The sequence below is a fragment of the Oncorhynchus gorbuscha genome, linkage group LG16 (assembly GCF_021184085.1).
Source record: "Oncorhynchus gorbuscha isolate QuinsamMale2020 ecotype Even-year linkage group LG16, OgorEven_v1.0, whole genome shotgun sequence".
Classification (NCBI taxonomy): domain Eukaryota; kingdom Metazoa; phylum Chordata; class Actinopteri; order Salmoniformes; family Salmonidae; genus Oncorhynchus; species Oncorhynchus gorbuscha.
The window spans coordinates 70,742,486-70,814,574 of record NC_060188.1 but is presented as its reverse complement, the minus strand read 5'-3'; positions in this window follow the sequence as shown (position 1 = coordinate 70,814,574).

Genomic DNA, 72,089 nt, shown 5'->3' with positions numbered 1-72,089 from the left:
AAACCGAATACAAACTTGGTCTCTTTTTTTGCTTTCTTTCTTAAGGCATCTCCAAAATGCAGCTGTTTCAGCGGAGCTCAGTGCTTTCTGTTGTGGTGGGGCAGCCAACGGGAAACAAATGGATCGCAGGGGTTGGTAAATGCTCTCTAGCTGCACCGTGATTTTTTTATGTTCTCTAGTTGCGCCGTGACTGGCTCAGTGTTCTGTTACTCACGGGGACACTACGTCATCGCAAAATTTAATGGTAGAGCTCGAAAATTCAAGCCCCTTGGATGCTGCCATAGAGTTAGATTAGAAGTGCCCATCCAAGAAGGCTCAAGGTCATTGGCCACAGATAAAATTACGTCAATGCGCGTTATATCTACAGTAGCGTTGATTAGGCTGATCATGTCAACGTCATACTTTCAAAATCTTAGCTAGCAAGATTGCGGTCATCATGAATTAAGTCGACAATCTACTGGCAAATGCTTTTTAATCCTTGTCATATGAAGAGAAATAATGAAGAGAAATTATAGATAAAATGTATCGTGCTCATCGGCCATTGGACATAAACATTACACAATAAGTTGGAAATAGTCAAATTCAACAATGAGTGGTTTGGAAGGAATTAGTGGCTAACTGCAAGCATTGCAAAGCAAACACTAGCCTGCTATTCAGTGGAGTGGGTTTGTGGTTCCAAGTCTGGGTAAGGGTCTCTTTTCCAAGCTTAAAATTATAAATATTTAGCATTGGCCATGCTGTCGATCCTTCATGATTTCTGCTGCGCTCCAAAAAACTATAAACTCAGAACTGGAAAATCTGGCTTCAGTGAGTAAAAGACAACTGGGAACTGGGAAAAAAAACAAGCTCTTACTGGGAAAATAAGAGTTGAATGGTCATCCAACTAAAATAACACATATGGAATCATGTAGTAACTAAAAAAAGTGTTAAACAAATAGATTTTAGATTCTTCAAAGTAGCCACTCTTGGCGTTCTCTCAACAAGCTTTATGAGGAATGCTTTTCCAACAGTCTTGAAGGAGTTCCCACATATGCTGAGCACTTGTTGGCTGCTTTTCCTTCACTCTGTGGTCAAACTTGCTGAAATCTTTGCACACTCTGGCATTCTCTCAACCAGCTTCACCTGGAATACTTTTCCAATAGTCTTGAAGGAATTCCCACATATACTGAGCACTTGTTGGCTGCTTTTCCTCCACTCTGCAGTCCGACTCATCCCAAACCATCTCAGATCAGATGAATGTGGAGGCCAGGTCAGCTGATACAGCACCATCATTCTCCTTCTTGGTCAAATAGCCCTTACATAGCCTGGAGGTGTGTTGGTTCATTGTCCTGTTGAAATACAAATGATAGTCCCAATAAGCGCAAACCAGATGGGTTGGCGTACCGCTGCAGAATGCTGTGGTAAAAAAATAAATGTAAAAAAGCCATTTAGCAGACGCTTTTATCCAAAGCGACTTACAGTCATGTGTGCATACATTCTACGTATGGGTGGTCCCGGGGATCGAACCCACTACCCTGGCGTTACAAGCGCCATGCTCTACCAACTGAGCTACAGAAGGACCATTAGCATGGTAGACATGCTGGTTAAGTGTGCCTTGAATTCTAAATAAATCACAGACAGTGTCACCAGCAAAGCACCCCCACATCATCACACCTCCACGTCCATGCTTCATGGTGGGAAAAGCACATGCAGAGATCACCCGTTCACCTACTCTGCGTCTCACAAAGACACAGTGATTGGAACCAAAAATATACAATTTGGACTCAGACCAAAAGGACAGATTTCCACTGGTCTAATGTCTATTGTTCATGTTTCTTGGCCCAAGCAAGTCTCTTCTTCTTATTGGAGTCCTTTAGTAGTCGTTTATTTGCAGCAATTTGACCATGAAGGCCTGATTCACGCAGTCTCCTCTGAACAGTTGATGCTGAGATGTGTCTGTTACTTGAACTCTGTGAAGCATTTATTTGGGCTGCAATCTGAGGTGCAGTTAACTCTAATAAACTGGGTCTTCCTTTCCTGTGGCAGTCCTCATGAGAGCCAGTTTCCTCATAGCGCTTGATGGTTTTTGCAACTGCACTTGAACAAACATTTCTTGACATGGCTTAAAGTAATGATGGACTGTCATTTCTCTTTGCTTAAATGAGCTGTTCTTGCCATAATATGGACTTGGTCTTTTACTAAATAGGGGTATCTTCTGTATAAAACCCCCACCTTATCACAACACAACAGATTGGATTAAACACATTAAGATGGAAAGAAATTCCACATTTAACCAGATAATTGAAATGCATTCCAGGTGACTAACTCATGAAGCTTGTTGAGAGAATACCGAGAGTGTGCAAAGCTGTCATCAAGGCAAATTGTGGCTTCTTTGAAGAATCTCAAATATAAATATATTTTTATTTGTTTAACACTTTTTGGTTACTACAAGATTCTGTATGTGTTATTTCATAGTTTTGATGTCTTCACTATTATTCTCCAATGTAGAAAATAGTACAAATAAAAACCTTTGAATGAGTAGGTGTGTCCAAACTTTTAACTGGTACTGTACATCACAGAAGACTGAAATATTACAAAACCGTTTGACATAGAAACTCCGGATTTTTGGCTAGTTTGTTTTTTATAATGTTTATTAAGGATTAAATTATTAACAATATTAATAACATTCCACCCATAAGGTCACTAGAGGGCAATTTGGTAATTTGACTGCAGGAAAGGGCTACCAACCCAAATAGCACCATAGCAGTAATCAAATGCAATCTATACATATGCACAGCGGGAGAATTTACACAAGATCAGCTAAGAATGATATGAACAGCAGCAGAAACAGTATATTAGAGCAAGCTATGTCAAGAATCCAGTGTATAAATAAATATGCTGTGTACATAAACAGTGTAACTAGAATGCAATATATGGCAGTAGACATATTATGATGAGCTATGTCAGGGATATATTATTTAATTACACGTTGTGAAATGGAAAGTGACCAGTGGTTCAATGTCTCTATAGCATGGGACAGCAGTGTTGGCTGTATGTGAGTGTGTGTGTTTGTGAGTATGAGGTGTGTGTCTTTCTTGGTGTACACAGTATTAACTTAAAGTACAATGTTGATACAATTGATTACCAACTTGTTTTGTTTCTGTTTGTAGTTTATTTAGTATGTTGCCTAATGGCAGTTTGACTTCAGGGAAGAAAACATTGCAACAACCAGGTCATTGTTTGACACCTTGAACTCTTTTTAAATATTATTAGGTAAACAGCACCGTAGCTAAGTCTGGATATATGATGTATAAAATGTGTAATGTAATGTTCAGTCTGGCTGACTCCTCCAAGTGCAATGAAAGTCTGGAATGGAATGTCACAACACCTTAATTGCTGAAATGTGGATATTATTTTAGTGTTGGATGCAACTGTATTGCATACAGACCACCTAATTAAATTTCAAGATTGCAATTTTCCTTCACCTGAAATCTCTGTATTCCCAAACTATTTTACTGTAAACTTAGCTAAAGTAATGTGGAGACACTGTCTGGCACCAATAGTGAACGAAGGAGAAACGTCCTTCCCTCTGATCCTCTGCTTAGTCAGAGACGGAGTAGAATAGACTTGAAAAATAGAATACAGCAACACAACATAGCAGTCCCTGAAGCTGTCACCCCCCCAAAAAAACTGGCCTGACCATATGGATCTCATTGAGGGACTGTAAAATGGTGGTTAGATGATCGTATTGTTTGCACATAATAAATTAATTCTCAGGCCTCTCTCCAAAAACAACACTTCTATTTCATTCACCAGATGAAAGTCACTCAAGGCCCCACAACAGCAACAAAACAGGGAAGTGGTTTTATGGTTCCATGCTTAACTTTGTATTAAAGGTCCAATGCAGCCGTTTATCTCAATATCATATCATTTCTGGGTAACAATGAAGTACCTTACCGTGACTGTTACCATATTAAAATGGTCAAAAAAATAAATAAAAATGGCAAAGAAATATTTCAAGCAGTAATTCTCACCAAAACAGGCAGACTTTTCAAACCACTCTTACACTAAAATGGCAATATAATGATTTTCACAATTTCACAGTATTATTCCAATCTCATTGTGTGGAAAAATATACACTGAACAAAATTATAAATGCAACATGTTGGTTTCATGAGCTGAAATAAAACATGGCAGAAATGTTCCATACACATCTAAGAGAAGCTGAAATGGTATAACCACACGGACACTGTAGTGAAGAAGGCACGGCAGCGACTGTTCAACAGGAGCACGATCGAGAGCATACTGTCAGGTTGCATCACAGCCTGGTACGGTAACTCTGCCGCCGTGGATCGCAAGCCTTTTCAGGGGGTAATACATGCAGCTGAACGCACCATTGGGTGCACACTGCCTGCCCTAAATAGCACCTACAAAACTAGGTGTTGCAGAAAGGCCATGAAGATCATCAGGGACCCCCAGCCCACCCCCTCAACAGTCTTTACTCTGCCTCCACCCCAATGGACTTTTATTTATTAATTACTGCCACAGTTGTTATTATGTATAAACTTTATGTATATACTGTATATATTATATATTATATATATATTATGTATATACTTCATATTATTATTATTATTTATTGCTATTTTCATTATTTTATTTCACTAGTCCTGCATGTTGGAGCTCAAAGTATTTCTGTTTGTAATAAAGTAATTTTGTGGGGAAAAACTCATTCTGATTGGCTGAGCCTGACTCCTCAGGTGGATGGGCCTATGCCCTCCCCTGCCCAGTCATGTGAAATCCATAGATTAGGGCATAATGAATTGATTTCAATTGACTGATTTCCTTATGAGGTGTAACTCAGTAAAATCTTTAAATTTGTTGCATGTTACGTTTATATTTTTGTTCAGTATATATAACAAAGGAAAATCACATGTTTGTCTGCACTTGGCCTTTAAGTTGCACAATGTTAGTAAATGTACAAAGATACTGTTTCTATGTTTAATAAATATGGACCTCCGAGTGGCGCAGAGGTCTAACATGCTGAATAGACCGGACACGTCGTGCGCACGTGCGTCGCAAATTAAATGTAGAAATTCATGTTATTCAATAATGCACCCACACTGCTCGTGCGCGCCAACGAGCATCTGCGACACCAAGGGCTAAAATTCCTATTTCTGACACAGATCGCGCGGAAAATCCTGCCTCTCCCATCTCCTCATTGGTTTATAGAAGCAGGTACCCACGAGCCATCTCCTCATTGGTTATATCCACGTGGGTGACTGAAAGAACTGAAAGAACTGTTTTGCCGGTAGTTGTGGTAATACAATTAGATGTGATCACCATATAAGTTAAATGATGAAAAGGCCTGGAAGGAGGAGAGATGACTAGAAACGATTCGGTTGGCCGTTTTATGTGTGGATTAATTGTCGGAGTAGAGGTCCTTGTGCATTTCAGGTAAAATAACAACTCAATGTTTATATCCCAGGACAAATTGGCTAGCACAGCAAGCTAGCTAAATATGACAAATTAACGTTAGCTAGCAAGTGCAAGCTAACTAGCTAAATTGCCATACATGTTTAATGATTTTCGACCTGTCCCCAAATTAATGTCATTGGTTCAGAGTTTGTTTTGATATTTTAACCTGCGTGTCGTGATCGCGTTTGGTGTGGGGAGTCAAAATACATTTATGCACGATAGCGCACGATGACGAACGCGCGCGGCCGGTTTGGGTTCCGTGTAAGGCACTTCATCTTAGTGCAAGAGGTGTCACTGCAGTTGCTGGTTTGAATCCAGGCTGCATCACATCTGGCTTTTATTAGGTTTCCCATGGGGTGGTGCACATTTTGGCTGTTGTAAATAAGAATTTGTTCTTAACTGACTTGTGTGTAGTAAAATAATACACATGCACAGATTTAGACTATGGGCAATAAAGGTATGAAATATAAAATGATACTTTGATTCATGCATATCTCATGTATATTTAAAAAACAAATGCCATTAAAAGTACTCTTCTGTTCATTAAAAAGACACTCTCCTCCAGAGTAACTTACAGTAGTGAGTGCATATATTTCCAGACTTGTCCCCTGTGGGAATTGAACCCACATCCCAGGTGTTGCAAGCACCATGCTCTACCAACTGTGCCCTTGGGTAATGTAATCCATATTTGGTTTATTAATAAGATACATTCATTTCAGGGCAAAGCCATTCAAGGTCCATTGCAGGCTTGACCTCCCATTCATCTAGAGTTGATATTGCAGTGTCAAATGGAAAAATTCCCTTTGGGCTGGGGTCCACTCCCTTCAGCATTTAAGATCGCCCTGATTACATGTCCTCTCACATGTTTGAAACAAAAGAAAGCAGGAGAAAATGCAGAGTAAATCCCCACTGCTTGGCAGCTATGTAATTCGACCAAAATGGCTTTCATACAGCCTAATACATTCTCAAAGGATTACGGGTTGAGAATCATATATTTGATCATGTTTAAACAGATTACTTTTCTCCTTTTTTGAATAAAACTGACTTCAATCCCAATCTTGAAAGTCAAAAAAGCTTTGTCAGCATCTCTAAGGGGTGTTGATTTGTGTTAAATTATTTAAAAGTTAATGGGAACCACGGTGAAAGATGTTGGATATTGATACTCACACATCAAGTTGAGATTGAATAAATGAACTGAATTGAATCTAAGATTCTGTAGTATGATAACATACACTTCTGTAAAACAATATAAACTAAAACACTTAAATCTGGTTAAACTCTGAGCGGTTGTTTTGGGCAAAAGGAAAAGTGAATTGGAAAATCAGTTTTAAGTTTCCTCACCTGTCTGTGTATTATGTTTTCTTAAAATCCATAACTTGGAAGCCCTGACTGCTAAGGTCAAAACTGTCATTAAGGCAAAGGGAGGCTACTTTGAAGAATCTCAAATATAAAATATATTTTGATTTGTTAAAAAAAAAAAAGTTACTACATGATTCCATAGGGGTAATTTCATAATTTGGATGTCTTCACTATTATTCTACAATGTAGAAAATAGTACAAATAAAGAAAACCCTTGAATGAGTAGGTGTCCCGTCTTTTGACTGGTCCTGTAATATTAAGTCCTCCTGCTCTTTCCATGACATAGACTGACCAGATTAATCCAGATGAAAGCTATCATCCCTTACTGATGTCACTTGTTAAATCCACTTCAATCAGTGAAGGGGAGGAGATAGGCTAAAGAAGTATTTTTAAGCATTGAGACAATTGAGACATGGATTGTGTATGTGTATACTTCAGAGGGTGAATAGGCAAGACACAATATTTAAGTGCCTTTGAATGGAGTAGGGTAGTAGGTGACAACTGGACCAGTTCGTGTCAAGAACTACAACACTCCTGGATTTTTCCTGTGTATATCGAGAATGGTCCACCACCCAAAGGACATCGAGCCAACTTGACACAACTGTGAGACAGATTGGAGTCAACATGGGCCAGCATCCCTGTGGAACACTTTCGACACCTTGTAGAGTCTTTGCCCCGAAATAGTGAGGCTGTTTTGAGGGACAAGGGGGGGGTGTGCAACTCAATATTAGTAAGGTGTTATTAATGTTTTGTACACTCAGTGTATAATGGTGTGTATAGACAGTATGGACAGTGTATGAATAGAAAAGGTATACAGTGGGGAGAACAAATATTTGATACACTGCTGATTTTGCAGGTTTTCCTACTTACAAAGCATGTAGAGGTCTGTAATTTTTATCATAGGTACACTTCAACTGGGAGAGACGGAATCTAAAACAAAAATCCAGAAAATCGCATTGTATAATTTTAAAGTAATTAACTAATCCAGAAAATCACATTGTAGGTTTTTTAATTAATTAATTTGCAAATTGTGGTGGAAAATAAGTATTTGGTCACCTACAAACAAGCAAGATTTCTGCCTCTCACAGACATGTAACTTCTTCTTTAAGAGGCTACTCTGTCCTCAACTCGTTACCTGTATTAATGGCACCTGTTTGAACTTGTTATCAGTATAAAAGACACCTGTCTACAACCTCAAACAGTCACACTCCAAACTCCACTATGGCCAAGACCAAAGAGCTGTCAAAGGACACCAGAAACACAATTGTATACCTGCACCAGGCTGGGAAGACTGAATCTGCAATAGGTAAGCAGATTGGTTTGAAGAAATCAACTGTGGGAACAATTATTAGGGAATGGAAGACATACAAGACCACTGATAATCTCCCTCGATCTGGGGCTCCACGCAAGATCTCACCCCGTGGGGTCAAAATGATCACAAGAACGGTGAGCAAAAATCCCAGAACCACACGGGGGGACCTAGTGAATGACCTGCAGAGAGCTGGGACCAAAGTAACAAAGCATACCATCAGTAACACACTACGTCGCCAGGGACTCAAATCCTGCAGGGCCAGACGTGTCCCCCTGCTTAAGCCAGTACATGTCCAGGCCCGTCTGAAGTTTGCTAGAGAGCATTTGGATGATCCAGAAGAAGATTGGGAGAATGTCATATGGTCAGATGAAACCAAAATAGAACTTTTTGGTAAAAACTCAACTCAGAATGCTGAGTTGCATCCAAAGAACACCATACCTACTGGGAAGCATGGGGGTGGAAACATCATGCTTTGGGGCTGTTTTTCTGCAAAGGGACCAGGACGACTGATCCGTGTAAAGGAAAGAATGAATGGGGCCATGTATCGTGAGATTTTGAGTGAAAACCTCCTTCCATTAGCAAGGGCATTGAAGATGAAACGTGGCTGGGTCTTTCAGCATGACAATGATCCCAAACACACCGCCCAGGCAACGAAGGAGTGGCTTCGTAAGAAGCATTTCAAGGTCCTGGAGTGGCCTAGCCAGTCTCCAGATCTCAACCCCATAAAAAATCTTTGGAGGGAGTTGAAAGTCCATGTTGCCCAGCAACAGCCCCAAAACATCACTGCTCTAGAGGAGATCTGCATGGAGGAATGGGCCAAAATACCAGCAACAGTGTGTGAAAACCTTGTGAAGACTTACAGAAAACATTTGACCTCCGTCATTGAGGGTATAGAGGGTATATAACAAAGTATTGAGATAAACATTTGTTATTGACCAAATACTTATTTTCCACCATAATTTGCAAATAAATTCATTAAAAATCCTACAATGTGATTTTCTGGATTTATTTTTCTCATTTTGTCTGTCATAGTTGAAGTGTACCTATGATAAATTACAGGCCTCTCATCTTTTTAAGTGGGAGAACTTGCACAATTGGTGGCTGACTAAACTTTTTTGCCCCACTGTATATGTAAAATGTATGTATATGTAGCAATAAAAGACGTAAATAAACTAAAAGATAATTGTCCTCTAAAGAGGGGAGATGGTGGAGAGGTTAATAAATAATGAAAAATGTCAAATACATTTTTAAAAGTCCCAAGTAATAATGGGAAAGTTTCAAGTGAAGTCCCAAGTTCCACAGCTCAGGTTGAGTCAAGTCACACATTTTGTGTTTCGAGTCCTCAAGTCAACGGTAAAGTGTTTTATGCCAATTTAATTTCATTGCAATGCATCAGTGATTTTGGGCACATGTATTTTACAAATTGCATACATTTTTCCCACACTACCATATAGTCTTTGAAACCGAATGCCACAATTTTTATTACCGATGATACCCTGATGAAGAGGTGTCATAACAGATCCCAGAGTGGTGGGGAAAATTCTTTTCCCATGGCCTGGAGCTTTTCCTACTCGGGTAACCTAACTAGGTGTAAATCAAGACTCTGTAGGTGTGACAGTGATTAATTAGTAGTTGTAAGAAGGTATTTATAAGGATTCACATTTTAGCAGATGCACTTATTCAGACTGACGTATAGGAGCAATTCTGTCGCTCAAGGTCACATCGACAGAATTTTCCTGACTCTAGGGAGGATGAAAACTCTGTCAAACTGCAGAAACCTTGTACTTTGTGATAGAAAATGTATGTATTTACCTGATTTGTTTAATATTAAGAGTTAACAATTATATGTTTAACAATAGTAAGACATTTCTATTCTACCAATGCTGTGCTTCTGAGAAAGGATGGTTCTCTTTTTGCTCCTCACAGATGGTCTAGGCATGTAGTCAAGGACATTCTTGGCGACTACGGGATAGAGATAACTTGAGGGACAGAACAAGCTGTTATTGTTTCTCATCATCTTTGCTTCTGAGTAACTTGGTCACACGGCATAAGACAAAGAGCCTCTGAGTGACCACAGTTCTTCAGTCCATCCTGTTCTTCCAAGGGCACAGCTGTGTGGAGATATGAAGAGAACAGAGGCTAGCTCGGTAGAAAAAGGAGTAACAGAACTGCCATTATCACTTGTTTGTGCGCTATGACCCCACACAACCGATAAACATAGCCACAAGAAGAAAACAATATAGTGTATGATGCCCTAATCTGCCAGGGAGGGGTGGAACCAACCATGACTAAGCAGTGTTGGGGTTTCTATTAAAAAACTTGCGTTTGTGTATTATTCATGCTCTCAGTGATCACCTACGTGTGGTCGCTGGCCATCTCCATTCTTGCAATTTCCACCACAACGTGTTAATATGAACTATACTTTAAAACTTTCCTTTACTAAAAACACAACCACTGCAATTGGACAATATAACACACAAAGCTGAGCTTGCTTTATGGTTTGCATCGTATAGGCCTATGCAACAGCAATTAAAAAGTAACTCATACAGCAACCAATTGTCACACCCTCCTCAGAGATGAGGTATTGTGTTATTTGATTTATTTCAGTTAATATTTTTTTTTTTTGAAAACGTCAGGGTAGCCTAGCCAACCAGCCCAAGTTTGAATATAGCCTAAAACAAATTTGATCACGTTCACAATAAATGGGCTACAAATAGGCTACATAACATTACTCTTTTGTTTGCCCTGGCCAGAGCGCAAGAGGGGACAGTAGCCTAGGGAGCTGTGGCTGTATCTGTAGCCTAGTTGATTAGACTGAGAAATTGTCTTGTTTTCTTCCCATACAGTTTAGGTGTACATGTAGGCAGTTGCAACATTTATGTGAAGAGTTCTTGCTTGTGTATGTTGGGAGTGATGTGTTATCACATTTTCTAAATAAATACTGGAGGACAGTGGAGTGGCACCCGTTTTATGCTTTGCTAGATAATGTTTTTTGTGCAGCAACCTGTGATTTATGTTAATCTGATTGGTCAAGACATAGAACAGTACTCACTGAACCTGCAGCACTCTGATGTAAAGGACCGATAGTGCTCGAACTGACAAATCGAGTCTCTCGAGTCATATAGCTCAAGTCCATGTTATGCTCCGAGTCATAGATGCTGAAGTTGAAGTCGAGCGGATATTGTTTTGCTATTTGTCAAGTCTCAAGTTACAAAATTTGTGACTGGAGTAGTACTCGAGTCCAAGTCACATGACTCGAGTCCAAAGTTCACGCTAAACTGAATGTGTGCGTGGGCACGTAGCTCCCCCAGGACTACCATGCAGAATAAACATCAGCCCACGCAGAGAAGCACAACATTTAACTTCAACTTTCTAGAATTTTCCCCCTTAGTTAACACTATCAACGTATCCCTTTGCTGTGGGAATGGTGATCGAATCATTGCAATACTAGCCACTTTCAGTGCAACATACTGAAACAAAACAAACTTTGAAAGACTTAGTATGCAAAACTAACTATGCAAAAGATTTTGTTGTAGGAAGAATGCATCGGAGTAGGATTCTATTGCATCGACAAGCACGACTCAGCCCATAATCAGCACTGCAGTAGGCCTATATGCAAATAGACCATTGCCATATACTGTATGGATCTGTGCCATTCACTTTGAACTGGACCGCATTTACAGCATGAGAGGTTGTGAGTAGATGTGCTTGTTCTGAGATTAAAGTGAGAGCTGCATGTAGCCACGTGCACATTTGTTTTTATCCTTTGCTAGTTAGTGAGTTATTAGCCCAGTTATAGATCATTTGTAGTAAGCAATGGGGGAGTGATTGCTTCCTACAAGAGCACAAAACATGTACATTTCTAGACATCTTTGAAAAGCGAGTAGAGTAAAAATATTTTCTTTGTGGCATTGTTGTATTTTTAGATATGCTTGAATAAGCTAAGTATCCAATATCCTACCGGGGCGGCAGGGTAGCCTAGTGGTTAGAGCGTTGCACTAGCAGCCGAAAGGAAGCAAGTTCAAATCCCCGAGCTGACAAGGTACAAATCTGTCGTTCTGCCCCTGAACAGGCAGTTAACCCACTGTTCCTAGGCCGTCATTGAAAACAAGGATTTGTTCTTAACTGACTTGCCTAGTTAAATAAAGAATAAATAAATAGGCAGAGGCTAGCATCATTTGTCTGATTCCCTGTGGTAATGGTAAGGGAATAATAATTATATTTTGTTTCTTGCATCCAAAAACACTACAACATTTTCAGTCACCTCCTTGTCTGAAAGACAAGTGGATAAAGTAGGATATTACTACTCCGATTAATGTCAAGCCCTCATGGAAGTCTCATGGAATGTAGGCCTACATTGAACCACATACATTGACTGCTACTGTAGGCTGAATGATAGAACAGCAATTTCCTTGTTAAAATGTTTTGGGATCCATTTTCTCTGTTGTTCTTGGTGGTAAGTGTAATAAATATCTTCTTCATCTGAGGAAGAGTAGTCAAGATCGGACCAATATGCAGCGCGGTAAGTGTCCATGTTAATTTATTAGAATTGAACACACAAAACAAAATAACAAAGTGACTGAAAGAAACTAAACAGTCCTGTCAGGTGAAACAACACACTAAACAGAAAATAACTACCCACAAATCCTAGTGGGAAAACAGGCTGCCTAAGTATGGTTCTCAATCAGAGACAACGATCGACAGCTGACTCTGATGGGGAACCATACCAGGCCAAACACAGAAATACCAAACCTAGAACAAAAACATAGAATGCCCACCTCAACTCACGCCCTGACCAATCTAAAACAGAGACATAAAAAAGGAACTAAGGTCAAGACGTGACAGTAAGGCACTCTACATTATGATAAAATAGCCACAGTAGCCTACTTGACTACTGTCTGAAACTGTAACTTAAAGCGGGTACAGCCCCAGTGTTCATAGTAAACATGCACTGGCAGTTACACAGAATTTTCAAAGTTCAAGTTTGTGCTCAGCTACAATAAATGTGCCTCGGTATATACGGTTTCCAATTTGCCCATAGTCCGGTGTAGTTCTTTGAGGTATGGTGTCAGCTTTGGGGGAATATACATGGCAGTGACGACGGAATAAATTTATCACGTTCAGCATTTGATGGTGACATTACCACAATCACACCATGAGTTGTTAATCATGAAACAAACACCTCTTCCTTTCCTTTTCACGGAGAGTTCTTTCTTCCTGTCCGCGTGATAGAAGGAAAACCCTGCTGGAGGCATGGCACATTGCACAAGCCATGCACTTTTAAAATGGCTGTTTTCCTATGGGAATTTACGCATGATTAGAGCACCTCTATTAGGGAAAGATCTGACCATTATTTTTCTTAAATAAAACCTAACATTTGATAAACATTAATTTGTGTAATTTGTGACAGCTGTATCTCGGGTTCTGTAGTAGTCACATTGTTTATCAGAATCCCACAGTTCTTACCTTTCTAACAGTACTGAGCATGTGTTTGTAGGACTTAAAGTTTTGAAACCGAAATGTACTTTATGAGGGTAGTATACAATATTATGTGTTGTTTAGAAAATGCCACCAGAGGGGGGTCAGAGCAGTACAGTAGGCTACATTTCATCAGTATTTCAACCATATTTGTTCTATCCATATGTCTATGTGTCTGGTAAAATTAGAATATATCTATCTATCTATCTATTTATCTGTTTCCCCTATTCTCTTTGTGGTTATTCTTATCATGAGAAACATGTGTATCACTGAAATCACTGAAATGTTCAGCTCAAATTGATATCAATATATGATTCACAATATGCCAATGTACACCCCCTGTTTCTAAAGTTAGGCATAGGTCTCTATGTTTAGTTCACAGCGTTGACGTCCCCCCCCCCCCCCCCCCTGTCCCAAGGTGAGATATGTGGTTTCATTGGTGGCCAATAGAGATATAGTTTCCTTCCTGCCGTGTGGGTGGACCTTCTCCATAGATTACGAAAATACCCCTAACCTCTGTAAATGGTATATCCCAGTGTTAATTGCCTGCCGGGACTTTGTTCAGCCGTCTTCATAGCATAATGAGGCCTCCTTGCCTTGCTCATGATGGATGATATGACGACCTTTCAGGATCAAATTCCAATCATCAAACTGGAAACAATTCAATACTTAAGACTGAATGGCATTTGCATGCTATGAAATATTCATATAATTTTTGATATGATAATCATGGTGGCCCTCTGGTTTTCTGTCATGCTCACAATTGATGGAATATTTCCATCTTGCCTCAGGTCACAACCTCACCCCTGAGAAGGGAATTCATCACTAACTCATACCACACGTCATGCACTTTAGCTACTTACAAACAAATATTTAATTTTCAACATTTAGTGATCATTTTAAAGAAGTATACAGTCTTAATAAAAGTCACTTTGCATTTAAATTGTAGCATTTTATATTTTTGGCTGACATTTTTCTTTATAATACAAGTAGAAGCAAGTTTCCTTACAATACTTACTTACTCTACATGTACATACAGTATACCTTACTGTGTATCATATGCTAAATTACTCTGGAAGCTTTTTTATGACTCATTTAGCTATTCTTGGTATGTTTTTATAAACTAAACTGTAGTTTAATTCTCTCCTTAATTTATCTGGCAAAGACTTTAACATAAGGTATCTGGTTTGGTGACAGGATAATGGGGTAGAAACATTTACCAGCTCTCCACAAAATATTTGCTCAGGTAAAGACATCTTCCTTATTGGATTGGGTGGAGAAAAAAACGTCACAGACATGGATGGCTCTCAGCAATATAGTCTACTATGATCTGATGGATGTCTCGTATGACTCATTTCCTGAAGCTAAAGTTAATGCAGAGGAGTGCATCAAAGAGCAGTGGCCTTGATCATTCCAAAAGGACAGGGCCCCCATGGGCTTTTGCCACAGGTTCAAGATTCCTTGCCCTTGGTAATATTTCAAGTGGCATAATGACTCGATTTACGATGTTTTTGCTGCGGCCAGATTATTACTTCCACATGTGTATCAGAATCTCTAAGTGCATTGACTTCAGTTTTTTTCTGTCTAGGTTGAGTCATGTTTTCACTTTCTTCAGTGCCTAGCCACTGAAAAGAACCCTCGTGAAATTCACATTGAAAGATGAATTACAGTAAAATTCATGTGAACAACATCCTTAGATCACCACCTCTCCTCTGCTTGCACATTTACCTCAGGGCAGGGCTCTCTAATCCTGTTCCTGGAGAGCTACTGTCCTGTAGGTTTTCACTCCAACCTTAATCTAGCACACCTGATTCTAATAATTAGTTGGTTGATAAACTGAACCAGGTTAGTTACTTATTTACCGGACAGTAGCTCTCCAGGAACAAGGTTGGAGACCCCTGGTTTAGGGAGTTTAGAGTTAATAAAGATAATTCTACACATACCATAACAGGCGATTAGAGTGTTGTCCTGGGAAATGAGATGAGTAGCCAATCTTACAGAGCAAAAGAAACCACTTTTATTGTTATCACAAGGGTGTATCATTGTCCAATAAACTGTGAAAAGCAGAGCACCGGCTGTGAAATGTGCAAATGTAGCCTGATAATTATGATTTTTACTTTGTGGGAACACGAGGACAGAATTCCTTTGTCATAAAACCAGAGACCATTTGATTACACAGTCTCCTGGGAGACAGGGATTAGTTCCTTTCCACTAGCTTACCTGCTGATTGACTCCATTACACACTTGATCACTGTTTTACAGTCTGGGCGTGTTGGCGGTTTTAAAGAGTTAAAGGCCTTGCATCTATGGGGCCATCTATGAAACGGTTCCTTGAGGTCAAGATGGGAGGAATTGCAGTGCAGAACATAGATTAATGCAGAATGATTATCTAATTCTACTGCACATCCTGCAGCACATTACCTTCTGTCAAGTCATGTGATACAAATGGGTACACTGCACATGATACAAAAGATATTTGATGATAGCAGATGGGGACTAGAGAGAGAGATGAAGATCAGATACCCTCTTATCTCCTACCTCCTACATCAAGGTTTTGAATCATTGTTTCACTGAGAGTGCGGTAAGCAATCCGTTTTTTTTTCTGTCTGAAAGTAAGCAATGTGATTTAACCATAAAGATAGGATTAATTTCAGTACTCATATGTACTTTTGTCAGATATAATGCAAAGTCTACCTGAAAGAGACAGTCTTTTTCTGCTTAGTGCTAATATCATGAAAATAAGATCATTGGTGCTAGATTTCCTGGTGGTTGATCCCCTAGTGCTACTTACATTGCCACTACATTCTATGAATAATTGATTGCTGATTTGTGGAGCTTGAATTTAGGCCTAGATAAACCACAAGTATTCGAAAATCTACACCTAGAATACACCCTGATCCAGTTGGTTTTAGGGTTTTACAGAAGAGCAGTGGTTGGCTTCCTAACTGCCTTTGTGTGGAGACTGTAGCCTGACACCTCATTATGTCAGGATCCTGACAAAAGTTTTTTTAAATGCTGTGACTGCAGAATAACGGCCGTACTCTGCGTCGAGATGGGACTTGGTTCAGAAATGCAGTTTTTCCTTCCCTCTGCAAAGAGCAAAGTAAAATTGGCTGAGAAATATCAACTGCTCAGGTGCATTTGCTATAATCGGATCTGTAATATCATTCAGATAATTGTATATCAAATATAGTGTGCTGCAGAAGAAGAAAGACTGTTTCTCTCAAAACAAGACAATGTCATTAAGATTATCAACATCATCATTATTCCTTTGTTGATTTGCAAAATAATGTTTTCCCAAAAGGCAAGCTAACCACAACCTCCTCTGCCAAAGAAAACAGACATTTAATCTGACCATTCAAAGCCAGGACACGCTTTAAAAAACCCAGGGGAACATCCAGGGCTGACCATGTTTGTTGTTTCCCATTTATCAGATGAGCAGCTGACATTTTTTCAAAAATGGAATATCCATATTGGCCTCTGCAGTTGTGGTGTGAATTACATGCTACTGTTAGAAGATTGCTTGGTCCATAATAATAATAATTTATTGAGTTTGCAAATGCCTCTGTTTTGAATTTTCACATTTATAATTAGAATGATCTTCTCTACCATTCATAACACAGTTATCACAGGTTCATCTTTGATCATGTGTGGCAAGAGCTGTTTTCCCCAGGAGATTTCTGTAAAACACTATATTACTAACAGCAGTGAGATGTAGTAGACTTTCAAAGTGCTCAGTGTTGGCTCTGACCTACAGAGGGATGTAATGTATTAGACTTTAATATACAGGGAATGGATATGCCTACAGTAGCTACTGTGCACAGTGGGACACAAAAGCCATTAAACATAGACATGACTTAATATTTTAGAATTGGCAAACTAATGCAAAGTAGTGAAATCTCAATAGTTTCCAATAAAGTTATCATAATTATTGTGATTAATAACTATTTTCTGTACTCACTTTGAAACATGTATGAAGTCCACCTAAATCAATGACGTCTGGTTTATGAGGTCTATATTGTATATGAAAGTGTTTCCTGCGCTAGATACTGTATGTTAAAGTTCATCAAGATATTCTGTTCTTCAGATAATTAGGGTATTCCTGGCACATATCCGTTTGGATCTAAACATTGTCACTAACCAATAAAGGTATGCGTTGGAGGATTGGAGTGTGGGGGCCCTCCTTTATTCTACCAGCATGTCAACCTCTGCCAATGTTAATGTATGTACTGCAGTGTTGAGAAAAGCATTTATGTGTTGGCTCTGAGCTGCCAGCAGAGTCTTGACACCTGACTCTGATAGATTATTAAATGTCACACTTACCCCAACATCAATGGAATGCAAATACAGGTGTTTAAATATCCAAAGAACACAGAGGAGCATCACTCAGAAGCTCACATTTCAATGTAAATGGCATAGTCTCTATCTGACCAATGACATAAGGAAATTGGAACAGAATAACAACAGGGCCCTTCGAGATACACTACATGACCAAAAGTATGTGGATACCTGCTCGTTGAACATCTCATTCCAAAATCAAGGGCATCAAAATGGAGTTGGTCCCCCCTTTGCTGCTGCAACATTCTCCGCTCTTCTGGGAAGGCTTTCTAGAGATGTTGGACCATTGCTGCGGGGATTTGCTTCCATTCAGCCATAAGAGCATTAGTGAGGTTGGGCACAGATGTTGGGTGATTAGGCCTGGCTCGCAGTCGCTGTTCCAATTCATCCTAAATGAGTTAGATGGGGCTCAGGTCAGGGCTATGTGTAGGCCAGTCAAGTTCTTCACACCAACCTTGACAAACAATTCTGTATGGACCTCGCTTTGTACATGGGGTTATTGTCATGATGAAACAGAAAAGGGCCTTCCCCAAACGGTTGCCACAAAGTTGGAAGCACAGAATCTTCAAGAATGTCATTGTATGCTGTAGCATTAAGATTTCCCATTACTGGAACTAAGGGCCTTAGCCCGAACCATAATAAATAGCCCCAGACCATTATTCATGCACTAAACTTCACAGTTAGAACTATGCATTGGAGCAGGTAGTAATCTCCTGGCATCCGCCAAACCCAGATTTGTCTGTCGGACTGCCAGCGTGAAGCGTGATTCATCACTCCAGAGAACGTGTTTACACTGCTCCAGAGTCCAATGGCAGCGAGATTTACACCACTCAAGCCGATGCTTGGCATTGTGCATAGTGATCTTAGGCTTGCTTGTGGCTGCTCGGCCATGGAAACCCATTTCATGGTCCTGTTCTGTGAGCTTGTATGGCTCACCACTTCACAGCTGAGTCGTTGGTGCTCCTATATGTTGCCACTTCACAATAATAGCACTTAGAGTTGACCGGGGCAGCTCCAGCAAGGCAGAAATTTGACGAACTGACTTGTTGGAAAGGTGGTATCCTATGATGTTGCCATGTTGAAAGTCACTGAGCTCTTCAGTAAGTCCATTCTGCTGCCAATGTAGATTGCATGGCTATGTGCTCAATTTTATACACCTGTCAGCAATGGGTGTGGCTGAAATAACCAAATCCACTAATTTGTATATACAGTGCATTCAGTAAAAATTCAGACCCCTTGACTTTCCCACATTTTGTTACTTTACAGCCTTACACTAAAATGGATTCAATAAATGTTTCCCCTCATCAATCTACACACAATACCCAATAATGACAAAGTGAAAACAGGGTTTTCGACAAACAGTATTGACAAATTTATTTACTCGAAATTGAGCTCAGGTGCATCCTGTTTCCATTGATCATCCTTGAGATGGTTCTACAACTTGATTGGAGTCCACCTGTGGTAAATTTAATTGATTGGACATGATTTGGAAAGGCACCTGTCTATATAACGTCCTACAGTTGACAATGCATGTCAGAGCAAAACCAAGCCATGAGGTCGAAGGAGTTGTGTCGAGGCACAGATCTGGTGAAGGGTACCAAAATATTTCTGCAGCATTGAAGGTCCCCAAGAATACAGTGGCCTCTGTCATTCTTAAATGGAGGAAGTTTGGAAGTCTTCCTAGAGCTGTCCGCCCAGCCAAACTGGGCCTTGGTCAGGGCGGTGTCCAAGAACCCAAAATGCAGGTAAATGACTCTCAGACCAGGAGAAACCAGATTCTTTGGTCTGATGAAACCAAAACTGAACTCTTTGGCCTGAATGCCAAGCGCCACATCTGGAGGAACCTGGCACCATCACTACGGTGAACCATGGTAGTGGCAGCATCATGCTGTGGGGATATTTTTCAGCGTCAGGGACTGGGAGACTAGTCAGGATCGAGGGAAAGATGAACAGAGCAAACTAAAGAGAGAGCATTGATGAAAACCTGCTCCAGAGTGCTCAGGACTTCAGACTGGGGCGACGGTTTACCTTCCCAACAGGACAACAACCTTAAGCACACAGCCAAGACAACACATGAGTGGCATAAGGACAAGTATTTGAGTGGCCCAGCCAGAGCCCAGACTCGAACCCGATCGAACATCTCTGTAGAGACCTGAAAATAGCTGTGCAGCGAGGCACCCCATCCAACCTGACAGAACTTAGAAAGATATGCAAAGAACAATGAGAGAAACTACAGGTGTGCCAAGCTTGTATCTTCATACCCTATAAGACTTTAGGTTGCTTCAAGAAGGTACTGAGTAAAAGGTGTGAATAATTATGCAAATGTGACATTTCAGTTTTGTATTTTTTATCAATTTGCAAAAATGTATAAAAAAACTGTTTTTCCTTTTTCATTATGGGGTATTGTGTGTCGATCGATGAGTGAAAAAAAAACGATTTAATCCATTTTAGAATAAGGTTGTAACATAACAAAATTTGGAAAATGTAAAGGGGTGTGAATACTTCCCGAATGCAATGTATAGTGTATTTCTCTACCGGAATCTAATAAATAAAAATCTCTATCTATAGTTTAAACAAAATATATTTAACATATTATCAGTACTAATTTATGGCTTAATTCTGCAGTCTGGGGTCTTCCCATTGTGTGGTCTTCGTTTCTGAAAATACATCAGATTTATTCAGCATTGGTAGGAGGCATATGCGTTTTTCAGAGTTGTAGAGTTGTAGTACATGTTATACATACTGTGATCTATGTGGCATATCCTCCCATCACTGTGGACCCTCTCATCCCAGCCAGGATAAGATAAGGGATAGCACAAACATTACTCGCACCATCATTTTGCCCCTTGAAATCAACCATTTACTCAGCAATTTTGAAATTTAAGAGGCTCATCACATCGGGTTGCTAATTGCATTCCTAGAATGGTATTATTGGGTATTATGTCATTGTAAAGTTCCTCATGCTCCTGATGTGCACAGTAATCTTCAACCTGGGGTCTTCCTGCTCACAGCCAGATTAACAGGAAATAAGTCACACAAACAGGAAGGAGCAGTGAGAACGGCAGTTTTGTCTAGTGGATAACTGGTCATTCTGGCCATGATGATGCATGACTAGACCCTATAGGTAGGGCCTGGGGGTATTTCTTGACCATTTGACATACTGTACTTTGTGTTGCACAACAAAAGAAGTTGTGCAATCCAAAAATGGACAAATAAGCACAATAATCCAAATACACAATGTATTGTTTATTATGTTTAGAATAGAGCATATGACCAATAGTCTGGTAAATAGAGAGTTTGAAAAAACAACTTGTTTAGATAATGAATAAATGCTAATTTTGCTTTCCAGTCACATCATTAGTCAGTGACAAGAGCCACTTGAAGCATTGGTGGTGTCTCTGATTTGAATGTTAATTATTATTGCATGTAACCAGAGGTTGGATTGGAACAACTGCAATCTTATTTATTCTTTCTCTTTGAATGACAGTAGTAATTTGTGAATTTGTCAAGTGATTGACCACACAAGAGGGCTAAATGCATGCAAGGCAATAAATCATGTGTGTTTACATTTAGTCAGACTAACTTAGAGAGACAGAGAACCCTAAGGACCAATCATTTTCAGAGCCTTGCCTTGTTTCCACTCCCAGACACCCTTACAAACGTATTTTACGACAACACACTTTTTATTACCTGTTGGAGCAATCATAAGAGAGACTTACAAGTTGTGCATAGAGATGGGACCAATGTTCATTGCCTCATTTTGGCTTAATGTCTTTGTCCTTAGTTGTAAAGCTTCAGCGTGCCAATTTGATTCTTGTCATCCACTTAAATCACTGATATGGGCTGCCCCTGAGACAGGCTGTCGAGTTATTAGTAATGAGATTCCTTTGGCTGTAATTAGGTTCAGAGTAGGCCAGGTAATGTCCCCCTCTATCCCTGGATTCATCACATCAATATGGTTTAGGGTGACTGCAGGAAATAGCCCAAACCTACAATATAGTTTCTCAGACAAAATGGAAGTGCTTGTTCAGTACAATGCTTTGGACTATACTGTAGCAAATCAGGAGAGATTTGTGGCAAATCTATAATGGCAAACATCCTAAAATATCACATTATCTGATCCAAAATGCTTTCAAATGTTCCGTTTCAATGTGCAATCCCACAAACCTCAATGTGCAATCAGACCAACTGATTATACAATTTTTTAAATAAAAGTAATGTAATGAATTATATAATAACTACGGTATGTAAATGCGTTTTAGCAAAGTGGGACAGAAAAACTGATAAAGTAGGCTGTGCCATCTGCCATATTCAAGGGTAGTCAGATGCATTACACATGTCCAATTTCCAAACAAACGTTATACTTCCACAACTATTATAAACCCAACACATGGAATGAAGCAAATATGTACGGCAGATAGAAAATCTTCCACAACCAGACATTCCTCTCTGAAATGACATTTTGAGTGGTTTCTCATTTCCAGAGTGAAACATTTCCTGTTTGTGATGTCTCTGAACTCATTTGTGGCTTAGCTTCCTGAACAGCCCAAGTCCGGCCTCAGAGAACAAAATCGTCTTACAAACAGAACTGCTCATATCAAAACGATGGGGATATTGTAACTAATCACCTGGAAAGGGATTCTTCTTACAACAGACCAAAACAAAAATGGCTAAAATCCTACATTATATATAGACATGCAGTGGGGTCTGGAATTATTGGCTTCCTTGATAAAAAATGAGCTAAAAAGATTGTAGAAAATAAATAATACAAATACTGAGCTATATTGTATGCTAAAAAATGATATTACACTATATAGACTGAAATATGTGGACACCCCTTCAAATCAATGGATTCGGCTATTTCAGTCACACCCGTTTCTGACGGGTTTATAAAATCTAGCACACAACCATGCAATCTCCATAGCCAAACATTGGCAGTAGAATGGACTTACTGAAGAGCTCAGTGACTTTCAACGTGTCACCGTCATAGGATGCCACCTTTCCAACAAGTCAGTTTGTCAAATTTCTGCCCTGCTAGAGCTGCCCAGTCTACTATAAGTGCTGTTATTGTGAAGTGGAAACGTCTAGGAGCAACAACGGCTCAGCTGCGAAGTGGTAAGCCAATAAAGCTCACAGAACGGGAACACTGAGTGCTGAAGCTCGTAGCAGGAAAAAAACTATTGTCCTGGGTTGCAACACTCACTACAGAGTTCCAAACTGCCTCTGGAAGCAACACCAACACAATAACCGTTCGTCGGGAGCATCATGAAGCCTAAGATCACCATGCGCAATGCCAAGCATCAGCTGGAGTGGTGTAAAGCCCGCCGCCATTGGACTCTGGAGCAGTGGAAACGCGTCCTCTGGAGTGATGAATCACGCTTCATCATCTGGCAGTCCGAGGGACAAATCTGGGTTTGGCGGTTGCCAGGAGACTGCTTCCTGCTCCAATGCATCATTCTAACTGTAAAGTTTGTTAAAGGAATAATGGTCTGGGGCTGTTTTTCATGGTTTGGGCTAGACCCCTTAGTTCCAGTGAGGGGAAATCTTAATGCTACAGCATACAATGACATTCTAGCGCAGTGGTTCCCAAACTTTTTATAGTCCCGTACCCCTTCAAACATTCAACCTCCAGCTGTGTACCCCCTCTAGCAGCAGGGTCAGCACACTCCCAAATGTTGTTTTTTGCCATCATTGTAAGCCTGCCACACACACACTATACGAGACATTTATTAAACATAAGAATGAGTGTGAGTCAACCTGGCTTGTGGGAAGTGACAAAGAGCTCTTATAGGACCAAGGCACAAATAATAATATAATAATAATCAATAATTTTGCTCTTTATTTAACCATCTCACATGTAAAACCTTATTTGTTAATTGAAAATTGTGAATAACTCACCACAGGTTAATGAGAAGGGTGTGCTTGAAAGGATGCTCATAACTCTGCAATGTTGGGTTGTATTGGAGAGAGTCTCAGTCTTACATCATTTTCCACACACAGTCGGTGCCTAGATTTAGTTTTCATGCTAGTGACGGCTAAGAAACCACTCTCACATATGTACATGGTTGCAAAGGGCATCAGTGTCTTAACAGTGCGATTTGCCAAGGCAAGATACTCTGAGCACAGCCCAATCCAGAAATCTGGCAGTGGCTTCTGATTAAATTCAATTTTCACAGAACCGCTTGTTGCAATTTCGATGAGGCTCTCTTGTTCAGATATCGGTAAGTGGACTGGAGGCAGGGCATGAAAGGGATAATGAATCCAGTTGTTTGTGTCATCCGTTTCGAGATAGTACCTGTGTCATTGCACAACTCACTCAGGTGCTTCGCTATATCACATTTGACATTGTCTGTAAGCTTTCATTCGTTTGCACACAAAAATTCATACAATGATGGAAAGACATGTGTGTTGTCCTTGTAAATGCAGACAGAGACGAGCTCCAACTTCTTAATCATTGCCTCAATTTTGTCCCTGTAATCCTAGATTCAGATCATTCAGGCGAGAAAAAACATCACCCAGATAGGGCAGTCGTGTGAGAAACTCAACATGTAAGCGGTCAGACAAGTGAAAATGATGGTCAGTAAAAAAAACTTTAAGCTCACCTCTCAATTAAAAAACATGTCAATACTTTGCCCCCTTGATAACCAGCGCACTTCTGTATGTTGTAAAAGCGTTACATGGTTCGCTGCCCATATCATTGCATAGTGCAGAAAATACATGAGAGTTCAGGGGCCTTCCTTTAGCAAAAATGAATCATTTTCCCTGTAGTATCCAAGACGTCTTTCAAGCTGTTAGGCATTCCCTTGGCAGCAAGAGCCTCCCGGTGGATGCTGCAGTGTACCCAAGTAACGTCGGGAACAACTGCTTGCACGCGCGTTACGACTCCACTATGTCTCCCTGTCATGGCTTTTGCACCATCAGTACAGATACCAACACATCTTGACCACCAAAGTCCATTTGATGTCACAAAGCTGTCAAGTACTTAAAAAATATCCTCTCCCGTTGTCCTGGTTTCCAGTGGTTTGCAGACGAGGATGTCTTCCTTAATTGACTCTATACCAGGAGCTGTGCCAGGCTCGCCACGTCTGTTGACTCATCCAGCTGTAACGCATAGAATTCACTGGCTTGTATGAGAAGCAGTAATTGTTTCAAAACATCTCCTGCCATGTCACTGATGCGTCATGAAACAGTGTTGTTTGATGAAGGCATTGTCTGTATAGTTTTTGTGGTCTTTTCCCCCAGCATTGTACCAGCCATGGTCCACGGCAGCAGGAATAATTAAGTCCTCCACAATAGTATGGGGCTTGCCTGTCCTAGCCACTCGGTAGCTCACCATATAAGACGCTTCTAGCCCCTTCTTATTAAAGGTATCTGTTGCTTTTATATGTCTTACTTCTCGATAGTCGTCTTAATTCTCGCTCAAAAAACTCCCATGGCTTATTTTTCAAATTGGCATGTTTTGTTTCTAAATGACTGAGCAAAAGTGAAGGTTTCATCGAGTTGTGAGATAGTACTTTTGCACATATAACACACTGTGGCTGAGGAAAGCCACTACTCCCAATATAAGTGAACTCCAAAATCAAATCAAATCAAATGAGATTTTATTAGTCATATGCGCCGAATACAACACCTTACAGTGCAATGCTTACTTACGAGCCCCTAAACAACAGTGCAGTTTCAAAAAATACAGATAAGAATAAAATATCAAAGTAACAAGTAATTAAAGAGCGGGAGTAAAAAATAACAATATATACATGGGTATACCGGTACAGAGTCAATGTGCGGGGGCACCAGTTAGTTGAGGTGGTATGTACATGTAGGTAGAGTTCATTAAAGTGTCTATGCATAGATGATAACAGAGAGTGGCAGTGGTTTGGAGAGGGAAGGGGGGGCAATGCAAATAGTCTTGGTAGCCATTTGACTAGATGTTCAGGAGTCTTATGGCTTGGGGTAGAAGCTGTTTAGAAGTCTCTTGGACCTAGACTTGGCGCTCTTGGTACTGCTTGCCATGTGGTAGCAGACAGAACAGTGTATGACTAGGGTGGCTGGAGTCATTGACAATTTTTAGGGCCTTCCTCTGACACCGCCTGGTAAAGTGGTCCGGATGGCAGGAAGCTTGGCCTCAGTGATGTACTGGGCCGTTCGTACTACCCTCTGTAGTGTCTTGTGGTCGGAGGCCGAGCAGTTGCCATACCAGGCAGTGATGCAACCAGTCAGGATGCTCTCAATGGTGCAGCTGTAGAACCTTTTGAAGGTTGGACCATGCTAGTTTTTTGGTGATGTAGTTTTTTGGTGATTTTGGTGAGCTCTCAACCTGCTACACTGCAGCCCCGTCGATGAGAATGGGGGCGTGCTCGGTCCTCTTTTTCCTGTAATCCACAATCATTTCCTTTGTCTTGATCATGTTGAGGGAGAGGTTGTTGCCCAAGCACCACACGGCCAGTTCTCTGACCTCCTCCCTATAAGTTGTCTCGCTGTTGTCTCGCTCCCTATAGGTTGTCTCGCTCCCTATAGGTTGTCTCGCTCCCTATAGGTTGTCCCGTGTTGAGGATCAACGTGGCGGATGTGTTACCTATCCTTACCACCTGGGGGCGGCCCGTCAGGAAGTCCAGGATCCAGTTAAAGAAGGTGTTTAGTCCCAGGGTCCTTAGCTTATTGATGAGCTTTGAGGCTACTATGGTGTTGAACACAGCTGTAGTCAATGAACTGCATTCTCACATAGGTGTTCCTTTTGTCCAGGTGGGAATCGGCAGTGTGGAGTGCAATAGAGACTGCATCATCAGTGGCTCTTTTGGGGCGGTATGCAAATTGGAGTGGGTCTAAATCAATGTAGTTCCTATCATATTTGTCCCTGTCTATTGTTTGGGGCTTTCCCGGGTAGCTCTTCGGCTGCATCAGATTCACAACTGTCAGTGTCCATTGTAGCTGGGCTAACAACATTCTTTGCTTAAGACTTTGTGGCAAGAGTTTGGGGAAGGCCTTTTCCTGTTGGAGCTTGACAATGCCCCCATGCACAAAGCGAGGTCCATACAGAAATGGTTTGTCTAGATCGGTGTGGAAGTACTTGACTGGCCTGCACAGAGCCCTGACCTCAACCCCATCGAACACCTTTGGGATGAATTGGAATGCCGACTGCAAGCCAGGAATAATCACCCGACATCAATGCCTGACCTCACTAATGCTCTTGTGGCTGAATGGAAGTATGTCTCCGGAGCAATGTTCCAACATCTAGTGGAAAGTCTTCCCAGAAGAGTGGAGGCTGTTCTAACAGCAAAGCGGGAACAAACTCTATTTTAATGCCCATGATTTTGGAATGAGATGTTCAACGAGCATCCACATCCACATGCTTTTGGTCATCTAGTGTATTTTATACAAATACAATTTCTCAGGAGTTTTTGTTTAACAAATAATACAAAAAATAGGGATCAAAATGATTGGATCACCTGTTTTGAATACCTCTATTTTCATGTCATATGACCATAGCACCGGTTCCAATCCAAGTGCCAATGCCCCTTAGAGAACTCCAGGTGGTGCTATGGTCTGATGACATGTAAATCAAGCTCTTTGGCCACACACACCAATGGTGGGTTTGGTATTGAAAGAAAAATGCTTATGCAGAAAATATCTCATCCCTATTATAAAATATGGATGTGTATTTTTGATGTTATGGGGCTATTTAGCTTCCACTGTTGCTGGGGCCGTTGTTTAAGGTCAACTGTAACATGAACTTTACCAAGTAAGAGGACATTTTAGGCCAAAACCTGGTTGCCTCCCCTAGGAGGCTGAAACTTGATCGCAAGTGAACCCCAAGCACACATCAAAATCCACAAAGTATTGCTTAATTGACCACAAAATCAGCATTTTGCAATGGCCATCTTAGTCTCCGGACTTGAACCCCATTGAAAACATGTGGTTTGAATTGAAGAGGGCAGTCCACAAGTGCAGACGAAGGATATCAAGAATCTGGAAAGATTGTGTATGGAGGAATGGTCTAAGATCCCTCCTAATGTGTTATCCAAATATATAAAACATTTTCAATAAAGGCTTAGTGTCGTTATCCTCGCAAGGGTAGGGTGCTGGAGTATTGAAAACAGAGGATCCAATCATTTTGACTCCTATCTTTAGATGTATTACTTGTTAAACAAAATATCTTTCTCTGAGCAATTGTATTCATTTTAAAATAATATAATATATATAGTTTTTTTTGCATACATTATAGCTGGTAGTTGTATAATGTATTTTATACAGTCTTATTTGCTGAACTTTCTCAGGGGACCCAATAATTCCAGACCCCACTGTATGTGTGTGCTTCTGGTACATACTGTCACACATGATTGGTTATTGTATATTTCAATGGTGAATGAACATGAAGAGATGAAAAAGAAAACACACTAAATCTTTTGTGTTTTCATAGGTGTGGCCAAAGAGACAGAATTGGTTACTTCACATGCAGTATTATAAATCCAAAGGGAGATGTTTTGCTCAAACACTGAGTAAAATATTTCTATCAACAAATGTCTCGTCAGTGTGGACAGAAATTGATATATTGAAAGTAAAAATAAGCAAAACTATTACAGTGATTAATATCTAATAGATCTAGTAATAGATCTCGAGAGAGAACTAAATTGTAAGGTTCTTTAATTTCTCATTATCAACAAAAATATGCAAAAAGGTCAAATAATTATCTTGGTCGACTACAATAGTAACAATGACATTATTCATTCAAGGCGAAGGTCTAATTTTCCCGTCGTGGTGCTGAGTAATGTATATAACAAATAGATCTGTACATTCCAACCTTAAAATTACTCTGGAAATGAATATGGTGAAACATAAATGTGGGGAGGAGGAGGCATAGTAATCCAAAATAATGTTTAGCAGACATCCCAGGCACCAGCAGCATGAGAAGACCGGGAGCTGAGCTGAACACAGTTGGCAGCAAGCAGGCCTAAAGGAATACTACACGCCAACATTGTCATATTCAGCCACAAGAATGAACTCAGTGAGGGAGCTGGAGAGACCAAGGCAAACCAAAAGCAATTCAGATTCCTGTTTTCAAGTTGCTGCTCTTAATTGGAACCAGAAGCTCCTCTCGCCTGTTCCTTTTTGGGTGAACAGACCTGTTGAATTCTGACACACCGAATCTTCTTGTCTTTGAAGAAATCACTCACTAAATGCAGCCTGAAACCAATCCCACAGGAATCCATGATGTTATTCACAGAGGGTTTGTTGAACTCTGCTGAAGTCCAACTCTTTGTTGGGATGGAAGCACTGTAGGAACCCAGAAACCATATCTTGTTCGTAGATGGATCCTTCTCAGTGTGGTCTTCCTTGTCTTCCCTGTGAGTTTGTTATTCCTCTATGGGGTTATGGTGGCATAATCCCCTGATACAGCACCCACAATTCCTCCTAGTCCCTGCATATGGTTCTTTAACATATAATTGTACTTCTCCATACTGAGATGGGTCTCTAACTAACCGGTGTCTGTATGTAGCATTGCTACTTTTATAGCCCCTCTACTGTATATAGCTGTTTTATTTCTTTACTTACCTATTGTTCACCTAATACCTTTTTTGCACTATTGGTTAGAGCCTGTAAGTAAGCATTTCACTGTAAGGTCTACACCTGTTGTATTCGGCGCACGTTACAAATAAACTTTGATTTGATCTGGTAGCGTTGTTCCAATTCAGTCATATTAGATGGTTAATTTCATCATCGAGGGAAAGCCTTGTTCATGTTCCCAAAAATGTCCAAGTTGGTAACTGGGTGTACACATGCACTCTCTTTAGGGTATAAAGGCAAATACAGCTGTCCACATTAGGATTCAGTTACAACTTGTTAGACACAGCTGTGTTTGCATCAGCCTCTACGGGCTGCTCTTTACTGGGACAGGGCGAATAGGTGGCCAAATTCCATTAGCATGCTTCAGATCACAATTTACATTGGGGAATGCCAAGAAAACAGCAGACATGCAACATGTGAAATTTAAAGAAAAACCATCTGAATGCACAGTATGTTTCTAATGGAACATCTGCCTGAGGCTCCAAAGACAAACTTTAGGAGGGTTAGCTTAGAGAGATCACAAGTTGCAACTTATCAACATACTGTACATACAGTGCTGACATTTTATTGTTTACGACTATCCTTTTTTATATAAAACTTCCCATTGAAAATTCCCTGTGTAAATATTTATCTGTTATGCTTGACACATTTTTCTATCTAAATAAACACACAACACTTAAGTTCATGACAGTTGAGGAAGTAAGCATAAGCAGGAAGCTCCTCTTAAAGGCGTGTGAATGTGAGGAAATTCAGCACAGCCAGTTGGGCTTATAGCAAGACTGTTTTACAGGATGTTTTTAGAATCAGGAGGATACGTGTAGGTTTAGCACATGTTCTACTGCAGTTCTGCTGCGGGGCTACACAGTGAGGTATAGATGCGGCGCTTATGATTTAAATGGAGTCACAGTTCATTTGTCCTGACAGTGTTTCTGTCCAGAATGAAATGAGCCGTGTTGGATTGCTAGAGATGGCTGCCTCTCCCTTTCATTCTCATTAATCTGATCCGTGCGTGCCCAAATCCAGATTGGCAGAGGCATCATGCATATGCTTTGCTGTCACGCAAACCAGATTTCCCCCACTGCAATATGCTGTAATACTCATTTAAAGCCATTGTGAACCAATTACAATTAAGGTTTCCATTCATTGGTAATGCTCCTTTGACAAAGAAACAAGATCAGGTCATAGAAAAGTATTGTTCAAAATCCTCTGGACTTCTATTTCCGGCCAAAGGTGTTCTCTAATTGACCACACCTCACTTGAGGGTAATCGATAATGACGATATTATCCCCCAATGACACGTTCACTAGTGATCTGCCAGCCTTAAGGGAACGGGGGATGCATCACCTTCTTGCCAAAGAAATAGAGGAGAGAAAAGACTGTCCCTACAGAAAGCCAGTGGGAAGTGAAGTCATCAGAAGAACGATTCGCTTGGCTGCAACTTCCCCCATGAGGAAAAGCAGTGGAAATTCAGAGGCTCCCTGGAACAATTTAGAAATACCATGAAGTTACTTTGGAAATACTTCTAATGTGTAAGCTTGATGCCACATGTTCACGTTAGTCTTTTAGCACGGAAAACTGGAATCAATTGTGGCGAGAGCTTTGTGATATCACGTCTGTCTCTTCACAGATCATTATGGGCTGGTGTTGCGAACAGCTTTGTTCCCCTGGGGTCACAAGGTCAAAGGTTGGAATCCACTGTTAATATGTACAGTATGTGTATGCTTGCTGGGAGTCTTAAAATTCTGCAAAATAAAATAAAACATGTTCAAATTAATAGAATTTGTCTTCACAACTGGTCTGGAAAGCCCTTTTGTGACAGGTTAGAGAATGCAGATTTTTTTTTACTGCATTCCTATGAAAATACACCTTACATTTTCATCTTGTGCTAACAGAATAAACAACACATTATACAGTACATGTCTTTAAGGGGCAATCAGCAGTTGCTACATCCATTTTTGGACCTATAAATAAATTATATGTACCCATATATTTTTGAAGAATATAAATAATACATGCCTCATGAGCTGAGTTCTGTCATAACCCACCAGAACCCAAATATAAGCTTGTTTTACAACAATGTTTGTAAAAAAGTAAATGTAAACAAACACTATGTAGTCTCAAAGCTCTCTCTATAATTTTGAGAGTGGTTACATTTCTAAAGCCCCATTTCTCATTTTTTTACCGAAACAGGGACAGGGACAACATTTGGTTATTATTTCTGCTGCTGATAGCTGTTTTGATAGTCTTTGAGAAAATGAGTTAATTTGAATAAATCCTCTACTTTCTCTTATTAAATGTACCATGATGTCTCTCAGCTGTGTGAAGTTAATTGGAAAGATACCAACAATATGGAGCTAGGAAACAGAGCCTTCTAGCATGAACATGCATTTAATGACACAGCTGCAGTCTCAGGTTCAACGGAGTTGTGTGTGTACTGTGATGAGGGAAGACTTTACCCAGGCACTTCAGGAAGGTCTTTCCCACAGAGCATGACACACTTTAGCTGCAGAGTAAGCAGAAACAGCAGAGAGGGAACGGAACATCATGAAGGGTAGGGAGAGGAACTTTCAGACAAACTTTTGTGCCATTTAACAAGTTAGTTACTTATGTGAATTTGCTGAACCATCTCTGGCAGCAGAATATCACCCATATGTAACTATTTGATATGCACAAAAGTTTAAACAATATCATCAGTAGGCATTAATGTGAAAATAACCAAGACAGAACTATTACAAACTGGGGGATAAAAGGCATTTTGACAGAACATTAAAGGATATGTAAAACCTTGTGATCCGAAGTTCAATATTTACCCCTAATTGAAAGCTGATTATTCAGCTGTGTCTTATAAGAGTCCTTGCTCCAGACAAGTCCCATAAACAGGAACTGCAGCTGGGCTACTTTGGTCTCACATATTTGCTGGATTTCAAGTAAAATACTGTTTTATTTACACTGGAATCTGAAATACAGGACCTCACACACAAGTCAACCATTAAGTTCTTAACTCTTTATGTGGAGACATTCCTTGAACTCAAGATGCTAACATTTTGTGTAACCTTTCAGTGAGCTAATCTTTTGGCGCTTTCAGAACAATGCTGTGCAACAGCCCTGGGCAGCCTCTGCTGTTCTATGGAGGTGTCATATGTGTTGGGCATAACTGATGCACTCACACATTAAATGTCAAGCTCTGACATATCACCAACACATAAAAACATGTAATGTAGTAAATGGTAGGATTGGTCACAACTACTCTTCAGTTATGATACACTGTTATGAATGCCTTTGATATGATGACACCTTCTGAACACCTTTGTAACCTGTAGTAACTAACCTGAAACATTGGCTTGAGGCAAACAGGATTAATTTAGCGGTGCCTGACATTACACAGTTGTGTTCAATTCTTTATTCCCAGAAGCATGTCAGTATTAGGAGGGATTTCAAAGACCTTGTCTACTGGGTGAGGCCTGTTTGCAGAATGGTGTTGGAGGTTAGAACTACATAAACACTACAGGGATGCTTTTATACTGGAACATCAGCACATTTTCACTGAACACAATGTCAGCAAAAGAGAGTTATCTGGGTCAAGGGAAGCAATGTATCACTCGGGCAACACATGATGCAAGTTGGAGAAAATTCAACCTGCTTTTCAAGCTAATACAGTAGCAAACCCCCAGATGGGTTGTTTCCACACCTCACAAGCTACAGACAACATGGAAAGCGACAATACACAGCTAGGGATTATGTTCACAAATCTGATTGACCTTTATCCATGTCTTCATGCATTTTGTGAAAGTGTGATATGTGGTGCAGCTACAGTGGGGCAAAAAAGTATTTAGTCAGCCACCAATTGTGCAAGTTCTCCCACTTAAAAATATGAGAGAGACCTGTAATTGTCATCATAGGTACACTTCAACTATGACAGACAATATGAGAAAAAAAATCCAGAAAATCACATTGTAGGATTTTTAATGAATTTATTTGCAAATTATGGTGGAAAATAAGTATTTGGTCAATAACAAAAGTTAATCTCAATACTTTGTTATATACCCTTTGTTGGCAATGACAGAGGTCAAACAAGTCTTCACAAGGTTTTCACACACTGTTGCTGGTATTTTGGCCCATTCCTCCATGCAGATCTCCTCTAGAGCAGTGATGTTTTGGGGCTGTTGCTGGGCAACACATACTTTCAACTCCTTCGTTGCCCGGGCGGTGTGTTTGGGATCATTGTCATGCTGAAAGACCCAGCCACGTTTCATCTTCAATGCCCTTGCTGATGGTAGGCTTTGTTAATTTGGTCCCAGCTTTTTTTTCTCATTTTGTCAGTCATAGTTGAAGTGTACCTATGATGAAAATTACAGGCCTCTCTCATCTTTTTAAGTGGGAGAACTTGCACAATTGGTGGCTGACTAAATACTTTTTTGCCCCACTGTATGTGTGTCTGATGGAAGTGTATTCCAGACATGGGAAGCTCTCACAGAGAAAGCGGATTTACTAAGGGTGCTTTTCCTTAAGGGAACTATACAGTCACCTCTCATGGCAGACCTTGTGGATCTGCTGCCATATGTTTGGGTTTTCTGTTTAACAAAAATACTGAGTGGAGGGGGAGCCAGGCCATTTAGGATCTTGAATACAAGTCATGCGTCAATGTATTGCACAAGAGTTTCCCAACTCAAGAGCTCATGCTTTCTGAGGATGTAACAGTGGTGATGGCTATTGGGCTTCCTATCAAGCACTTTGAGAGCCTGTTTGTAGACAAACTGAAAAGGTTTTAATGTTGTAAAGCTAGCTTGGGCCCAACTAGTCTAGCAGTATGTTACGTGGGGGAGTATCATGGATTTGAAGTACAGTTTTGCTACCTCTGTAGTCAAACAATTTCGTATAAATCGGAAATTGGCTAGGTTGAATTCGGTTATTTGAATGACCTTTTTCACATGCTTTTTAAAAGAGAGGTGGTATCAAGTATGATGCCAAGGTACTTAAAATCAGATACCACCTGGAGCTTCTCCCCTGACAACATAGATATCTGGCTCAGTAGCATCTGTTGCCCTCTTTGTGAAGAACATGCAAACAGTTGTTTTTTACAAACACGAGTCACTGAGCCACTTTGTAACCTGGACCATTACAGCAGTGAGTTCTTGTGCAGCTTGTTGTTTGCTCTTTGCATGCACATATATCACTGTATCATCTGCATACATTTGAACTTCAGACCCAGTACAGATAGAAGGCAGATCATTAATGTACAGGCTGAACAGGAGGGGCTCCAGTATTGACCCTTGGGGCACGCCCACATCATAGCTAAGAGGGGGCGACAGCTCATTGCTCACTCTGACACACTGAGTTCTGCCTGCAAGGTATGATTTCATCCATCTCAAGGCATCGGGGGAAAAGTTGAACTTGGACAATTTTGTGATGAGAATCTATTGGTTAACAGTATCAAAAGCCTTCCTTAGATCCAGAAACACAGCCCCAACAATGCCCTCTTTGTCCATCTTGGACTTCACATTTTCCATAAGAAAGCATTTGGCCGTTTCTGTGGAGTGTTTCGCTCTGAAGCCAAACTGCATGGAGTGTATTGTGAAGGGGCTGCTGTTGAGGTGGGCAATCAGTTGTTCTGCTACACACTTTTCAACAACCTGACACCACAGGTAGTATACTAATGGGCCTGTAGTTACTCATGTCAGCAGGGTCGCCCGATTTGAAGATGGCCGTTATTATGGCCGACTTCCATACCCTTGGAAACACCCCCAGACCAATAGATGTGTTGGTGACCTAAGTAATGGGGCCAATGAGTGACTCTGTAGTTTTTAAGAAAGGTAGAGTCCAGCCCAAACACATCTTTGGCTTTAGAGTTCTTTAGTGAGCTAATCACCTTGTTCACCTTTGACTCAGAAACCTCCCTTATGATGAAGACAGGTTGAGCGTCATTCACTAGCACTGAGCCCAAGAAACCAGTGGAGGGGGTTCTGTGTAAGTACCCTGACAGAGTGAATCAAGTAGGAATTGAAGGCTATTGATATTTCGGCTGCATCCTGTGTTAGATTGTTATTCACCATGATTGCTAGTCTTTTTGCAGTGTTACTATGGTCTTTCCCTGTTAACTTTTTAGATTCTCCCAGATCAATTTAGAATTCCCTTTGCTTCAACAAGTATGTTAATAAAAAGGTTTGCCTTGGCCTGTCTGATTTCTTTCATCACCTTATTTCTCAACATGGTAAACCTACGTCTGTAATGCTGTAATTTCTATCTTAGGGCTATTTTTAGAGCATAATCTCATTCTTTCATCAGTTTCCAGATTTCTCCATGTTGCCAAGGAAGAGTGCTCTTTCGGCCAGGTTTGGGTTTGATTTTCTTTAGGAAACCATTTATTGTAGTCTGGATTGTGGATAGAAAAACCTGACTATCAGCATTTCTGGATAGGACAAGAGATCATTCCAGTTAATTCCCTTAATTGCGTTTTCAAAATAGTTTAATTCACTCTTAGGTATTCTGAGTTGATCCGGCTTTCTAACAGTAGAGAGGTTAGACCTGCTCTTAGACAGCTTTCTGGCTATAAGTGTCAGATTATGATCAGATAGCCCAGTAACCATATTGAATGATTTAGTCACCCTCTCTGGTTTATTACTGAACACCAAATCAATCTGTGTTTTAGAGCAACAAGTCACCCTGGTTGGTCCTTTAACTAGCTGTGTAAGGTCAAAGGTATTAGTGATCCGTTTGAGGGTTTTCCTACAAAACTTGTCTTCATAATTAATGTTAAAATCTCCCATTAAGATAACCTCTTTCCCAAAATCACATTCCCTAAGCATGTTATTAAACTGATCAAATAACACACTTTTGGTGGAAGGCCTGTACATTCCAATAAGGGTAAAAGACATTTGGGGAGACAGTGTAACATTCAGGCCAATACATTCTAGTTCATTATCACATGACCACTCAATTTGTTTACATCGGATATGTTCTTTAATGTAAATCATCACACCCCCTCCTCTTCCTTCAATCCTGTCTCTCCTGAAAACATTGTAGCCAGGCACAATCAAAGCAGCATATGGATAATTTTTATGGAGCCATGTCTCTGAGAGGCAGAGGAAGTCAAGGTTGGACTCTGTGAGTAGATGTTGAATTTGATCACTTTTTGAAATGACACTACAAATGTTCAAGTGCCCCCCTAGTAGTCCCTTGGGCTTAGCTCGTGGGTCCCAGATGACTCGAGAGTGATTGACACAATGAAAAAAGTTATTTTCTGTGTTTTCTGACGGCTGGGTTTAGGCCGTTTTGTTTCGTTTTGATTAGGGGCAGTTCGGTAGCGCAATTAACAATCCCTCCCGCCTGCACTGGATATGGTGAACTAATTAAAACAGCTTGCGTACCAGAAGCAGAGTCGGGGATAGCATATAGCGACTTGAAGAGCCCAAATCTATCCTGGAGCCGGGTGAGTTGAGAGAAGCCATGGTACTATAGCACTCACCCACTTCCACAGCAGCGACGATCAGTGGACGAGGCCATTCACTGCTTTCCACTGAGTATCGCTGGCTCGGAGATGTTAGGCCTAGGATTGAGTTGCACATCCCCGGAGAGCAGGAGGGTAGTGAACAGGTAGTTTAACAGTTTCCGATAAATGTTGGACTTGTGTTTGTTACGCCTAAGTGCCTAAGTCTCTAGAACTAGATGACAGAGCGTCATACAGTGCAACCAAAACAAATATCTACACACATGCAAGACGCCTATCTCACTCGATACAAAACATGGATTTAATATCTTTCAGAAATGTCTATGATATTTGTAAACCACCTGTACCTGGAAACTAAACATTTTAAGATACTTTTTTCACTGAATCGAGAACAAAAAAAAGTATCACCGAGAACAGATTAGTTGAAAAATATATGGCTGTCTGGGGCTCTCCTGTAACGCAGAGTAATGAGGACAAAAATATTTGGTTATATCACATTATCTAGCATATAGTGCTGAGCGATTAACCAAAGTGTCGGTTATTTTTTGGTTTTCAAACAACTAACTGACTGATGATGGTTAAAAACCTCTCTGGGATATGTGGGACGGTAGTGTCCCACTTGGCCAAAAGCCAGAGAAAATGCAGAGCGCCAAATTCAAATAATTTCTATAAAAATATAACTTTCATGAAATCACACATTAAAGTGAATCCAGCCAACATGTCAGATTTCAAAAAGGCTTTTCGGTGAAAGCAAGCGATGCTATTATCTGAGGATAGCACCTCCAAAAGAGAGAGAACATTTCAACCCTGCAGGCGCGACACAAAACGCAGAAATAAAAATAAAAATCATGCCTTACCTTTGACGAGCTTCTTTTGTTGTTACTCCAATATGTCCCATAAACATCACAAATGGTCCTTTTGTCCGATTAATGTGGTCCATATATATCCAAAATGTCAATTTATTTGGCGCGTTTGATCCAGAAAAACACTGGTTCCAACTTGCTCAAAGTGACTACAAAATATCTCAAAAGTTACCTGTAAACTTTGCCAAAACATTTCAAACTACTTTTGTAATACAACTTTAGGTATTTTAAAAAGTAAATAATCGATAAAATTGAAGATGGGATGATATGTGTTCAATACCAGAAGAAAACAAACTGAAGCATGCTTTCTGGTCATGCGCCTCTATCAAACAGTACACATGAAGTGACCCTCGTTCAAGATGGCCATACTTCTTCATTACACAAAGGAATAACCTCAACCAATTTCTAAAGACTGGTGACATCCAGTGGAAGCGATAGGAACTGAAAGCAAGTTCCTTAGAAATCTGGATTCCCAATGAAAACCCATTGAATAGAGGGTGACCTCAAAAAAACAATCTGAATGGTTTGTCCTCTGGGATTCGCCTGCTACATATGTTCTGTTATACTCACAGACATGTTATACTCACAGACATGTTATACTCACAGTTCATGTTATACTCACAGACAAACAGTTTTAGAAACTTCAGAGTGTTATCTATCCAAATATACTAATGATATGCATATCTTATCTTCTGGGGATGAGTAGCAGGCAGTTGAATTTGGGCATACTTTTCATCCAAAATTCCAAATGCTGCCCTCTATCCTAGAGAAGTTAAATGATTTTAATTCCACTTTGTTCAGGTTTTTTCTGTGAGTTCAATGCACACAATGTACAGTTTTCCTTGAGATAAATCAGATAAATACATAGTTTAGCGCAGGAAACTAACTACAATGACCATAATTCATTGCACCTACTCATCCAGTCTGTTTTTTTTACTCCTGCTATGTAAAAGATACATTAGAATGCATGATGGAGAGGGATAGAGCATTTGATTTGCGAGGTATCTCTACCTGAATACATGATCTAGTGATTGATAGTTGATATTCAGCAGTCATAAAAGTATGCCTTATTTACTTTGAAGAACTACTTTGTCAGACAGCATAGGCAGCAGCTCTATAGAGACGAGATGATGACTTGGAATGAAATAACAAGGGTCACAAAATAAAACAAATATAAATTACACAACAACTGAAATATGTTATTAAAGTAAAGAATGTGAAGAAATGATAAGGGAGGCAGTAACCACCATCATGGGACTTTTATTAATTGTTTTTTTTCTGGTTTATGTTGTTGTTACAGCATTCAACCCACATAATGCATAGTGCATTTCATGAAAAAAAAATCATCAAAACCGAAATCGAAAACCGTGATATTTTTTCCAGAATCGAACCGAAACTGAACCGACTTCAAAAAGCACTAATCGCTCAGCACTACTGGCTTACAGTCTGTAGTTATTGACTACACTTCCTCAATATGAACGTGAGGTCAGTTTCCCCAGTGATCCAATACCTCACAAAAGTATATAATAGCGTTGCACTCTGTCAATGATATTAGGCTAGGGAATATTTCCTGTTAACTGTGTGCTGCAGGTTTAGTAACGCTACAAGCCTGCAGATGTGGTCTTGAGGCTTACTGGCTGCTGTAAAATACCCCCCTGAATAGATCATCTAGAGAGTGACATCAGATTGTTTCAAGCTCCTCCAATTCTATAGGACTGCTCTGTATGTTTCTGAGATTTGTGAAAATCAAAAATTCTGTTGAACAGAGGTAAATGGTGCTTGAGTTTAGTGTATGACCTTTGCAAAGGCTCTCAGGGATGCTGGAAATCTAGCTACAGAAAGTTGTTATATAACCAAACATGTTTGGTTTCCATTACTGAGTATTACAAGTTTGCCCATACAAAACTTAACCAGTGATGTATCAACTAACCTGGTATTGATGATGCCATCTTCGTTCTCGATTTGGCCAAACATGTATCTTCTAAAACGTCCCTGTCCAGTTGCAGGTGGTGCCCCACTTTTGCATGTTATTTTGGCATTAATACGTATCACATATCAGTTTGCAAACAATGTTAAAATAAACAACAACACTGAGTTAATAAAGCTGTATACAAACATGGTATTATTCTTTTCTTGAGGAAGGCAGCTCCAAAATGCATGTGTTTCAGCCTAGCTCAGTGCTTTCAGTGGTGGTGGGGCAGCCAGCGGAAAATACGGACTGTAGGGGAAATTATAGATAAAACGTATTGGTGCTCATCGGCCATAAACATTACACAACAGGTTGGAAATTGCACATTCAACAATGAGGGGTTTGGAAGGAATCTGTGGCTAACTGCAAGCGTAGCAAAGCAATCACTAGCCTGTTATTGAGTGGAGTGGGTATGTGGTCCATGTCTGGGTTTAAGGGTCTCTTTTCCAAGCTTAAAATGATAAACATTCCAACTCAAAATAAGTGGGAACTCGGAACTGGGAAATCTCAGAAGTCAGTGAGTTCAAGATAACTGGGAACTAGGGAATAAAATGAGCGTCGACTGGGAAAATACTGGGAAAATACGGTCATCCAACTCGGAATTCCAAGTTGGGAACTTTGGCCTGAAGATCACTGACGTCATGATTCAACTTTGTTTTTTTTTCCCAGAGTTCCGAGTTATTTTGAAAGCACCATAAATCCAGAGAATGCCTGACTTTGATGACAAAATTTTCCCACAAGGACCGCTGCACCACCTTCCTGTTCAAGTGAGCACAGCACAATAAGGTGAGTCCAAAAATGTCTTGTATACTGCTGCATAAATTATGTAATATGCCAGGTAGAAATGTATACTATAGCTAAGAAAGTAATACTAAGTGTATAATGTGTGGTAAGCTGTAGCCCATGTGCCTCACCATAATAATTTGGTCTATTTCCCCCTCATATCTTAGCCTACTGTGTCACGCCCTGACCTTAGAGAGACGTTTTATTTCTCCATTTGGTGAGGTCAGGGTGTGATGTGGGGTGGGCGTTTTCTGGAGGAGTGGACATGGAAGAGATACTGGAAAGCAAGGGACCCTGGGCGCAGGCTGGAGAATATCACCGTCCTAAGGAGGAAATGGAAGCAGCAAAAGCGGAACGGCGAAGATACGAGGAGTTGGCAGGACGAAGCATGAAGGAGAGACAGCCCCAAAAACACTTTTTGGGGGGGGAACACGGGGAGATTGGCACACACAGTGTTGCACAGTGTCTCCGGTGCTCTTTCACAGCCCAGTGCATCCTGTGCCAACGCCCCGCAGTTGCAGGGCTAGGGTGAGCATCCAGCCTGGACGGGTTGTGCCTGCTCTGCGCTCCAGACCTCCAGTGCGTCTCCACGGCTCAGTATATCCTGTGCCAGCTCCATGAACCCAGCCTCTAGTGATGATCCATGGCACGGAGCCTCCTGTGATGATCCATGGCCCGGAGCCTGCAGTGAGGATCCATGGCACGAAGCCTCTAGCATCGGGCCCCAGTCCGGGGCCTGCAGCGAGGGTCCCCAGTCCGGGGCCTGCAGCGAGGGTCCCCACACCAGAGGCGCCACCAAAGTGGGGGGAGCCAGAGGCGGAGCGGGGGCTACACCCCGAACTGGAGCCACCGCCAAGGGTAGATGCCCACTCGCACCCTCCCCTATAGGTTCAAGTTTGCGGCTGGGAGTCCGCACCTTTGGGGGGCGGGTACTGTCACGCCCTGGGTGCGATGTGGGTTGGGCATTCTATGTTTTGTATTTCTTTGTGTTTGGCCAAGTGTGGTCCCCAATCAGAGGCAGCTGTCTATCGTTGCCTTTTTTCCCACCTAGGTTGTGGGATCTTGTTCTTGTATTGTTGCTGTTGAGCCCTACAAGGCTGTACATTTCGTTGGTTTTCTTTTTCTTGTTTTTCCTTGTTATCATTAAAGAATATGAGTAACCTACCTCACGCTGCATCTTGGTCTCATTCGAATGACGGACGTCACATACTGTTCTGACTTGGTGGTGCACATGTAGCCTATAGTCTGTTTAGAGAAATGTAATCATCAAATATTTGGAGAGCTTTCATTGTATGTTTATATGCCACCTTTATTTATCCTACCGTTCTGACTTGGAGTACATGGAGAATACTATAAGAACGGCTCTTGTTCTGAAATTTTACACTGTACATTTCAATAGTGCTGAACAGATAGTTATATTGACTACGTACATCCTAGCTCGCTAATTAATATCTGCATCTAAATGACAGATTGCCTCTTATCCGCTCATCATCCCCTTATGCCATAGTTTGTACGTCTCAATTGTCAGTAGAAACCACATTTGTTTAAGCAAGTCATCCATATCAGCTATGTTTTCTTAAAAGGCAGTAAATGAGGCTGAATGAACTGTTTCACTGCCAGACAAGGCTCTGCTGATAGCCATGTTTAGCAGTGGTAAGGGACAGCTTTATGTAGGCCCTAACAATTTTTGGCACCATTTGTCACTGTTAGTGTGAAATGAATGTATTGTTTAGTATTGTGTTGTGTTGTGTAGTGGCTTTGCTGGCATGCATCTAAAAAAATGTTAGTTTGCCCCACCAAGATTTACATGCTAATATCGCCACTGGCCAGGTCTAAATGAATTGTTTACGAGGTTACCATGAATTGTTTACAAGGTTTAATGTTTGATTTGTTACATTAAATAAATGTTTTATCACCAGTAAACTGCTAGCCATTGGAATCGAGAACGAAGATAGTATCACCAATAACAGGTTAGTTGAAAAATCTCTGGTGACGTTTTTTATGGACAAACCTGTAACATCCAGTAATGAATACCAACAATCTTTGTTTATAACACATTATCTGGTGTACAATCTGTAGCTACTGGAGATCTATCGATGTGTTCCACCAACAGGTGCAACACATCAACTCTAATTAAAAACACAACTAACATTCAGAGATTGCTGGACATTTCACATCACAATAAGGATGCAACATCATCCCTCAGGCTCTGACACCTATCATAGAAATACTTGACAGTGGTCCAAATGCTCCCCTGCTTTAAAATGATTTATGCTCCATCTCAATGTTCTGTCAGGCCTCACTCAGAATCCTGTGGGGGCAGCAGGCAGGGCTCGCGAAACAGCTGCTGTGTTTGGTTGGCCCTGGGCCCACACCACATTAGATAAGAGTCAACATTTCATTATGCAGGGGGCTGTGGCAGCTCAACCCATGTGAACACCTAGATGGGCTAGTGGGAGCCCCAGCATGCCACCTGGTCTCAGAGCAGGCAAGGAGATTGGGTGCATCAATAGCACTCATGACTAGCCAGAAATTAAATTGTACATATGCTGCACATTGTGGTTGCGTAATTTTCTTAACAAACACATTCAGTGTATGATTAATCCATCCAGGTATTACACCTAAACTGAATCAGTGCCCAGTCAACTAGCATTATGTGATAACTGCAAACAAATATGCCATCATCCTATGTGGCTAGCCTTGGTGGACTGTGCCTTGTCAACCTTACCTTTTAGTTCTTTCTGAAATTAAATCAGGGTTCAGTTGTTAGTCTGCATAATAATCCAAAGAAAGTCCAGAAGAAAAAAACGAAATATATAAGATAGACCTTAGGTCCTTTAAGACTAAAAGCAATATTCCACAGGGGAAAGTATTATGACAATCAATGCAATATCCTTTTAACTAGGGGTTTTCAAACTTGGGTGCGCGGTAGTACAGCGGGGGTCCACTAATAAAAAAAGGGGGGGGGGGTTTATGTGAAATATAGTTATTATGAATATTGCTAGCAGCAACAGAATACCATCATGGATACCATTTTTATGACTCAGCGTCCAATATGAAGAAAGTTGGAGGTACTGAAGTTTCACGAGCCAATGCAAACTAGCGTTAGCGAATGCTAGCTGTTCCATGTTCATCCGACTCTGGGGAACTAGAAAAATGGCTTTATTGACAAAATCTCAAGCTATCCCTTTAATATGGAGGAAATAACAGCCATTGGCCCTAGTTACATTTTATTTATTTTTTACAGCTAATTTTTGAGATGTTAAAACTCTTTCAGTGTCAACTTAAACGACCAAAACTATATATAAAGCATGCAGAACATATGTTGAACTATATATATTTTTAAATAATACCATCTCTGAGAACTAACAACCAAAGACAGTCAAGGAGAACCAAAAAAAAAACCTAGACAATCAAGGAGAAACAAAAATTCCCACATGCCCATTGATTTCGTTATAGTGTTTGAGCAGAGGTACATAGCATTAGCCATGGATATTAGCTTGAAAACTGATTTTTTTTTCTCTCAGCTCAATTGATAAATGTGTAGAAAATTTACAAAAATGAGCTTGTACGAAATGAGACTCTCCTTCTCCAATTACTTATCATCAGGCAAATGACGTTTACAGGCTGGAATCCCAAAATAAATGTATAAATTTAGTTAGCTGTGCAAGACATTTTATAGATAAAAATGATAAGTAGCATATCGTTTTTCAATGTTTGCATGCTTTTCTCCTTAGAGAAAAGAATAGCTGATATGAAGTGTGGCAGATTTCAAAACTTTTCTGCAAAGGACTCAAGTAGGATACACTTGTGCTTCCTCGCCAAAAGTAGGCTTTGGAAGAGGGTAGGACCTTCGTCCGTTTGCCTACTAACAAATTGACATACACCTTGACCACCCAAACACTTATCGGTTTCTGGGTCACGGGGAGAGAGGACAGTGGAGAGAGGACAGTGGACAGACTTTTGTCCAAATGAGAAAACCCCAAAATCAAGAGGACTTCTCTCTTCCTGACACACCCACTTCCTATTTCACTCAAACCAGGAAGTGGCTATAGGTATTGTCATGACGATGGACTGGGGGTAGGTTTATGACAGTCAAAACCTCTTCCCCACTTTTTCCTCTCTCTACCCTACTGATGTTACATTTGCAAACCCCTTTGGTTAACATAGAGATTCTGGGAACATCAGAAGGTGGGGGGAAATGAACTATATTCTGGTAATCTGACCAATTGAACATATGCGTTGGTACTTAATGAATATGATGTCAGTTCGGTTGTCATCTGAGACATTCTCATCAATGATAAGATGACATAAACTACAGAATCAACTACAGAAGTAAGCCAACCTCAGCGTGAGCTCTGTTTGCGAATGGTTGAACGACTACAACCTAACGCTATTAACATTGTGTCCCGGTGACATGAGGACGGATGTCCATACGTTTAAAAGGGCAAATTTCAACGGGGAGGTGATGATCGACACATTGGAAGGATGAATTTCGACTATACCAGCCAGAATATAGCATGAGCTTATGAGCTTAAGACAGGGTACTACAACAAGTCATATTCTTCAAAGGACAAGAGAGATCTCTGCTGGGCAACCCAGCCTTCCATCTATGACCAATCTATCGAAGCGCAGCTCAGAGTAAATATTTCTTGCATTTTCCTTTTCCAAATGGGTGGTTATTTAGAATGCGTAAGATTCTGTATTTACGATAGCATAGCTTCATAAGGTCCGATAGAGACCCAATCCGTTTGTTCCTCAGTCTTCCTACGCTTTCATTCAAACGCAAACCCCTTTCTTTGTGTAACTAGCCGTCATATCAGTTCCATCCATCAGAGACGTTTTCTTGTGTGACATAATTAGTAATCAATATATGATCCATCCTGTGTATATGTAATTCTGTGTGATTATTTAGGTATTTAGTAAATAAATAATTAAACCAAATGTTGTATTGCTGATTCAACTCGTTAGCCAGGGTTTGTGAAGAATTTTACGACGTTCAGATGAGACTGAATAAGGTGACGATTAATAATTGACTGCTATTGATATAAAAGATTACCAGGTCCTTAAGAGTTTATTCGGAAGACAACTGCTCTATAAACACTCTTCCGTGGTGCCCCGACTTTCTAGTTAATTACATTAACATGATTAGTTTAATCAGGTAATATTAATTACAGATAAATTATTTTATAAAATAGCATATCATATCACTTAATCTGGCATAGCAAAGACATGACAACACGCCAGCACAATAACTTTTCATCGGGAGATTCATGAAATGGGTTTGCATGGCCGAGCCGCCACACGCAAGCTTAAGATCGCCATGCGTAATGCCAAGCGTCGGCTGGAGTGGTGTGGAACTCTGGAGCAGTGAAAACGCATTCTCGAGAGTGATGCATCATGCTTCACCATCTGGCAGTCTGATGGACGAATCTGGGTTTGGTCTATACCAGGAGAACGCTACCTGCTTGAGTGCATAGTGCCAACTATAAAGTTTGATGGATGAGGAATAATGGTCTGGGGCTGATTTTCATAGTTTGGGCTAGCACCCTTCGTGCAACTGAAGGGAAATACTAACACTACAGCATACAATGGCATTCTAGATGATTCTGTGCTTTCAACTTTATGGAAAAAGTTTGTGGAAGGCCCTTTCCTGTTTCAGCATGACAATGCCACGTGCACAGTACCAGGTCCATAAAGAAATGGTTTGTTGAGATCAGTGTGGAAGAACTTGACTGGGATGAACAGAGCCCTGACCTCATCCCCATCGAGCACCTGTGGGATGAATTGGAACGCCGACTGCGAGCCAGGCCTAATTTGCCCACCATCAGTGCCCGACCTCACTAATGCTCTTGTGGCTGAATGAAAGCAAGTCCCCACAGCAAAGGTCAACATCTAGTGAAAAGCCTTCCTAGAAGAGTGGAGGCTGTTATAGCAGCAAAGGGGGGACCAACTCCACATTAATGCCCAAGATTTTGGAATGAGATGTTCAACGAGCCGATGTACACATACTTTTGGTCATGTAGTGTAATGTAATGGTAGCGGCAGACATAGGAGACATTTTCAAAGATCGACAACATTTTTATCCTTTAGGAAGGGGTGGATTTTTATTTTCTTGAACTTTCATTATTGTATATCATGGAAACTGTGTTTTTCAAATAAATTATCATTGCCAATTAGAATTTTTAAAGTATGTGGCGCGGCGCCTATGATGTCACCGCATAACTATAAAGCTGTCATGGTTCCACCTGTCACCAGAGGGTGCCAGAGACAGTCCTAAAGTCATTAACGACACTCACGTGTGTCCAATTACATTTTTCCCTGTTAAAAGAGGTGTTTTCTGTTGTCCTTTGCAAAAGCTTGAATTGTTTACTGTGTGAATTTGTTTCCTGAGTAAGTTTGAGACTTAATGTTTGTTGTTTTTAAGTGTACTGTGATTCTGTGGCTACCGTTTCTCAGTAAAGCATTACATTTATCCTTAACCACAGATTCCTTGTCTGGTCTCTTTTCTGCACCTGGGTCCAACCTTACCACGCCACAAAGCTCCACTCCACATTTAATTATAAATGTCTACTGCTTACTAAATACATTTTTTAAACTGTAAAAATAATGTTTCTTTGCAGGACAAAAATTGTCCTGACTTTCAACAATGTCTGAATTGCTTCACCTTGCTTTTCTGGTTCGCTGGTAAGTTTCACCATCCAATTATTTCAGATCTAAAGGAGTGTTCACCATGACACGGACCGTGGTGATACGTTGGCACATAAGAATTATTTGAATGTCAAATGTTAGTAAATTATTACATTCTATCCATGCTGACTTTCGTGGTCTACCTGAGACATGAAACAGATAGGTGGGAGGGCATACAGGCTACCTGAGACATGAAACAGATAGGTGGGAGGGCATACAGGCTACCTGAGACATGAAACAGATAGGTGGGAGGGCAGACAGGCTACCTGAGACATGAAACAGATAGGTGGGAGGGCATACAGGCTACCTGAGACATGAAACAGATAGGTGGGAGGGCATACAGGCTACCTGAGACATGAAACAGATAGGTGGGAGGGCAGACAGTCTACCTGAGACATGAAACAGATAGGTGGGAGGGCATACAGGCTACCTGAGACATGAAACAGATAGGTGGGAGGGCATACAGGCTACCTGAGACATGAAACAGATAGGTGGGAGGGCATACAGGCTACCTGAGACATGAAACAGATAGGTGGGAGGGCATACAGGCTACCTGAGACATGAAACAGATAGGTGGGAGGGCATACAGGCTACCTGAGACATGAAACAGATAGGTGGGAGGGCAGACAGGCTACCTGAGACATGAAACAGATAGATGGGAGGGCATACAGGCTACCTGAGACATGAAACAGATAGGTGGGAGGGCATACAGGCTGTCGCAAATGTATTCATGCGTAATTTGCCTGAAAGGGTAATGGGCACACTTCAACCACTACATTTATTTTTTGGGGTGGCGTCATTGGCGTCATTGCGTCCAGATAGTTAAATGGAAACGCACCCGAGCGGGAAATTGTCACATCTATTTTCTATGCAAACTTTCTAAACATAATGGACAAGTTGATGGAAACATAGCTACTAGCTTGGTTTCCATCCAATTGGCGACAGATTTTTATAAATAAATGCACATTTTCCTACCAGAGATGTTTCCATCAAATGGACTTGTTGCACATAAAAATAACTTTCGCAGTTAAATTCCCAGTTTACTTCGATTTGATAGTTGTTATATCAATATTTTCACATTAAAAGCGTTTCCACCAAAATTTCTTGCATAATTCATTTTACTGTCACAAAAAGATCCCACCTTGTCTACTGTATTTAGTTTTGTCGACATTTGTAACATTTACTGAAACATTTTCTGTTTGCATAAGGCCTGTTGTTTTATACGGCATGCACTTTACTCGCATAAAAAGGTTAGATGGAAACCTGGTTACTGACTACATTTTCTAAATATTTAAAATATACTTTGGAGAGCTGTATTTGTTGTATCTTAGTACTTCATGCAGAGATATAGCATGATTCCAGAATTACACTACACAAAAAGCTAAGATTTTCTAATAATTTTGTACTGCATTCATTTTGAGATTGCGAATTAAATAGTAACTGTCTGACTAGTCCATAAATTGAGTGTTCCCCGTGAATCTGAAAAGCCTGAGCAGATTCATAATATTTACAAACTGAATATAACTAAGTCATTAATCTCGCTTCATGAAACCCCCTCCTGCTGCTGGGACAGTTTATCACATATTGGCTGCCAGCGAGTTAATTTCTTTATTTTATGTTCCACAGGCATCCACCGGCTCAGGACCAAGCTCAGTTGGAGACTGGGCTCAGTGGTTCTACTGTACTTACTCATGGTTAAACAGCACTCTGACGTATTGTCATGCAGCTGCAAGCAAGCATTTGATGTTGGTTGATATCATTTAATGGAACTGTCTTGTTGAACTGTCAGTATGCTTCTGTAAAATATCAAGAACATGTTAATTATATTGTACTGTATTATATTGCTCGACAATGTAAAAATCTAAATGAACACGTTCAGTTATAGATTCTGTAGGATCCTCTTCCACTCTCATAAATGTATATACCTAATTTCTTAGGACATGTTTTCCTGCTCATAGCCTACGGTAATTCAGCCTCAGGTAATTCCTACCTGTCACCTATTCAGCATGGTGAAAACACAGCAGTCAGTGGATACGTTTATGGGTATATGTTTTATCTTATTTCCCCTACATTTTGTCAGGTATGCGTAAATGGCTGTAAGAGAGTCAGGTGCAGGAGAGCAGATATTGGGTAGCCAACGGAGCCTTTAATTTAGGCAAACCAAAAGCATATGGCAAAATAAACACAAAATAACAATTCAGGTTAACATAACCCAGCACAACAGACTAACGTGCGCATAACATGAAACAGAATAAACAATACCACACAAAGACATGGGGGAAACAGAGGGTTAAATACACAACACATAATGAGGGAAATGAGAACCAGGTGTGTGGGAAAACAAGACAAGACGAATGGAAAATGAAAAATGGATCGGCGATGGCTAGAAGACCGGTGAAGTCGACCACCGAGCACCGCCGATCCATTTATTCGCTGGACAGCTTATCCAAAGAGACTAGCAAGGCCTGTATGGCATGATTATGCATTGAGTGCAAGAAACAAGGAAAGGTAAACAAGAGTCTTAACAATAACACTTTACAACTTCAGCGCTAGGCTGTCACGCAGTGCTAAAAATACAAGTGAGGGTAACTAAAGTATACGATACATCACTCTGGCAAGCATTTAGAATTTATAGTGTTCGGGGGTTGGCATTTTAGAGCCAAGGTAATGTCATAAGTCATCACTTTGCCATTTGCGTCACATGATGGGAAGTGTCCTCTTACCTGTAATCTCCGCAAGGCAAATGGTAACAAATTAAGCCCGCATGAAGGCTAATGATACATATTTTACACATGATGAGCAGCTATTTAGGAGCATCTTTGGGCACAACAATCTTCTCATTCAAGCCAGATGAAACGCCACACCACACTCACTGCTAGGGATATGTGCAAAGACAGTCAGTCAGCATATTGTGAGGGTGAAAGCTGCGGAAAACAACGGAAAAATAATGTCCAGAAGACTGTCCATCTCCAGCAAGGCGTGCATCCTTGTGCTCCACAGGGAGTACTGAGTTAACTTATTTTTGGTTGTGTGATTGACAGGACAGAGCATGTAGTCATTAGCCTCCTGGTTTGAGAGCTCAGTAGCTTGTGTGAGTAGCAGCAGCTTAATTCATGCAGCCTGTGGTGGAGCAGCTGTGACACGCAACACTGCCCTCAGCACCAGAAGAGACACAGGGACGACAAAAGCAAATGGCTGCCTAGATTTGTCCTTCATGCACTGGGAAGATTTCAGATGTTTCCTGCTACTATACAGATGAGGGATAACTTCCTATGGTTGACATTACACCTCATTCTGGAAGTAGACCTTATTGGATATAAAAGACAAAATGATTGAATGATGGTTGAATCCATAATCCAAACATAATATAATTTTTATAGGCTAATTCATTTGAAATACGTTGAGCAATGACAGCAACAACACATATAAATATACCATGGTATCTGTTACTGTTACTGATGTCAAAGATCATCCAATATAATATATTAGCCCTGGAGCTCTGTGTACTCTCGACTGGGCTTTGTCCCTGTCACTAGATCAATCCCCCTGGACTGATGGCTCATCTAACAGAGCATGACAGGCAGGAGCCATGGATCATGGTCAGGATTAAAGCAGAGGCATTGCTCAAATCTTAAGCTTCACCTCATTAGAGGTGTCTGTGTCTGAAACACCAAAGTACTTCAGATAAATAACCTGTAAGGCTATGTATATACTGTGTGTATCTATCTGTGTATTCAAAGGCTACAATTGATAACATATTAAAAGTATTCACAAGTGTAGTCGAGTTGTTATCAACTCACATTCAATGATCGACTCACAAGCAAGTGTATATTTTGTACTGTACAGTAGACACTGAGTGTACAAAACATTAAGGACACCTGATCTTGCCGTGACTTAGACTGACCTGGTGAATCCAGGTGAAAGCTACGATCCCTTATATATCTCATTTGTTAAATCCACTTCAATCAGTGTAGATGAAGGGGAGAAGACAGGCTAAATAAGTATTTTTAAGCATTGAGACAGTTGAGACATGGATTGTGTATGTGTGCCTTTCAGAAGGTGAGTGGGCAAGACAAAAGATTGATGTGCTTTTGAATGGGGTGTGGTAGTAGGTGCCAGGTGCACCGGTTTGTGTCAAGAACTGCAATGCTGCTGGGTTTTTCACACTCAACAGTTTCCCGTGTTTATCAAGAATGGTCCACCACCCAAAGGACATCCAGCTAACTTTACACAACTGTGGGAAGCATTGGAGTCAACATGGGCCAGCGTCCCTGTGGAATGCTTTCGACACCTTGTAGAGTCCATGCCCCGACGAATTGAGGCTGTTTGGTGGGCAAAAGAGGGGGGGAGCAACTCAATATTGGAAAGGTGTCCATAATGTTTTGTACGCTCAGTGTACACTGCTATGGTCATTCACCCTACAACCCTTCTGAACAACTAGAGCTGAAATAATGACTCCCATAGAAACCTTTAGAAATCAATATGCTGTCTGCTGAAGCTGTGACCTATTTGCCCCCCCCCCCTCTTACTCAGCCCAGTTATGTCACTGCAACAGCACACAGATTATTCCACTGCACGTGTGCCTTAAAGCTGTGAAATTAGTGCCTCCAAATATTCCACAGCTTGTAAATACAACAAACACTGACAAAGGCAAAAAACTAGGTCTATTTCGAAAAAAAAAAGTCTACACTGACTAGTAGCCTAATACAAATCACTGCTTCACAGTTGTTCACCTATAACACACTGTGACCATGCTACAAGGTTACCAACCATATGGAATATGGAAAACCATGGAACTGCAAAGTAATTAATTTGTGTCACGACTTCTGCCGAAGTTGGTCCCTCTCCTTGTTCGGGCGACGTTCGGCGGTCGACGTCACCGGCTTTCTAGTCACCACTGATCCATGTTTCATTTTCGTTTTGTTTTGTCTTATTCATACACACCTGGTTTCCATTCTATTAATTAATGTTCCTTAGTTAACCCTCTGGCTTCCCTCTCTGTTTTGTGTGTTATTGTTTGTCATGTGGGTTCGTTCTTTTGTGCTCTGGAATATTGTGTTTTTTCCTTGTTGGAACATTACTTATATTTTGAGTAAATTCGGATTATTACTCATATCTGTGTCCTGCGCCTGACTCCACATTTTTCCATTCACCAACAACCTCACAATTTGAAAAAAATAAAAACACAATCTTCATACTTACTATAAATTCTGCCTGAATGGCTGTAAGTTGTGTACAGTTAGTTAATGGGCTTATCTATGACAGTAACCATGTTCATGAACCACACTGTTGTTCTGCTGCTCTCAGCCTCCAGAAGGACATACAACCTTACAGCCACTCCAGTCTGTTGAGACAGTTCCCTTAGATAATAGATTTCTCTGTGGAATTACATTAGCTAGTGTGGGGAAAGAAGGAAATGGTGAGTACACATGAGGCACACACACACACACACACACTAATTGCCATACACTTGTTACATGCACAGGATAACCAACAATTGACAGAATATATACATCCAAAATGTTGCTTTTATTCACTCAAAACAAAGCGCTGTCTGGAGAACTGAAAGGCTTCATGCTGTCTGTTTGTGAGAGTGGCATGGTCTGAAAATCACAGTGAGGCTCCATTAGGGATGTTAAATCTGCCCTGCAGCTATGGCATGCTTCTTTTGTGCCCCCTCCAACCATGACCCTGATCTATTCAAAATAAGCAAAGCAAACAAGATAACCCAAAAAACAACTCATTGCTGCAGGGGTTTATGAATGCCTGCAAACTGGAGCTCCTAATGGTTTCTGTGTGCTTGAGAGCGAGGCATGAAAATCAATTTCATCTGACAAGGATTTGTCTGACTGGCCATGGGTACTTTATTGGCTCAACACATTGGCAATGTTTGCAAAGAGTGGACTGGATGGACTATTACTTCGGTTGGTTATCATTACACACAAACTAAAGAGTGTACATGCATTTAACCTGCCAACTCTACAAACATAAGATGTACGTCTTCTTGAAAAGGCTGTTGAATAAGTGTGATTAGTGAAGGACAGTGAAGCAGGGGCACTCTCTCTTAAGAAATGAGATCAAAGACACTGCCCAGGTCATAAACAGATGGACGTGTATTTAATGTTCCCACTTGAACAATTTGTGGATGTATAACATTTATAACATGTATAACATTTGCTTGGGGATTTTAGACCCAAATATTTATGTGCATTGTTTTTGGAATGCTTTCAACACTTCCTAAGGGCACACTGACATTTTGAACCTCAAAGGACATGAAACATATGGCAATCAACAGTTGCATGCAGTACGGTCCATGGTTGTCCTAACAAAAGTAAGGTCATTTCATTGGTTTAATAGTATCTACTCATGGTATTTTCATTATATTAATGTTTTCATTTTATGCTGGTGGATACGAACCGTACAATAGGGTTGTGCAATTAGAGAATCCAAGCCTACAGAATGACAAATGACTCATAAAAGGAGACCAATTTAAGACATATTTTCACTCCTGGATTACATTGTGAGCTCCAGCAGACCCATTTGTCTTTCTGACATTAGTAAAACAAACAGTGCTTATAACAATCAATATCATAACTAGGCCAAAGGCTTTGCTGTTCAATCTATTTCATGCAAAACATAAAGGTCAGTAGTATAACGTTATGCTCATTTATGATAGCTAAATTAACCATAGCTCCATTGATCCATAGGACAAATTCAGTCAGACCACAGCTAAATTATATTCTTGAATTAACTTAAACTTCATTTGTCCCTTGATTATAGTCATGTATCATGTTTTTCCACACAGCCATAAATCCATCAGTATGTATAATGTATTTGGACCATATTGCTCAGATACATGACAGCTACATTAACTGGCTCAATACACACTATTTGCTATTGTCACGCCTTGGTCATTGTCTTTTGTGTTTTTGTTATATGTTTGGGTAGGCCAGGGTGTGACATGGGTTTATATGTTGTTTTCGTATTGGGGTTTGTATTATTTGGGATCGCGGCTGATTAGGGGTGTTGTTAGGCTTGGCTGCCTGAGGCGATTCTCAATCAGAGTCAGGTGCTTATCATTGTCTCTGATTGGAAACCGTATTTAGGGAGCCACAGTTTCGCTTTGTATTTCGTGGGTGATTGTTCCTGTCTTTGTGTAGTTTCACCAGATAGGCTGTAATAGGTTTCGTTCCGTTTGTTGTTTTCGTCTTTCAGTTATTTCATGTACCGCATTTTTCATTCATTAAAGTCATGAGTAACCAACACGCTGCATTTCGGTCCGACTCTCTTCTTTCAACAGACGAACGCCGTTACAGAATCACCCACCACAATCGGACCGAGCAGTGTGTAAACTGGCAGCGACAGCTTCAGCAGCGAAAGGAGGACGTTATGGATAGCAGAGGCATGGAGTATACGACGTGGGAAGAAATCGACAGGTGGGCGGCCGACCCAGAAAGAGTGCAGGAGCCCGCCTGGGATTCGCTGCAGCAATGCGAAGAGGACTATAGGCGAATGGAGTCAAAGAAAAAGACACGCCGTCTAAAGCGGAGAGGCGCTGGTATAAACAGGCAGCGACAGCGGGAGTAGCAAAAGGAGGATGAATTATTCAGAGAATGGACATGGGAAGACGTGTTGGATGGTAAAGGTTGTTACACTTGGGAGGAGATATTGGCCGGAAGAGATTGCCTCCTATGGGAACAGGTGGAGGCACTAAGGAGAGCAGAGGCAGCCGGAGTTAGGAGCCGACGATACGAGGGAACACGGTTGGCAAGGAAACCCGAAAAGCAGTATGGTTATGCCAGGTAGGAGACCTGCGCAAACTCCCTGCGCTCACCGTTGGGCTAGAGAGACCGGGCAGGCACCGTGTTATGCTATGGAGCGCACGGTGTTTTCAGTGCGGGAGCATAGCCCGGTGCGGCACATACCAGCCCTTCCTATTGGCCGGGCTAGAGTGGGCATCGAGCCAGGTAAGCTTGGGCAGGCTCGGTGCTCAAGAGCTCCAGTGCGCCTGCACGGTCCGGTCTATCCAGAGCCACCTCCACACACCAGTCCTCCGGTAGCAGCTCCCCGCACCAGGCTTCCTGTGCGTGTCCTCGATCCAGTACCACCAGTTCCAGCACCACGCACCAGGCCTCCAGTGCGCCTCGGCTGTTTAGCGCAGCCAGAGCCTTTCTCGTCTCCTGTGCTGCCGGAGTCTCCCGTCTGCCCAGCGCTGCCAGTGCCGCCAGTCTGCCCAGCTCTGCCAGTGCTCCCAGTCTGCCCAGCGCCGCCAGTTTGTCCAGCGCCGCCAGTGCTCCCAGTCTGCCCAGCGCCGCCAGTGCTCCCAGTCTGCCCAGCGCCGCCAGTGCCACCAGTCAGCCCAGCGCCGCCAGACAACCAGTCTCTTCCAGATCTGCCAGACAACCAGTCTCTTCCAGATCTGCCAGACAACCAGTCTCTTCCAGATCTGCCAGACAACCAGAATCTTCCAGATCTGCTTGTCAACCTGAATCTTCCAGTTCTGCCAGCCAGCCAGGATTTACCGGAGCCTACTAACTGCCTGAGCTTCATCTCAGTACTGGGTTTCCTCTCAGTACTGGGCTTCCTCTCAGTACTGGGCTTCCTCTCAGTACTGGGCTGCCCCTCAGTCCCGGGCTGCCCCTGTCCCGAGCTGCCCCTCTGTCCCGAGCTGCCCCTCTGTCCCGAGCTGCCCCTCTGTCCCGAGCTGCCCCTCTGTCCCGAGATGCCCCTCAGTTATATGGGGATCTGGGTGAGGACTATTAGGCCATGGTCGGCGGAGAGGGTGGATTACCCCAGGACGCGAAGGGGAGGAACAAGGACATTTATGGAGTGGGGTCCACGTCCCGAGCCAGAACCGCCACCATGGACAGACGCCCACCCGGACCCTCCCTATGCTTTTGAGGTGCATCCGGGAGTCCGCACCTTAGGGGGGGGGGGTTCTGTCACGCCTTGTTCATTGTATTTTGTGTTTTTGTTATATGTTTGGGTAGGCCAGGGTGTGACATGGGTTTATATGTTGTTTTCGTATTGGGGTTTGTATTGTTTGGGATCGCGGCTGATTAGGGGTGTTGTTAGGCTTGGCTGCCTGAGGCGATTCTCAATCAGAGTCAGGTGCTTATCGTTGTCTCTGATTGGGAACCGTATTTAGGGAGCCATAGTTTCGCTTTGTATTTTGTGGGTGATTGTTCCTGTCTTTGTGTAGTTTCACCAGATAGACTGTAATAGGTTTCGTTCCGTTTGTTGTTTTCGTCTTTCAGTTATTTCATGTACCGCATTTTTCATTCATTAAAGTCATGAGTAACCAACATGCTGCATTTCGGTCCGACTCTCTTCTTTCAACAGACGAACGCTGTTACAGCTATGGGGCAACAGAGTATGTAGAGAGGTAAAATAACATGTTTATATTACATTTATATTTTACATTTAAGTCATTTAGCAGACGCTTTTATCCAGAGCGACTTACAAATTGGTGCATTCACCTTATGACATCCAGTGGAACAACCACTTTACAATAGTGCATCTAAATATTTTAAGGGGGGGGGTGAGAAGGATTACTTTATCCTATCCTAGGTATTCCTTAAAGAGGTGGGGTTTCAGGTGTCTCCGGAAGGTGGTGATTGACTCCGCTGTCCTGGCGTCGTGAGGGAGTTTGTTCCACCATTGGGGAGCCAGAGCAGCGAACAGTTTTGACTGGGCTGAGCGGGAACTGTACTTCCTCAGTGGTAGGGAGGCGAGCAGGCCAGAGGTGGATGAACGCAGTGCCCTTATTTGGGTGTAGGGCCTGATCAGAGCCTGGAGGTACTGAGGTGCCGTTCCCCTCACAGCTCCGTAGGCAAGCACCATGGTCTTGTAGCGGATGCGAGCTTCAACTGGAAGCCAGTGGAGAGAGCGGAGGAGCGGGGTGACGTGAGAGAACTTGGGAAGGTTGAACACTAGACGGGCTGTGGCGTTCTGGATGAGTTGTAGTGGTTTAATGGCACAGGCAGGAAGCCCAGCCAACAGCGAGTTGCAGTAATCCAGACGGGAGATGACAAGTGCCTGGATTAGGACCTGCGCCGCTTCCTGTGTGAGGCAGGGTCGTACTCTGCGGATGTTGTAGAGCATGAACCTACAGGAACGGGCCACCGCCTTGATGTTAGTTGAGAACGACAGGGTGTTGTCCAGGATCACGCCAAGGTTCTTAGCGCTCTGGGAGGAGGACACAATGGAGTTGTCAACCGTCATGGCGAGATCATGGAACGGGCAGTCCTTCCCCGGGAGGAAGAGCAGCTCCGTCTTGCCGAAGTTCAGCTTGAGGTGGTGATCTGTCATCCACACTGATATGTCTGCCAGACATGCAGAGATGCGATTCGCAACCTGGTCATCAGAAGGGGGAAAGGAGAAGATTAATTGTGTGTCGTCTGCATAGCAATGATAGGAGAGACCATGTGAGGTTATGACAGAGCCAAGTGACTTGGTGTATAGCGAGAATAGGAGAGGGCCTAGAACAGAGCCCTGGGGGACACCAGTGGTGAGAGCGCGTGGTGAGGAGACAGATTCTCGCCACGCCACCTGGTAGTGGCGTGATATTACCAAGGCAGCGCTATCAACACCACATTTGGGTTATATTACATTAAAGGTAATGTTTGAAATTGGGGTTGGTAAGTGGTAGGATGTGGTAGGATGTGGTAGTAACAGTGGTAGGATGTTGTTCTCATAGAAGTGGTAGGATGTTGTAGTAGCAGTGGTAGGATGTTGTTCTAATAGAAGTGGTATGATGTTGTAGTAGAATTGGTAGGATGTTGTTGTAATAGAAGTGGTAGGATGTTGTAATAGAATTGGTAGAATGTTATAGTAGAAGTGGTATGATGTTGTAGTAGAGGTGTTATGATGTTGTAATAGAAGTGGTAGGATGTTGTAATAGAAGTGGTAGAATGTTGTAGTAGAAGTGGTAGGATGTTATAGTAGAAGTGGTAGGATGTTATAGTAGAAGTGGTATGATGTTGTAGTAGAGGTGTTAGGATGTTGTAGTAGAAGTGGTAGAATGTTATAGTAGAAGTGGTAGAATGTTGTTGTAATATAAGTGGTAGAATGTTGTAGTAGAAGTGGTAGGATGTTATAGTAGAAGTGGTAGGATGTTATAGTAGAAGTGGTAGGATGTTGTTGTAATAGAAGTGGTAGAATGTTGTAGTAGAAGTGGTAGGATGTTGTAGTAGAAATGCCAGAGCTACTGCCCAAAAAAGTACACAAAAGCATCAGAGATTCTCTTTAACACATCATCATCATACAGCATGCTACCTACCTGACAAGTATAACGCTTTCTTCTCCTCTTCTTTTTAACATCTCATCTGCAGACGAAGCTAAACACAGCAGCCTATTGATCTGGAGAGCTCTTGGAATCTCTGTTCCCCATCAAAGCAGCAAACAGGCCAGTAGTAATGGGCCCAGAGGGATGGCTCCATTAGTGTCCTACAAAATGTTCAAGGACCACAGAGGAGGAAGGACACTTCATGATGCAATTACTGCAAGGCTAAATGCTTTCATTTTTTATTGTTGTTGCTAAGACTAGTAATGAGTAAAACATTTAGAGTCCTTATTCTATTGGTTGTAAGAAATTGTTTTCTTTACCTCGAATGAATAGTCTAAATTAATGATGATGGAAGAGTTACCTGCAGCTGCAGTGTCTCAGTTTGAAGGTCAGTCACATATTAAGAGGAAAGGTCGTCCATAAACCTGACAAAATCCTACTAGGGCCTATACCATTTGTAAATATGAACAAACGTTACGGACAAAGCTTTTTCAGGGAGAGTGAATGGCACCAGCATGAACACATTTCTTCACTAGCTAAATTATGCTTCTGCTTTGAATTTCAAGATTACATTCTAGTACTGAACTTGTGTGTAGACCTGACAGTCCCAATTGGCTTGTTGAAAACATACTACACTGTGCTTTTAATGTTATCAATAATTCAGTGTGTGCCAGATGGATACAATTTCAGTTTTAAAAGATGCATGAAAGCATTAGCAGCTTACTAAACTGTTAATGAAATGCTCGGGTCAGTCAGTGTTTAAAAGCTACATTAAAGACAGCCCATGACTGAGTCAGCCTTATAGAATGCCATCAACACTTTGAAGCCCAAATCAGAGCAACCCAGAGTCCATAATAACTTTGGATATCAGAATAATTATGATTTCTAATCAATAATTAAATATAAATTCCTAAACTGCACAAAATTGTACTTTTGTCCAATTCCCTTAAAAGTATGGGCTTTGTTGAGCTTTCTTACTTTCATTGACAGGGATAAAGCACAGACAGGTTTTGACACAGACCATGATTAATTTAATGTTGACTGAGTTGGAAATTATATGAAATGAAATGCTATGTTTTAGTTTCCGATTTAAAATAATAATTTAGATATCAGTGATGGCTATGTTTTTCTTAGGCACTGCTGTTAGTTAGTTTTTGACACATTATAATAAACATCAACTTTGACATTGCTATTTGCTGCACATTGTGATTTCTAACTATACAGTGCCTTCAGATTTATTTAACATTTTGTTGTGTTACTGTCATGCAGGTGAAAGAGGACCCAAAAGCGACTTGGCGAAAACAGAGTCTTTAATCCAGTAAAGTAAATACAATCAAAAAACACAACTTTCACTCGAAATGACGAGGACAAACTGGAGACTCGATCTTGAACAGCAGGTGAACAGCAGGTTACCTCGGGAAGGCACTTGAACCAAACAGACTCAGACACCTGCTCACCACGCAGCATCTGAGGACAACACGACACGACAGGGCGATACACAAACACAGCACGATGAATTCTAGACAAGGAAACGACAGGGCAGAAACGAATAACAAGGAGAGAAATAGGGACTCTAATCAGGGAAAAGGATCGGGAACAGGTGTGGGAAGACTAAATGATTGATTAGGGGAATAGGAACAGCTGGGAGCAGGAACGGAACGATAGAGAGAAGAGAGAGCGGGAGAGTGAGAGAGGGAGGGGGAGAGAGAGGGATAGAAAGAGGGAAAGAACCTAATAAGACCAGCAGAGGGAAACGAATAGAAGGAGAAGAACAGGGACAAGGCATGATAATAAATGACAAAACATGACAGTACCCCCCCACTCACCGAGCGCCTCCTGGCGCACTCGAGGAGGAATCCTGGCGGCAACGGAGGAAATCATCAATGAGTGAACGGTCCAGCACGTCCCGAGACGGAACCCAACTCCTCTCCTCAGGACCGTAACCCTCCCAATCCACTAAGTATTGGTGACCCCGTCCCCGAGAACGCATGTCCATGATCTTATGTACCTTGTAAATAGGTGCGCTCTCGACAAGGACGGGAGGGGGGAGGGAAGACGAACGGGAGTGCGAAGAAAGGGCTTGACACAGGAGACATGGAAGACAGGATGGACGCGACGAAGATGTCGCGGAAGAAGCAGTCGCACAGCGACAGGATTGACGACCTGGGAGACACGGAACGGACCAATGAACCGCGGAGTCAACTTACGAGAAGCTGTCGTAAGAGGAAGGTTGCGAGTGGAAAGCCACACTCTCTGGCCGCAACAATACCTTGGACTCTTAATCCTGCGTTTATTGGCGGCTCTCACAGTCTGTGCCCTGTAACGGCAAAGTGCAGACCTCACCCTCCTCCAGGTGCGCTCACAACGTTGGACAAACGCTTGAGCGGAGGGAACGCTGGACTCGGCAAGCTGGGATGAGAACAGAGGAGGCTGGTAACCCAGACTACTCTGAAACGGAGATAACCCGGTAGCAGACGAAGGAAGCGAATTGTGAGCGTATTCTGCCCAGGGGAGCTGTTCTGCCCAAGACGCAGGGTTTCTGAAAGAAAGGCTGCGTAGTATGCGACCAATCGTCTGATTGGCCCTCTCTGCTTGACCGTTAGACTGGGGATGAAACCCGGAAGAGAGACTGACGGACGCACCAATCAAACGACAGAACTCCCTCCAAAACTGTGACGTGAATTGCGGGCCTCTGTCTGAAACGGCGTCTAACGGGAGGCCATGAATTCTGAATACATTCTCGATAATGATTTGTGCCGTCTCCTTAGCGGAAGGAAGTTTAGCGAGGGGAATGAAATGTGCCGCCTTAGAGAACCTATCGACAACCGTAAGAATCACAGTCTTCCCCGCAGACAAAGGCAGACCGGTAATGAAGTCTAGGGCGATGTGAGACCATGGTCGAGAAGGAATGGGGAGCGGTCTGAGACGACCGGCAGGAGGAGAGTTACCCGACTTAGTCTGCGCGCAGTCCGAACAAGCAGCCACGAAACGGCGCGTGTCACGCTCCTGAGTCGGCCACCAAAAGCGCTGGCGAATAGACGCAAGAGTGCCTCGAACACCGGGATGACCAGCTAACTTGGCAGAGTGAGCCCACTGAAGAACAGCCAGACGAGTGGAAACAGGAACGAAAAGGAGGTTACTAGGACAAGCGCGGGAGACGCAGTGTGCGTGAGTGCTTGCTTAACCTGTCTTTCAATTCCCCAGACTGTTAACCCGACAACACGCCCATAAGGAAGAATCCCCTCGGGATCAGTAGAAGCCACAGAAGAACTAAACAGACGGGATAAGGCATCAGGCTTGGTGTTCTTGCTACCCGGACGGTAAGAAATCACAAACTCGAAACGAGCGAAAAACAACGCCCAACGAGCTTGACGGGCATTAAGTCGTTTGGCAGAACGGATGTACTCAAGGTTCTTATGGTCTGTCCAAACGACAAAAGGAACGGTCGCCCCCTCCAACCACTGTCGCCATTCGCCTAGGGCTAAGCGGATGGCGAGCAGTTCACGGTTACCCACATCATAGTTGCGCTCAGATGGCGACAGGCGATGAGAAAAATAAGCGCAAGGATGAACCTTATCGTCAGACTGGAAGCGCTGGGATAGAATGGCTCCCACGCCTACCTCTGAAGCGTCAACCTCGACAATGAATTGTCTAGTGACGTCAGGAGTAACGAGGATAGGAGCGGACGTAAAACGTTCTTTTAGAAGATCAAAAGCTCCCTGGGCGGAACCGGACCACTTAAAACACGTCTTGACAGAAGTAAGAGCTGTGAGAGGGGCAGCAACTTGACCGAAATTACGAATGAAACGCCGATAGAAATTAGCGAAACCTAAAAAGCGCTGCAACTCGACACGTGACCTTGGAACGGGCCAATCACTGACAGCTTGGACCTTAGCGGAATCCATCTGAATGCCTTCAGCGGAAATAACGGAACCGAGAAAAGTAACGGAGGAGACATGAAAAGAGCACTTCTCAGCCTTTACGTAGAGACAATTCTCTAAAAGGCGCTGTAGAACACGTCGAACGTGCTGAACATGAATCTCGAGTGACGGAGAAAAAATCAGGATATCGTCAAGATAGACAAAAACAAAGATGTTCAGCATGTCTCTCAGAACATCATTAACTAATGCCTGAAAAACAGCTGGCGCATTGGCGAGACCAAACGGCAGAACCCGGTACTCAAAATGCCCTAACGGAGTGTTAAACGCCGTTTTCCACTCGTCCCCCTCTCTGATGCGCACGAGATGGTAAGCGTTACGAAGGTCCAACTTAGTAAAGCACCTGGCTCCCTGCAGAATCTCGAAGGCTGATGACATAAGGGGAAGCGGATAACGATTCTTAACCGTTATGTCATTCAGCCCTCGATAATCCACGCAGGGGCGCAGAGTACCGTCCTTCTTCGGCCGGAGAGGAAGAAGGCACTATGGTACCGGCGTCAAGAGACACAGACAAATAATCCTCGAGAGCCTTACGTTCGGGAGCCGACAGAGAGTATAGTCTACCCCGAGGAGGAGTGGTCCCCGGAAGGAGATCAATACTACAATCATACGACCGGTGAGGAGGAAGGGAGTTGGCTCGGGACCGACTGAAGACCGTGCGCAGATCATGATATTCCTCCGGCACTCCTGTCAAATCGCCAGGTTCCTCCTGAGAAGTAGGGACAGAAGAAACGGGAGGGATGGCAGACATTAAACACTTCACATGACAAGAAACGTTCCAGGATAGGATAGAATTACTAGACCAATTAATAGAAGGATTATGACATACTAGCCAGGGATGACCCAAAACAACAGGTGTAAACGGTGAACGAAAAATCAAAAAAGAAATAGTCTCACTGTGGTTACCAGATACTGTGAGGGTTAAAGGTAGTGTCTCAAATCTGATACTGGGAAGATGACTACCATCTAAGGCGAACATGGGCGTAGGCTTCTCTAACTCTCTGAAAGGAATGTCATGTTTCCGAACCCATGCTTCGTCCATGAAACAACCCTCAGCCCCAGAGTCTATCAAGGCACTACATGTAGCACCCGAACCGGTCCAGCGTAGATGGACCGACAAATCAAATCAAATCAAATCAAATGTATTTATATAGCCCTTCGTACATCAGCTGATATCTCAAAGTGCTGTACAGAAACCCAGCCTAAAACCCCAAACAGCAAACAATGCATGTGTAAAAGCACGGTGGCTAGGAAAAACTCCCTAGAAAGGCCAAAACCTAGGAAGAAACCTAGAGAGGAACCGGGCTATGTGGGGTGGCCAGTCCTCTTCTGGCTGTGCCGGGTAGAGATTATAACAGAAAATGACCAAGATGTTCAAATGTTCATAAATGACCAGCATGGTCAAATAATAATAAGGCAGAACAGTTGAAACTGGAGCAGCAGCACAGTCAGGTGGACTGGGGACAGCAAGGAGCCATCATGTCAGGTAGTCCTGGGGCACGGTCCTAGGGCTCAGTTCCTCCGAGAGAGAGAAAGAAAGAGAGAATTAGAGAGAGCATATGTGGGGTGGCCAGTCCTCTTCTGGCTGTGCCGGGTGGAGATTATAACAGAACGTGGCCAAGATGTTCAAATGTTCATAAATGACCAGCATGGTTGAATAATAGTAAGGCAGAACAGTTGAAACTGGAGCAGGAGCATGGCCAGGTGGACTGGGGACAGCAAGGAGTCCTCATGTCAGGTAGTCCTGGGACATGGTCCTAGGGCCCAGGCCAGTTGAAACTGGAGCAGCAGCATGGCCAGGTGGACTGGGGACAGCAAGGAGTCATCATGTCAGGTAGTCCTGGGGCATGGTTCTAGGGCTCAGGTCCTCCGAGAGAGAGAAAGAAGGAGAGAAGGAGAGAATTAGAGAACGCACACTTAGATTTACACAGGACACCGAATAGGACAGGAGAAGTACTCCAGATAAACAAACTGACCCTAGCCCCCCGACACATAAACTACTGCAGCATAAATACTGGAGGCTGAGACAGGAGGGGTCAGGAGACACTGTAGTACAGGATTTTGATGGAGAGACTTGAGTAGTTGCGCTCACCTGTAGCCCTCCGCTTACAGATGAGCTCTGGCTTTTACTGGACATGAATTAACAAAATGTCCAGCAACTCCGCAATAGAGGCACAGGCGGTTGGTGATCCTCCGTTCCCTCTCCTTAGTCGAGATGCGAATCCCTCCCAGCTGCATGGGCTCAGTCTCTGAGCCAGAGGAGGGAGATGGTTGCGATGCGGAGCAGGGAAACACCGTTGATGCGAGCTCTCTTCCACGAGCCCGGTGACGAAGATCTACCCGTCGTTCTATGCGGATGGCGAGAGCAATCAAAGAGTCCACATCTGAAGGAACCTCCCGGGAGAGAATCTCATCCTTAACCACTGCGTGGAGTCCCTCCAGAAAACGAGCGAGCAGCGCCGGCTCGTTCCACTCACTAGAGGCAGCAAGAGTGCGAAACTCAATAGAATAATCCGTTATGGACCGTTCACCTTGGCATAGGGAAGCCAGGGCCCTAGAAGCCTCCCTACCAAAAACTGAACGGTCAAAAACCCGAATCATCTCCTCTTTAAAGTTCTGGTACTTGTTAGAGCAATCAGCCCTTGCCTCCCAGATAGCTGTGCCCCATTCTCGAGCCCGGCCAGTAAGGAGTGAAATGACGTAAGCAACCCGAGCTCTCTCTCTAGAGTATGTGTTGGGTTGGAGAGAGAACACAATCTCACACTGCGTGAGAAAGGAGCGGCACTCAGTGGGCTGCCCGGAGTAGCAAGGTGGGTTATTAACCCTAGGTTCTGGAGGCTCGGCAGGCCAGGAAGTAACAGGTGGCACGAGACGAAGACTCTGGAACTGTCCAGAGAGGTCGGAAACCTGAGCGGCCAGGTTCTCCACGGCATGGCGAGCAGCAGACAATTCCTGCTCGTGTCTGCCGAGCATGGCTCCTTGGATCTCGACGGCAGTGTAACGAGCGTCTGAAGTCGCTGGGTCCATTCCTTGGTCGGTTCCTTCTGTCATGCAGGTGAAAGAGGACCCAAAAGCGACTTGGCGAAAACAGAGTCTTTAATCCAGTAAAGTAAATACAATCAAAAAACACAACTTTCACTCGAAATGACGAGGACAAACTGGAGACTCGATCTTGAACAGCAGGTGAACAGCAGGTTGCCTCGGGAAGGCACTTGAACCAAACAGACTCAGACACCTGCTCACCACGCAGCATCTGAGGACAACACGACACGACAGGGCGATACACAAACACAGCACGATGAATTCTAGACAAGGAACCGACAGGGCAGAAACGAATAACAAGGAGAGAAATAGGGACTCTAATCAGGGAAAAGGATCGGGAACAGGTGTGGGAAGACTAAATGATTGATTAGGGGAATAGGAACAGCTGGGAGCAGGAACGGAACGATAGAGAGAAGAGAGAGCGGGAGAGTGAGAGAGGGAGGGGGAGAGAGAGGGATAGAAAGAGGGAAAGAACCTAATAAGACCAGCAGAGGGAAACGAATAGAAGGAGAAGAACAGGGACAAGGCATGATAATAAATGACAAAACATGACAGTTACAGACAGCATTCAAAAAGCATGAAATATGATTTTTTTTCTCACTCATCTACACACAATACCCCATAATGACAACATTAAAAAAGGTTTTTAGAATTTAAAAAAAAATTATTTCATTGAAAATGAAATAGAGAATTATAGCATTTACATAAGTATTCACACTCATGAGTCAATACTTTTTTAGAAGAACCTTTGGCAGCGATTACAACTGTGAGTCTTTCTGGGTAAGTATCTGAGCTCAGGTACATTCACTGTCTTCTTGGTAAGCAACGCCAGTATAGATTTGGCCTTGTGTTTTCGGTTATTGTCCTGCTGAAGGGGAATTCATATTACAGTGTCTGGTGGAAAGCAGAATGAATCAGGTTGTCCTCAAGGAGTTCGAATGTGCTTAACTCCATTCCGTTTATTTTTTATCCTGAAAAACTTCCCAGTCCTTAACAATTACAAGCATACCCATAACATGATTCAGCCACCACTTTGCTTGAAAATATGGAGAGTGGTACTCAGTAATGTGTTGTATTGGATTTGCTCCTAGCATAACACTTTGTATATGTGATAGAATTAAAAGTGCCTTAAAAATAATGAAATAGTACAGAATCATGTTTACCAGTAAGTAAAATGCTATTAATTTACAGTTGAAGTCGGGTAGCCTTCCACAAGCTTCCCACAATAAGTTGTGTGAATTTTGGCCCATTCCTCCTGACAGAGCTGGTGTAACTGAGTCAGGTTTGTAGGCCACCTTGCTCGCACACGCTTTTTCAGTTCTGCCCTCAAATTTTCTATGGGATTGAGGTCAGAGCTTTGTGATGGCCTCACCAATACCATGACTTTGTTGTCCTTAAGCTATTTTGCCACAACTTTGGAAATATGCTTGGGTTAATGGTTCATTTGGAAGACCCATTTGCAAACAAGCTTTAACTTACGGACTGATGTCTTGAGATGTTGCTTCAATATATCCACATCATTTTCCTCCCTCATGATGCCATCTATTTTGTGAAGTGCATCAGTCCCTCCTGCAGCAAAGCACCCCCACATGCGTCTCCTTCCTGAGCGGTATGACGGCTGCGTGGTCCCATGGTGGTTATACTTGCGTACTATTGTGTGCACAGATGAATGTGGTACCTACAGGCATTTGGAAATTGCTCCCAAGAATGAACCAGACTTGTGGTGGTCTACAATTTTCTTGGCTGATTTCTTTTGATTTTCCAATGATGTCAAGCAAAGAGGCACTGAGTTTGAAGGTAGGTCTTTAAATACATCCACCGGTACACCTCCAATTGACTCAAATTATGTCAATTAACCTTCTAAAACCATTACATAATTTTCTGGAATTTTCCAAGCTGTTTAAAGGCGCAGTCAACTTAGTGTATGTAAACTTCTGACCCACTGGAATTGTGATAAGTGAAATAATCTGTCTGTAAACAATTGTTGGAAAAATTACTTGCGTCATGCACAAAGTAGATGTCCTAACCAGCTTGCCAAAACTATATTTTGTTAACAAGACATTTGTGGAGTGGTTGAAAAACGAGTGTATGCAAACTTCCGACTTCAACTGTCTCTAAATGTTGATAATACAATCTGTGTGCTCTATTGATGTCTCATCTGAGTTTGATTGGTTATACCTAGGAATTCCTATAGGGCGCACGGCACTTCCCAGTTCACTCATTACAAGTGACTTGAAGCCGTAGATACTGTACGTCTCCATGTGATTAATGTCCCCCTTTCAGTAATGACTGCAATTTCGAATGTATTTGCTCATGTCAGAATGTTCCAGATGTTACTGTGAGTTATTTAGTCAGTAGCAAACATGTTTAAAACAATATAAATGTGGTAAGAGTGTCCAAAGCTGTCATCAAGACAGGGGGTGTATACTTTGAAGAATCTAACATTCTGAATGAGTAGGTGTTCTAAAACTTTTGACCGGTAGTGTATACTACTGTATACACACATACATACATACATACATATATATACATATATATATATATATATATACATACATATATATATATATATATATACATACATACATATATATATATATGTATGTATATGTATATGTATACCAAAGCAAAAACCGGATAAAAAAAATAATTTATATGAATCCTGTAAATACGGAAATGGTTTGTTCAGTGGGAAATGAATATTCAACTGGTCATTGACTACTGTTTGTAGTTTGACGGCCACTGTGAGCTAATTACAATATTATAGACACTATGACCTGGGATTTACTATAGTCTATGTAGAAGAACCCCTTACAGTATTATAGACACTGACCTGGGATGTCCTATGGTCTATGTAGAAGAACCCCTTACAGTATTATAGACACTATGTCCTGGGATTTACTATGGTCTATGTAGAATAACCCCTTACAGTATTATAGACACTATGACCTGGGATTTACTATGATCTACTATGTAGAAGAACCCCTTACAGTATTATAGACACTATGTCCTGGGATGTCCTATGGTCTATGTAGAAGAACCCCTTACAGTATTATAGACACTATGTCCTGGGATTTACTATGGTCTATGTAGAAGAACCCCTTACAGTATTATAGACACTGACCTGGGATTTACTATGGTCTTCTATGTAGAAGAACCCCTTACAGTATTATAGACACTATGACCTGGGATTTACTATGGTCTTCTAGGTAGAAGAACCCCTTACAGTATAGACACTATGTCGGCAGCGTAGCCTAGTGGTTAGAGCGTTGGACTAGTAACCGGAAGGTTGCGAGTTCAAACCCCCGAGCTGACAAGGTACAAATCTGTCGTTCTGCCCCTGAACAGGCAGTTAACCCACTGTTCCCAGGCCGTCATTGAAAATAAGAATATGTTCTTAACTGACTTGCCTGGTTAAATAAAGGTAAAAAAAAATGTCCTGGGATTTACTATGGTCTTCTATGTAGAAGAACCCCTTACATTATAGACACTGTCATAGAGAAAAGCGTGTTAGGTGTTTTGTGAGTCTCAGTCATTCTCTATCCACCCATTTGAATAGTTTGTTGCTCAAACCGTTTGGACTCTACATACTGTTACATACCCGTTCATCACACGTCTGTTGATTATCTACCAATTTGTAAGTCGCTCTGGATAAGAGCGTCTGCTAAATGACTTAAATGTAAATGTATATACAGCAATAGTTGATTAGGGTGGCATTGACTAGAATACAGTATATACGTGTGAAGTAAGTAAAACAGTATGTAAATATTATTAAAGTGACAAGTGTTCCATTATTAAAGTGACCAGTGATTCCATGTCCATGTACATAGGGCAGCAGCCTCTAAGGTTCAGGGTTGAGTAACTGGGTGGTAGCTGACTAGTGACAGTGACTAAGTTCAGAGCAGGAAACTGAGTGAAGTCCAGCTAGTGATGGCAATTTAATTAACAGTCTGATGGTCTTGCGATAGAAACTGCTTTTCAGTCTCTCGGTCCCAGCTTTCATGCACCTGTACTGACCTCACCCTCTGGATGTGTAGATAATGGCCCCGGAGGGGATGACTCCCGTGTTACGGGCTCCTAACCAACTGTGCTATTTTGTGTGGTTTTTTTGCATTGTTTGTAACTTATTTTGTACATAATGTTGCTGCTACCGTCTCTTATGACCAAAAAGAGCTTCTGGATGTCAGAACAGCGATTACTCACCTCAAACTGGATTAAGATTTTTCTTTAATGAATCTGATGTGAAGGATATACTGCTTCTCAGAGACCAGGCCAAATCCCTATCATTCGCATGAAGAAAAGACGGAAATACAGGGGGCGGAGATTGGGGTGCTTTGTGAGAATTTGCCAGCGAGTGGGTAACTCACCTCTACCATCCATTTAACTAGATGATCTCCGTTCCAGACTCTCCTACAAACGGGACATTAACTTCTTATGGATTGGAGGCAGTATTTCGACGTCTGGATGAGAAGCATGCCCAAAGTAAACTGCCTGTTACTCAGGCCCAGAAGCTAGGATATGCATATAATTGGTAGATTTGGATAGAAAACACTCTAACAGTTTCCAAAACTGTTCAAATAATGTCTGTGAGTATAACAGAATTGATATGGCAGGTGAAAACCTGAGGAAAATCCATCCAGGAAGAGGGATTTGTTTGATGTGGGTATTTTCAATTGAATGCCTATAGAGTATCTAATGGGATAGAACCCAGATTGCAGTTCCTATGGCTTCCACTAGATGTCACCAGTATTTAGACATTGTTTCAGGCTTGTTTTCTGAAAAATTAATAAGAATGAGACCTTTCTCTCAGTGGACTGTAGAATCATGCAGTGCTGGTATTGCGCATGACCGAGTGCGCGTCCTTCGTTGTTTTTCCTTTCTATTGAATACGCCTTTGTCCAGTTGAAATATTATTGATTATTTAGACAATTGAAAACCCGAGGGTTAATTATAAACATTGTTTGACATGTTTCGACAAACTTTACCAGTACTATTAGGATATATTCGTCTGCATGTTTAGACCGCCTTTGAGCCAGTGGATTACTGAACAAAACGTGCCAACAAAACAGAGTTTTTGGGATATAAAGAGGGACTTTATCAAACAAAACAAACATTTATTGTGTAGCTGGGACTCTTGTGATTGCAACCATATGAAGATCTTCTAAGGTAAGTGATTAATTGTATCGCTATTTCTAACTTTTGTAATTCCTTTACTTGGTTGTAAAATGTTTATATGCTTTTGTAAGCGAGGTGCTGGCCGTAAAGCCTTTTTGAAATCTGACAAAGCGGCTGGATTAACAAGAAGTTAATCTTTAAACTGATGTATAACACTGAATGTTTATTATGACTATTTCTGTATTTTGAATTTGGCGCTCTGCAATTTCACCGGATGTTGTCGAGATGGTTCACTAGCAGAACGCCTGCACCAGAAACATAAACATTTTTAATATCTTATGTTTCACAGAGTCGTGGCTGAACGATGATACAGAAAATATACAGTTGGCTGGGTTTTCCATGCATCGGCAGGACAGAACAGCTACGTCTGGTACGAGGAGGGGTGGTAGTGTGTGTCTATTTGTCAATAACAGCTGGTGCGCAATGTTGAATATTAAGGAAGTCTCGAGGTATTGCCAGCCTGAGATATCTATCAAGAGAGTTTTCATCTATATTTTTTGTAGCAGTCTATTTACCACCACATTCCAATGCTGGCACAAAGACCGCACTCAACGAGCTGTATAAAGCCATAAGTAAACAAGAATATTCTCATCCAGAAGCGTCTCTCCTAGTGGCCGTGAACTTGAATGCAAGCAACTTTTAAATACGTTTACCTAATTTGTACCAGCATGTCACATGTGCAACCAGAGGGGAAAAAAATGTAGACTACCTTTACTCCACACATGTTGATGCATACAAAGCTCTCCCTCGCCCTCCATTTGGCAAATCTATGATAATTATATCCTCCTGATTCCAGCTTACAAGCAAAAACTAAAGCAGGAAGTGCCAGTGAGTCGCCCGATATGGAAGTGGTCAGATGACGCGGATGCTACGCTACAGGACTATTTTGCTGGCACAGACTGGAATATGTCCGGGATTCATCCAATGGCATAGAGGAGGATGCCATCTCGGTCACCGGCTTCATCAATAACCTACATTGACGACGTTGTTCCCACAGTGATCATACGTACATATCCCAACCAGAAGCCATGGATTACAGGCAACATCCGCACCGAGCTACAGGCTAGAGCTCCCGCTTTCAAAGAGTAGAACACTAATCCGAACACTTATAAGAAATCCTGCTATACCCTCAGACAAACCATCAAACAGGCAAAGTGTCAATACGGGACTAAGACTGAATCCTACTACTCCAGCTTTGATGCTCATCGGATGTGGAAAGGCTTTTTCAAACTATTACGGACTACAAAGGGGAACCCAGCCGTGAGCTGCCCAGTGACGCGAGCTTACCAGACGAGAAAAATACCTTTTATCCTTCGAGGCAAGAAACACTGAAGCATACATGAGAGCACCAGTAGTTCCGGACGACTGTATGATCACACTCTGCGTCACCTTTGT